Below are 72,089 nucleotides of genomic sequence, written 5' to 3'. Positions count from 1 at the left end.
TTTCTTCTCACGAGAGTCTGGGTGAGCACAACTTCTCTGACTGAAATTATACAAAGCTTTCCCATCCACTGCGTTAGAACTGTTGGAATACTCTGCTGTATAAGTTGCATAGATATAAATACCTGATTGAGTTGTGTTTTGTTTTAAAGCAACATTTCGACCTGAAACAAAAAGTTATATAAAGAAGTAGAAAGTTAGTTACTTGTTAATTTGCAATAAAAGTGATCCCGTTATATAATACATTGATTTTTAACTGTGACCGTGAAGCAACAATATTGTTTTTGTGAAATTAACTTTAATGCTTATAGCTGGGGTGAGCAAATTACGCAATAACACATTTGGAATGTTTAATGCTCCCACGGACACATACAGAAGCAAGGTGTGCACATAGATTATACATATAAAAGTGCAAATATACTATATACAGTAATTTTATATGTTTATTTATAAACTATTGAAACTTCTGATTCTTATCACTCGAGACGAAGAGGCTAAAGAAATATTGTCTCTACACGTCATTCTAAAAAGTTTAAAGTAAACGAAGATTAATTTTATTGGCAATATTTCGAAATATTCAGCCTGAGTAACAAACTCAAGCCAATATTTGTTCAATGCTATTGTTGTAACCTTGTTCCTCCCAGACTAATCTTTTTTTTTCCACGTGCAAAGTAGGGTGATTTTTGTTTATGCTGTTGGGCGTAAATGACCCTGACTAGTGTGTAAATCTGTTAAGAAACTTTAGTTATGAATTTTGATTTCTTGACTGAGGATTGAGGATTGTTTTCTATTGTGTTAGTGAATCGGGATATGTAAATTTGATTTGGAGATTGTGACATTATTTCTTTTTTATCGTGGATATTGATTGATCATAGTTGGATTGTGCTTCTGCAATCGAAGAGATACCATCGATCTGAGAATCGGTGAGTTATTTTTCTTTAGTTCAACCCCACGTCGTAACACTATGAAGTACTGTGTTGAAAGTCTTGGGTTCGAATGGAACAAAAAGGCGAAGAGAAGCCCGTGCTTTGACTGTTAATTATATTAAAGAACATTATCTACAGTAATCTACTACACCATAAACTTTAAACGGAAAAGTTTGCACAAAGTTGCATTGAATATAAAACATATAATTGATAACGTTATCACAGTGCTCAGAATTATCAGAGATACAGGTTTTGATTAAAGGCAGTTCCGAGAAGAAATTGAAAATTTCGAAAAAAAACATTCGATTTTCGGTACTAAAGTAGTATCCACTGACTTAACGTGGGCAAGGTATTGAGACGAATATGGGATCTTATGGAGAAATAGTTATGTTCTTTGAAAGACATTGACTGTGTTATTAATATTTCTAATGAAAAGTGGAAGTGATACTTTATGTTTTGCATCATAAGTATGGAAATTGGTTGTCTGTTTATGAAATGCATGTGTATGTTTTCAAACAAAGCTTTCCCACTTCTTTTGGAAAGTGAAAACAGGTTTTGTCATTCTCCTTGGCCGATAAGTGAAACTATTTCTAGTGAAATGCAGAAGTTGATTCAGCTTTAGATAACATACCTCCAAGCCAGTGGCGTAGCAAGGTTCCCGTGGGCCTAGATTCAAGAATATGTTTGTGGGACCCCACACACAAAATAGAGAAAATTTAGCGTGTAACAAAAAAGGCGAGTAGTATGTGTAGATACCACAAAAATTCTAATGCAAGTAATGTATATTTTGTAAATAATAATTTTTAAATTCATTATATCTGCAACCGTCATTATTTCAATCAAGTCTTAAAAATCAATAATCGTAGAATTTCTTAACTGTACACATCGAATAAAAAATGTTTTAAATTAACAAGCGAATGTTTTATTATTTTTTTCCAATTATACGAAATTTAATCAGGAAATCATTTTTTAACATTTTTGGTTTTTATGTCTATCTAAGATTTTTTAACTCGAATTTCTTTTTTTGACCTTCTGATTAACCGATTCAGAATTTATCGCATCTATTTCTAAACATTTGGCTGTTTCACGCTCATGGAAAGAACACCAAGTGAAACCAACCTGTTTAGTGTCATAGAACTTCTTGTGTAATTTATTACTTTCAGAGAATGGCCACTCTACTGAGTAAACTGTCAACAGGCAATGTGAGAAATAACATGCAAGCTGAGCTAATGTTTGGAAAACACAAAATATAATTGCATAGACAAAGGCATAGCCCTCGACAACAAAATCAGACTGATAAGTTCCCTGGTCATGACCACATTCTTATATGCTTAAGAATCTTGGACGCTGACTGCAGAGCTGGAGAGGAGGATCTGTGCGGTGGAATTGAGATGCAACAGAAGGTATCGAATTCAAGACCACATCATAAATGAAAAGATTAGAAACAGGGTTACTACATCAAGTGTATTCACGATGACCCGCTAACTATTGTAAAATAAAAGCGTAAACTAAAACTATATGTCCCCAGGACATTCCTTCAGGCAACAGTACCAGGAAAAAGAAGAAGAGGTAGACAGAAAGCATTAGGAAGAGGAAGAATGGACGGGCCTGCCATTGAAATGGAACGTTTTGAAGTTAATATACAGTTTGTATAACATTTGGTACAATTTGGAGGAAATTTTTTGAAAATCGGCATTTAGAAAACTAGATTTTTAAAAAAATTAGTTTTCATCCCCATGTGGGCTTCGATTGGTCATGAGTCATGAACTAAAACGCAATAAGCCTATTAGCGCAATAGTTGCTACTGCACAAGGTGTGGGTCCCTTATTGTCGTGGGCCCAGATTCAATTGAACCTCTTTTTACCATGATGAATGCTACGACACTGCTCTCTGCGGGAATTTTATGTGTGCCAGAAGCTGTATTTTCATATTTTAAAAACTGTTAACTTTCACAATTGGGTTAACATACATGTGCAAACAAGCATTTCTTTTTTGTTTGAAAAAAAAAAAAAGTTTAAGAAAAGGTTGATGCTGTCTGTAATTTGACAGCAGTCACAAGGATAACAGTTAGTAAACTAGTTTTACAGTTCCTGAACATTATGAAACTTCACTGTAAGTACAACTATACATTTGTGGTAAAATGTAAAGTAAAAAGACATTAACAAAAGTTATTTGAAAATCGTAAAAATAGTTTCACAAATTGCTTAATCTTGTAATTTCTCAATTGGGAGTGTTAAAAAAATGAAATGTAAATGTACAGTACAGTATAAATGTGAATTGAAACATATCTAGTGTATTTTTCTAAGTTTAAATACATATTAAGATGTGGCCCCCTACACCCAAATTTAATTAATGCGGCCCTCGATAGAAAAATGTTGCCCACCCCTGGCTTAGAGCATTCTCAAAAAAAGCTTCAGTCCAATCTGCGGACCAGTGAAGGATGGAATACATGAAATACAATTCTGCTCGAGTCGGAAGTCAAACTCCCGCCCCTTTTGATAGTTTTGTGTCATTCGTCCACACACATGTCACAATGTCATTTGAAATGATATCAACATGTTCTTTGCTGACTGATCTCCGAAATTACAAAACAGAAATAAAACAACAACGTAATTTACAGTCTACTTTAATTGTTTCTAGATTCTAGTCTTTCTGCATAATAAACTATTCACTAGCAAAAAAATAAACGCGTAATCTCTCTATGAAAACAATTTTTAAAAAAATGTAATATTGTTTACCTCCGTTGATATTTAAAGTACAAATCGACTGGATTGTCCTTCCTTTTAATACCAGCTCTTTGAAAGTTCCATTAAAATCACATTTCACATCGATCGTCTGTGGTTTCACAATATAGAAGAGTTTATTCTCACAAGGGACGTAACTTGAAGATTTGCGTGTGTCTTGCCGTAACAGAATTTGTAGATCAGTGATGAGTTCTGGAACTGCCATAAAAATACGTTTTATTATGTTTCCCCAAATCTCACATTTGTAAGCTGTTTTAATAAATAGTTGTATCTTTATATATAATTCTCTTCTTCCCTAATCAGGTCAGACGAGAAGTAAATGGGAAGATCACTCTGCTAATAATCCACGAGAAAAAAAAAGAGGGAGGAGGGGGGTGAAAGATCACTCTCTTATTTCTGCGGATAGTCATCCTCACGAAAATGATATGACTGATCCAATCTAATTGATACAACTATGCTTAATCTATGTTGTTTTTTTAAAGTATTATTTTAAAATATTTTCTTGTTTTAAAGTTTCATGTCACTATGCGAAGAATAAGAATACTAGTAACACAAAAGCATAAAACAAACTTACTTTCATTATAAAAGTCTATTCTCAGCCAAGTAAAGACGTACAAGTTGTCCCATTGGAGAGTTATGTTATCTTGGTGTTCTAATTCTATACAAGTTTTATTCTTGTTGTTTACTGTGTTTTTATTAATTCTACGAGTCGACAAATGCACCAGATCACCTGTTTGTAGAAAACAAAAAGACATTTTTTTAACTAAACTTATTGCTTTTTTTTTTTTTATTTATCTTAGTAGGCCTAATTAAAATTATTATTGAAATTCACAATTATTTTCTGAAATTCAACACTCAACAGAAAAAAACAAAAAAAAAAACAAAATCAAGCTTTCCAATAATTAAAATTTAAAATGCAATGTTTCTCCATTTATTTTACATAGTTTATATTAACTTTGTCTGTCTGTCTGTCTGTTCAAAGTTTGTACACGTTTTTTCTCTCACACTTATTTTCTGATCAACTTGAAACTTAGCACACTTTCTCATTAGCATAAACAGGAATGAATCAATTAAAAAACAACAACAATTAATCAATTTATTACTGATAATTAATTATTTAGTTTCATACCAACATTAGAAATTAATCCTTCAGTATTCACATATACAGCTAAATAGTATGTAAGGTTTCGTCCCCTTGAATAATTGAACACGCCGTTTCTCACTCATCAATCGGATCAATTTGAAACTTTATACGATTAGTTATTGTACCTAACGAAAAACATTAATTTTTTTTAAATTAACCAAACTACTAAACTAATTATCGGTAATTAAGTATTTGATTTGATATCAAATAAGGTAAATAACTACATTATTGAGTGATATACTTGTCAGTGCCTAGTTCATTCCCTTAGATTCGTCTTTTTATAGGATTGTTTTAAAAAATATTTGCTTTATTAAAAGAACAACAATCCAGAAATCAACGTGTGGTTAGTTAACATAGAAGTATTTCTGTTGTTATGTTAATCGTATCATGCATGTAGTGTAAAAAGGTTGTTCTTTAACATTATACACTAATTTAAAATGTTTTGACAGGCTCACAACCAAGACTCATATTTCACATAAATAAAATATTCTTAGCTGTCAACTCAGGAGATTTTGAATTAGTTTCACCCCCCCCTCCCACACACACACACACACAAAAAGTCGGAGTCGTCGCTGAAAATTGAAATTTTCAAAACTAAAATTTTTGATATTATATCATAATCTCAAAGTAACTCTTGGGTCTAGAAAAAAGAGTTAGTAAGTATCACTGGCGGATGACATACACGCACTCATAGTTTGGGCCTTTAATTCTAGCAACACTTTTACTTAGCCTCTCCCCCGGTCATCAACAAAAGGGTATCTTTCATACAATTTATTACCTTTTTTTCTCCTTCAAATTTCAATCTATATTATATTTTGAACGTGAACCTCACACCCCCCCCCCTTTTTTTTTGTTTTGGTTTAATCTTTAATCTAGCACTGTACTGTGTTTAACACATCATACTTTTCTTTATTTCATCAATCACACGCAATGAGAAAGAAATGCATTTTCCTAAGACGCGAATTAAATACAACAAATTCATTGCCCTTTTTACATTTTTTAAATTAATATTTTGTTGTCTAAAAATAAAAATAAATTTGGTTTTATTTTTTAACGCCTTTTGAATGTAGCAAAATGATAATACATCTTGATTATTTTTGTAACGGTATTAAGACTAATCTTTTTTTATTTTTTTTTATTTAATCAGTTTCCATTAAGAGATATAGATCTAGTATTGATATTGATCAACAAACACTTTTCAGAATATATATATATATAGCATCTATGACTAGTTTTTAACTTTTTATATTCATCCTTTTACTATAAGAAAAAGAATCTAGACCTATCTTTATCATGCTTATAGGATTAGTTTTTTTTTAATTTAGACCGCGTCTAAAAGGAAGCGGAAATGGCGTAAGACATATATAAAGTTAGTAGACATAGTAAAAAAAAAAACGCTTAAAAATACGGAATATGTGTGATATTTTTTTATGATTTATCTATTATCCGCGGCTTTTGGGGATAATACCAAAAATAAAATAAAAAGGTATGATTGAAAGATTGCGTGTTTTTGCAAATAGTGGTGGTCAGTTTTCTTTTTTTTAGTGAGCGCCGAGAAAGTAAAAGCAACTTGTGTACAAGATTTCATGATGATCGGTATGGCAGTCTAAGATATCTCTTGATCAATGAGCACTGGCGGATCCAGAACTTCGGAGTGGGGGGGCGATTTTTTTCCAAACCCTAACCCTAACCTCCAGTAAACCCTAACCCTAAGCATAAACGCGCATACAGTATATATATAACTCTTAAAGTTATGCATATATTAGAATGTTTAAAAAATGCAGTGTTTCTCAACCTTCGGCGAAAAAAGCAGACAAAAACAGCAACGTTAAGGCCTTTCTCTTGACAGCTAGGGGGTCTGGGGGAGCGCTGTAAGCTCCCCCAGTGGGGATCGGGGCGAAGCCCCGACGCCAAAATCGTTTTTTTGCTTTCTTCACCGCAGAACCGCATTCTCCTGACATCCACAGCTCATTAGTTATCCTATTCAATAAAAAGTATCTTTTGAATAATGTTTTACTTGAAAAAACTAATATGAATTTATAGGCCCTTACTACCAAATACTACCGATTTGTTCCTTGAAAAAATAAGATACCTCACATATTATTTCGATTAAGGCTTTGAGGATCGCAGTCGAAAAAAAATGTGAAAAAAAAAAAACAGGCATGTTGAGGCCTTTCCCTAGATAACTAGGGGGTCTGAGGCCTTTCTCTTGACAGCTAGGGGGTCTGGGGGAGCGCTGTAAGCTCTCCCATTGAGGATCGGGGCGAAGCCCCGTAGCCAAAATCGTTTTCTTGCATTCTTCACTTCGGGGGGGGGGGGGTCGGCCGAGTGGGGGGTTCGATCGCCCCTACCGCCCCCCAACCCCTGGATCCGCCAGTGTCAATGAGTCAATCAGTCACTGAAAAGACGAATAGTTTCTAACAATAATTAAACATGTCGGCGGCTAAAAGACGAAGTTCAAGAAAAAAAAATCATTAAACTTATTCATAATACAGTTGGCAGTTAGTCGCCGTCTTTGTTTCAAGGACATCGAATGTCTTTTAAGCTTTTTTTTTTTCTCCTACTAAAAATAGAATTTATTTTTCTCCTACTAAAAATAGAATTTGTAAATAACTATGGAAGTCTTTGTTTACTACATAAAACTTAGTTTTTGGACTCTAGCTGTGTCAGGACACTTGTTAGTGCAAGCCTAGTGTAGTTAGATTTCTGTGAAACACTCGTCCAGGATGACGCTTCAATCTGGGATACAATTTAAGTGTCGCTATTTTTAACTTAATGGTGTCAGTTTAGAGTCTTTAAACTTTAACTCATAGTAATTTTAAATTCAAGTATACATAGATTCATAAGTGCCCGATTATACATATATGTATGTAAATATCTATACATATACACAAACACACAAACACATCTAAAATTACATTGAAAGAAATCTGTAGCTCTTGGCAACTGATGATTAGAAAAGTAGCCCAATTTATTTAAATCACTGAATTGCGTTAAACGTTGTTTAAGATTGTGTATGTGTTTTGTGTGTGTTGTGTATGTGTTGTGTTTGTGTTTTGTGTGTGTTGTGTATGTGTTGTGTTTGTTTTGTGTGTGTTGTGTATGTGTTGTGTTTGTGTTTTGTGTGTTTTGTTTATGTTTGGAGGGACTGGATTCGTCTGCAAACATTAAAGACAATTCTATGACAACTTGGGAGACGCTGTGGCTGAGCGGTAAAGTGATTGGTGTCTGAACAGGATTCCCGGGTTCAAATCCTGGTGCAGACTGCGATTTCTTTTCACTATCTTTGGGCGCCTCTGAGTCCACCAGTCTCTGATGAGTACCAGACATTAGTGGGGGAAAATTAAGGCGGTTGGTCATTGTGCTGGGAACATGACACGTTCGTTATCCGTAACCATAGAAACAGATGCTCCATAGATCTCAAGTTCTGAAAGGGGAACTTTACTTTTTTTCTTACAATGACATCTTACATTTAAGTATTAGACTAGACGTAAACGTGAGGAATTTCTAGGCCAGTGCAATTTCAATTTTTAAATAATCAAAATAATCAAAAAGTTATTTCTATCAAGCAATCGTTTTCTAAAATAGTAACATACTGTTACAAATGACAGTGATAGGTAGAGGTCAACGTATGACCCCCGGCGAGATAACACAGCAGCGAGTGTTCTCTGGAATGTACATGTATCAACAAAGACAGGATGTGACGTTTCCTCACGTGTTATTCCAGAGGATACTAGCCGTGTTTGTGCAACTTTGGACAAGTGATTAGGTACTCTATATAAGCCAGAGAGTTAATGTGAAAGTCAGTCGTGAGTGACAGTAGAAGAGAGATGTGTACGACTCGATGATGCAAGTTAACTAGGGTAGAGTTAACTGGAGTGGACTACTGTCGTTAAAGTCTATACAGCAAACTACAGTGGACACCAGCCGTTACAGTCGATACAGTCGATGTAAGACGTGTGCGGCTCTGATTCGGTAGACTTGAGTACGACTTGGTTCAGTTTTGGGAGACCTGAAGCGACACTGGGAAGTGTGTCGTTGGTCTGTTCTGTGGAATACGGCTCGAGGCAAGTTGAGAAGAGATGAATTGTATTGAAGTGAAGAGATGAATTGCAACGAAGCATAGCTAACTGTAAACTGACAGATATTGTACAGTCTTCTACGCTACATGTTACAGTGACAATTGTTAGAGTTTATAGTCAATAAAGTTATATGAAGCTGAAAGTTTAGTCGTCAAGTTCTTTACATAGTTTTTATTTGTGTGCCTACTAGTACATCTAGCCAGAAGATTCAGAAATACATAACAATACATTAGTAAATATACTAGACCAAATTAAGAAATTAAAAGTTCCCGAAACTTTAAACTTTCTACATGCAATAGCAAAAAAAAAAGATTTTAAAACATTACTAAGTGAAAACAAAATCGATCTCTATATCAACCTTTCTGAAAGGAAAGTCATTTTTAAAGAAATTTCTGATTTTACAGGTTGTTTCTAGCAAACTTTGTTATGAAATTGTATTTACTGACTAAGATTTTGTTTACTCAAATTAGATAGTACTAGATGTCCCATGCTGTTGAATAGCCAAACATTAGAAGACAATTAATCATTTAAATACTTAAGGTCAAACATAACAAAGATGGAGGATCAATAAAAGAGATAAAAATCCGCCTAAGCTTAGCATCCGCTTCCATGATCAGACTGTGTCAAACCAGGAAGAGTAACAGCTTCCCAGTAAAATTAAAACTGAATTCACCGCTAATGGTCTATGTAGTACCACATTGTTGTAATAACTGGACACTTAACACTGAAGCTGAACGAAGAGTCCCAGCATTTTGAGAGTAAATGCTACATAACAATGTTGGGTATTAGATACAGGGAAAGAAAGCAAAGAAGTTAGTCATGTTACAAGTCAACATTTTGGCTGGCAAAAAAAGGAGTAACTTCTCAACACTGTGAAATGAGAAAAGCTGAGCTGGTTAAGACTTATTTTAAGACATGACTCTCTGTTAAAATGTATTCTTCAGGGTGCAGTAGAGGGAGCAAAAGGAGTGCTCTTCCAAAGCAAAGCTCGTTGAACAATGTAAAAAATTGACCCCCCCCCCCTCTAAAAACAGCTGGTGATCAGGAAAAATGGATTTGGGTACGTGAACTGTCACATCACCCATACGACGAAAATAAAGAGACAGTGATTTACTTAAAATGATTTACTTACGATATTGACACTTGTAACCAAACCATCCAGGACTACATTTATTATCAGTGCAGTCTCCTGAAGTGTCACATGTACTCTCACAATGGCATTGATATTGACATTTATCTCCAAACCAACCAGATTCACAACCTGTAAGTTAAAAGACTTGAACATTATTTATACAAGAAAGCTACAAGCTAAAATTTAGACTAAGACTTAAACTGCTTTATTGATCATTTTCTCATATAAAAACAACACAACAGAAGCATACAGATAAATAATAACAATAATCTTTATTATCCTTAAGGAAATTTGTCTTACAATTTGTGCATAACACCAAACAAAACATTATAACTATTTACAAAAATGTACATTCCCACCAGACTCACTCATAATTTACATATGAAAAGGGTCAAACATAACAAAGATGTCCAGATTGTTTCTATTTAATGATTTAATTTCCAGGGGAACAAAAGAGTTTTTATGTCTGTCTTTACTATCTGTGTCTTTTATCTCTTTTTTTTGTGATGGTAAGATCACAAAATCGTGACTCAAAGGGTGATTTTTTATTTCTAGAATCTTTTTAGCTTTATTATGGGTGTTTGTCTCAAACAGCTGCCCAAATGGAGTTTGTTTTTTGCCAATGACAACCTAAAGAGTTTATTCAGCGCCTACACACAAGCATCTTGGTCCTTTTCATGTTTCCTGATCAACGAGTGGCGTTGATATAGTCTGACCGAGTAAGGAACGAAAAAGTTTTTGTACCGCTTTGTTCTTGTCTTGAAGTCGCCCAATTCGCGATCACTTCATGTAGTAATGGTGGAGCGGGTTGCTGCTGTTGTCCAAGATTTTTCCAATTTTTCTTAGACATTTTCGTTCAATAACTTCATTTAAATGTGGTAGTGTTGAGCGTGTGATTGTTGGTTCCTTTTTTATAATGATTTCTAAGCGGCGCAACTGTTAAGATGAAGCTTTGCCTTGCCAACAAGTTATTCCGTATGTTATCAGATTTTGCATAGTCGCGTCGTAAAAATTATCTAGCATCTTCTTATTAAGTTTAAAGCTATTTAGTTTGTATAGAAAAAATAGATTATTTTTTAAATGCTAATGTAAGAAGATAATAAATAAAAATGTTAACTTTATATTTTATAGGATATAGAAAAAATAAAGATTGATTTGTTATTCTCTAAGCCCCAAGCAGGACGCCTGGAAAACAACAGGAAAGTGAGGAACTCAGGACTATTGTGACGACAATTGTAAAACTGATACCACGTGACCATCCAGACTTTTTAAGAAAGAGAAAACAAAACATCAGATAAATAAAAAAGGCATACACGCTCTTTATGTGGAAAAATACGTACTTCACAGTCGGGCAGCGTAGCCACGGGAAATAGTACATTCCTCATTTATCTTCGGACTCGAAGACAAGCTTTATTATTATATTAGAAATGTATATTATAAGGCTTTTAATAAATGTAACAAAAATAAATATCCTACCTTGCGTTAAGACAAATGTATTTCCCATGAAAAACAGCAAACATAGTATAGAAAAAATCAACATGATTAGAATAACATAGGAACGAAGTCACCAGCACATCAAAGAAATGATTACCCATCAAAACATAGTAGGTCCACACAACAGTCTGACTGTAATACAGCAACGGACAACCAGGAAGGAAAAAAAGACAAAGCCACTAACAAACTGTTCATAGGATAAAAACTCCACTTGTATTTGTCAATGATCAGGATGTCCAGTTGTGTTTGCTCTTCTACAGGATGACATAATCATAACTCTTTTTAGTCATGCACATAACTACACACCCTTGTTATATAACAGAAAAGAAAAAAAAATTACGTAAAGTAAAAATAGCAAATAATGTCTTCATTCTATAATGTCTTTGTCAATAATTTATATTATTAACAGTATAATATAAAAACTAATAAAAGCTAATATAATATAAAAGCTATATTTTAATGATAATAATAATAATTTAATGTTGAGAGCATTGTGAACAAATATGATATAATCTCAAGGCGCTGTGATAAACATGTGAGTTGAAATGACAAACTTATCTAAAAAAGTTTTGGACAGAAAGGTCTTAATGCTCTTCTTGAATGTAGCGTGGCAAGTTTTCAGTCTGAGATGAATGAGGAGTGAGTTCCAAACCTTTGATTCGTGCGCTTAAAAAAAGCCTGGAAATCGTAGCTTTTGAGGGAGAAACTTGGCGATCTACGGGTATGAAAGTTAATTGTGTCTGCTATCGTATACATTGTTTGCTCTAAGAATGAATTTGTATGTACAATGTACATTTTTAAAATAATTTTCTCACGCAAAATAAAGAATATTATTATATTTTTTTATTATTATTAAAACGTATTGTCTGTGTTATTTTAATCATGTTTAAACTGAATCTTCACTGAGCCGTTACATAAATGGCGTGTCCCGCACGGTTAGCATGGTATATAAAAGGAAAATGGCGGCGGTCTTAGTGTATGCGGCCTCTTGCCGCGAGTCTGACACACCCGTCTCTTTCAGGCCAGTGAGAGGAGCTTTGTTTACATTTGCTGGCTTAGAGTTCCAAGAGCTGAAGGCTCAAGTCTACCGGAGAGTTCCAAGAAGAAGAACTTCCTCTTTAAATGTATATATTTAAAAATATTTTATACTGCCATGTGAGGCGACCATACAAAATAGCGCGGATAAAATAACGCATGACAAAATAGTGCGAACTAATATATGATTTATGTTTATAAAAGTACCAGATTTTAGTAAGTGAAGATGCTGAGCAGCATTTTTTGTTGAGTGTTGAGGTCTCTATCGTCTTCAATATTATTACATCTACAAGTATGTGCCACATTTGCATACATACCAATGCTTAAAATGCATTACTTGCTAACTAATATGTTTTTGAGACACATGTGTGCTATAGTGTAATAAAAAAAATCTTGATTATCTGAGGCATCTCTCTTTAGTCAAACCAGGGCGTCTTTTGCTCAACATCGGGAAACTTAGGTTTGTCAGGATGAGTTAAGATATTCAAAGTCAAATATTGCACCAGCTGATGTAAGTACTGCCTTCGAAGAAGTAAAATGAGGCTCGGTCTGATGTAGAGAATTCATATGACTATTGGTGGGCACAACTGCATTGTACTAAATCAAAGAGTGACTCCAAGTTTTCTGAAAGCAGGAGTATTAGAGATGAGTACAGGACGACCTATTTAGAGCAACCAATTCAGTGGAGGGATGGCACTGTGCATTTCAGCTGTCTATTGAGGGACACCCACTCCCTACCCCCTACCATGTCTATTCCCATTTCGGGGGACTTTAATTTAAGTATGAAAAAAATGCTAGATTGAAAAAAAAAGGAGTGATAGAGAAATAAAAAGAAAGAGAGAAACAAAAGAAAAAGAGAAACAAACAAACGAGAGATTGAGATTAGAAGTAACAGTAATAATAACAAATTAAAAGACAAAAAATAACAAAAGTAGAAATTAGAAAGATTTAAAAAAATATTATTTACTAAATTACTTGTTAGAAATAAAGTCATTGTAGTAGAATGTGTTCATTATTCTACTTCCTTATGGGGCATCGCAGCTTTCAACGTTAAGTGTGTGACGTACACACGCGCTAACACACACACACATACACATCTGTACACAACACAGAAACCGTTCAAGGATATGACATTTACACAATATTCATCTATATTATTATTATATACCGGCATTTTGATTGCTTGATTTCATATTGCAAAATTTCGACTCTTTTAATGTATTAGGCTGACGAATTATAAAATGTCCCTGGCTATTCAGTCCACAAAGGGCGACAATTGAGTATTAAAACTAATGGAGACTGAATCTGTGAATCTGGTGCCCATGGCCATTTTAATTTTAATCATATAGGCCATCGGAAAAAAAAAGGAAGTCCCATGAAAACGTGAATTTACGGTTTCATTCTGTAAGCATAAGTTTTGATGGGCCTGATATCAACGGGCCCAGGGGCAGACTGGCTATATGGGCATTGGGGCAAATGCCCTGTGGGCCGTAACCCTATTGGGCGGGTAGGGCAAACTTAAGGGCCTCATGAATGCCACTATAGAACGCATTAACTTGTTAAATGTTTCATAATATAGTATTGTATTTGTATTTGTATTTTGGGTTTTTGGCACACTGGCAGAATTTAGGCCATGTCATGCCGTAATCCCCTCATCGTTATTCTTCCTTTATATCACAAGAGCTAGATTTATTCAGTTAAGTTATTAATTCTGGCGGATCCAGGGGGGGGGGCTGTATACGTGATTACCCCCCTCCCCCAACCGGCCGAAACCGCAACCCACCGACGGGGGAGGGCTGGGGAATTTTAGTAAAGAAATTACTTAACTTGTATACCAATTTATTAATTAACCTATTTTTTACATTAGTTCGCCCCCCCCCCTTCTAATATGTTGGCCGATTTGGTGGGGTGGGGAGGGGGCGATGGCATCAATCCCGTCTCCCCATTAACTTTCGAGTAGGGGGGGGCGGTCCAGTTTATTTGTAATAATCACAGCTTTTTAACAGAATCAATTAAATATCTATATGATTAAAACTTGTTATTGATATTTTAAGCCATCTTTATACTATGTCGTTCCCTCTTGGCCGATAGGGTGGGGCTGGGCGAATAGATCTATTGCCATTCCCACCTAAGCCCTTCGAGTGGGGGTGGGAGCGGTCCTATATTTGTGAAGAAATCTTAGTTTGTAAACAAAATTAGTTGACTAACTACATAATTTTTATATTATGTCGCTTTCCTCTGGTATTTTGGTCGATTCGGTGGGTGGGAGGGGGCGATTCTTTTACTGCCCTCCCCACTCTCGCCCTATGAATGGGGGGGGGGGGAGACGGTCCTATTTTTATGGAGAAATCATAGTTTGTGAACAAAATTAGTTAAATATCTATATAATATAAGCTACATATTGATATTTGAACCCATTTGTATATTATGTCGCGTTATCATCTTAGTTCAAATTGTGACATTAGTAAATATAAAATGTAAAGGGTTTTAGCAGGTGGGAGGGGGTGACACTTCCAACGCCTTCCGCCCATCAGACAAACCAATATTTTTTTCGTTTGTATTTTAGTTAAGAAATTACAAAATTAAAAAAAAATGTCACTAATATAATTTATATATGCAATAAATTTAAAGTCTTATATCGAGTCGCCCCACTCCCTTTTCTTTAATGACAAATGCAATCATTAGCAGAAATTATAAAAATGAGCGAGGACTCGATTAATCGTTTTCACTCTACCACCCCCTTCCTATTTCCAGACGAAAACATGACGTTTTAAAACAGAACAGTCAAAGATGACGACAGAGTGTATGGGATTGCACATGAATTTATCATAACTATTTTAAGAAAGACTTTATTTTGGAAAATTTAGAATTCATAAGAAAGTTTTCGCTACAATAGTACCAATAGAGATGAGTTCTGAACCTAAATAATTTTTTCACTAAATTTCTTCTCCAACATCCGAATTTTTTTGTTTTTAACTTTGAATTACAGATCGCTAATGAAACGAAGTTACTAACAGGCCTATTAAACAAAATGTATCAAAATTAACTTTTTTTAAAACAAAATATTAATTTTTGATTATGTTTTTTTCGGCGGCGATCCTCAAAGCATTAATCTAACTATGTTTATCTTATCTTTTCAATAAAAAATGTGTTGTATTAGCAATGAAATAAGGGGCCTATAAATTCATATTAAAATATTCATAATAGACTCTTTTTCTAGTAAAACATTATTCAAAAGGCTCTTGAAAATTCAATATTTTGAACGTTTAACCACCATTCTGTTGACGTCATATGCTGACCAGAACAGGCCTAGTACAAAGAGGTCTCGCTTAACATGAAGATAATATTGCTAGAAATACGCCTAATAAAGATATACTTACGCCTTACTTGTGCCTCAATTGTCAGTCACACTTCAGGATCGACCCTAGCCGCTAAGTTAATTTATTTTACTAAAATTGATCTGCCTGTTCAAAAAGATGAATAATGAGCTGTAGATGTAAGGAGAATGCCTTTCTGCAGTGAAGAATGCAAGAATACGATTGGCGTCGGGGCTTCGTCCCGAACCCCACTGATTGGGCTTACTAAGCCCCCCCCCTCCCCCCCCCCCCCCCAAACAACCAAGCTGTCTAGAGAAAGAAATAGCCACCAACATGTCTTTGTGTTGTTGTATTTTTTTGGCAGAATGCAAGAAAACGCTTTGGTGGGGAGACTTCGCCCTGATCACACCTGGTGAAGCGCTGTAATATTGAGCTGTAGATGTCAGGAGAATGCATTTTTAAAGTGTAAAATGCAAGACAAAGACCTCAAACATTACTGTATATATTTGTTTTTCAATTTGTCAAAGGTTGAAACACTGGTTTCTTTTTCATTCTCATTTATATATATATATATATATATATATATATATATATATATATATATATATATATATATATATATATATATATATATATATATATATATATATATATATATATATATATACTAGAAATATTTTACCCGCGACATTGCGTATTACTGTCGATATAGTCACTGAGAGTGTTTTTAAAACATTTAAACGAAGTAATAATGAAATAAATAAAGCAAATGTGTCAATGTAAAAATAGTATGAATAAAGCCAACAAATCAAAATAGCTAATCTACTTAAATCCATTTTTTTCAAATTAAAACATTTGCTTGTAGGCCTACATCTATTTGATTAAAATGTGAAATGAATAGACTTAATTTTGTATGTTCAAGTATATATATATATATATATTCACAGAACTAGCACTTGCACATAATATTAGAGCTAGCTAAATACGTGTTCTTAAATTAACATATGTTTAAAATGTTACAATTTTTTCTTCCCAGAACAAAATAATAAATTCGGAATATTAATGTATTTATACAAGGACACATATAAATTGAAATGTGAATAGAATACATTTTTAAAAAACTTATATAATAAGAACAACACCATAACAATGTAGAATTTCTTTCTTTTTTAATATTAAACAAAATAACTATTAATCAATAGCTAATTAGTTAATTCGTAAATTTCTTGATTTATTCATGCTTTGTTAGGTAAAATAAATAATTATGTAAAATTTCATGTTTATCCGAGAATAATGCGAGAGAAATAACGTATACATTTTTTGAAGGGAACAAAACCCTAAATATCTAGCTACATCGCTTTATACTGGAGGAATAATTTCCTTAATGTCATTATTATGAACCTATTAAAACAATAGAGCTGAAAAAATGTCCGTAATGTATGACTTGACTACAGTGAATGTCTATACAACACACATCTGTAACATTTTGTGAACACATTGTTACGAACGAGTTACAAGCACAAGTAAACGTAATAACGACTAAGAATACAGTAAATCATATTCTTAACAGGTTGCATACAAAATAACTACTATTTAATTGACTAATCGGTAATCATTTTATATTGATTCATGTTTACTGGGGTACAACGAATAATTGTATAAAGTTTCAACTTGATCCGAGAGTGTGTATCGTAAAAATGAAGTTTACCAAAGTATGCAGCAGACAGTTAAAATAAGCTTTGTAAAAACAAAATATATTAACACTTGACACTTCCTTTAAAAGTGACAGATATTAGATATTTACTAACAGCAATTAACTCTTTCTCTCCTAATTGACGATGTCAAAGTTGATTTGACCTCATTAAATTAAATTGATTTTTTTTTTATTTTAATTTGTGTTGTTTAGAAAGAGCATGCGTTCCCCTAAATCTCGATACCGAATATCACATTTTTTTGAAAACAAACAAAAACGTTATTGGTTTTTAATCCTAACAGGATAGTGAGATACTAATAAACAAAATGAATAATTCTATCGGACCGAGGTAAATAATTACGGAGAGAAAGAGTTAATACTAAAGCAGGCATGTTCACATTCTTTTTATCCTGACATTCTGATAAGTTTCATTACTGTAATCTTGATTATCAAATGATACCATCTCAAATTGACTTTCCTTTGATTCCATTTGTAGACCTCCTACACATGACATTGTCTCATATTGATCATGTACGGAGTCAACGTCTTGATAATTGTCGTCTTGCATTTTGTTGTAATGTTCTACATTCTCTGACTTCGCGACATCATTCCGGGCAACTTTGGATTCTACTTTTTCTTTCTTGACTCGTCTTTTGTAAACAGCAACAGCAGTACCAATAACTAGGAAAGTAAGTACAACAGCACCTACAGAGACTCCTACAGCAACAGCAGCAGTCTGGTCCAAGGTATTTTCAGCTGTTTAAAAAGCATAGACATATTAATTAGTTCATTCTATTTAATTGTCTTTTATTTCAACATTATATCTCATTAAGACACGCATGGGTTAAGGTCATCCAGATAAAAAAAAAACAACAAGAAAAATATTACAAATATTTTCTTAGGGCATTATTGAACGGTCGTTCTTGTCTTAATAACTAATGTATTCTAGATTAAAAGAAAATGGACTATAGAGAACCGTCTTGACTGTGACATCTCCGTGCTTTGTATAAGATCCACTGAAACCGACGGAACGTAACTCGACCATTCTGGTTGATCACATCCAACACATCGTGGCGCCTCTTTGGAAACATCGAGATGTGAATTTAGATAGGCTAAGAATGGGAAGCGAGCCCTGCAATATACCCTAGGTGAGCTTTTGTTTTAAAAATCTCACTCTGGGTGGGGATGGAACAAAAGCCAGCAACCCAGTCCAAGATGTAAGCCACACCGTTCCACAAAGGGTGCCGACATTAGCTGGAGTGGCGGTTCCTGCACAGAACGTGGCGGTTACAGTATAGGAATACTGGATAAAATCTCCATGGTTAGAGCTGCCCTCGGCCACTTATAACGAGGCGCGGTGGTCTGTGTACTCGGCACCCTTACTCGGTCCATGGCCGTTACTGTTGGGGTCCCTCAGACAGGAAGAGCACCCGGTCCAAGCTTGTTCTTTGAATATAAGCCTTTCCAACGTTTAAAGGGGATTATGGCCATTTCGGCGCCGATTCCCTACTGGACTTAATCGACACATGACTTCATTCGACGTGTCTGGCATGACTACAATTTAGAACACAAATCTTTCCAGAACCTGTGCGACCGACCGTCGCACCTCGTCACGTTGACCACTCGGCTAGCTCTAGCCTGAGGCGATTTGCGTCGGCTAAAAACACACCTAGCACGACAATAAGTTACCAACTAGCTAGACCACCAATACTCAACCTAATTCGAAGTCAGGGCCATTTTAATTTGTGACACTCGTGTCATTAAAAGAAATGAAATTGACCTGAAACATTTTTTTTAGAAACCCTTTGGATATAGTACTTACATTAAATAGCGAGATATCTGAAAGTTATCTTTTTTAAAGTGTCGGACTAGGGCTTAATTTCTCTACTTAATTATTATGTGAGCGACATTGAACTAGCTTAACGACTTATGCCGTCAAATTTATGTTATAGTGCGTCTATTTCTTGTTGAGTATTTTTATGTTCTCATTTTAATTTGATTACAACTAAATCATTATAACAATTGCTTGATTCATAACGTTTTCAATATCAGCTTATTTCTCAATCTGAATCTAATACACTGTACTATAACTTCAACAGAAACATATGTGTCTATGCCTACTGGATGGCTACATGACGTCGTTCGAGAAATAGTTCAAATCCTGCCAAATTTCTTATGCTACCGTAGATTTGAGTGCTCTGATATGGTAAACTTCATGTATAGCTTATAAGATACAAATATCCTAACTAAACACTTACTTGTGTCACAAAAGTCTCCTACATAGTCAGGTTTACAGGCCAGACATTTACCAGTAAATACGTCGCATGTTTCATTCAGACAATGAATGGGGCATTTTTCTGTAAAGAAAATTGTTTAATACTTAACTTATCCATTACTAGGGAAGAACACACACAAGAACGCAACTCAGCAAAGTCAGCCCAACCTCAACAAAGGCAAAAACGTCATGACAACAAGGCGCACATCTTAGGAACAGAAACTCACGAAACCTTATGGTGCTCAAAAGAAATTACCAGGCAAGATGCGCACGAAACATAGTAGGTCCGGTACATTGAGTCAGTTGGGTACTATTAGCTCACAGCAGAGAAGTTCAGGTACAATGACTTAGTTCAACACTGTTAGCTCACAGCAGAGTAGGTTCGCTACAGTGAGTCAGTCCGGCACTGTTAGCTTACAGCAGAGAAGGTCCTGTACAGTGAGTCAGTTCAACACTGTTAGCTCACAGCTAAGTAGGTCCTGTACAATGAGTCAGTCCTGTACTGTTAGCTCACAGCAGAGTAGGTCTGGTACAGTGACTCAGTCTTGTATTGTAAGCTCACAGCAGAGTAGGTCCTGTACAGTGAGTCAGTCTTGTACTGTAAGCTCACAGCAGAGTGGGTCCTGTACAGTGAGTCAGTTCAGCACTGTTAGCTCACAGCAAAGTAGGTTCGCTACAGTGAGTCAGTCCGGCACTGTTAGCTTACAGCAGAGTAGGTCCTGTACACTGTCAGCTCGGCACTGTTAGCTCACAGCAAAGTAGGTCCTGTACAATGAGTCAGTCCTGTACTGTTAGCTCACAGCAGAGTAGGTCTGGTACAGTGACTCAGTCTTGTACTGTAAGCTCACAGCAGAGTGGGTCCTGTACAGTGAGTCAGTTCAGCACTGTTCGCTCACAGCTGAGTAGGTTCTGTACAATGAGTCAGTTCGGCACTGTTAGCTCACAGCAAAGTAGGTCCTGTACAGTGAGTCAGTCCTGTACTGTTAGCTCACAGCAGAGTAGGTTGGGTACAGTGAGTAAGTCCGTTACTGTTAGCTCACAGCAGAATAGGTCTTGTACAGTGACTCAGTCCTGTACTGTTAGCTCACAGCAAAGTAGGTCCGGTACTGTGAGTCAGTCCGGCACTGTGAGCTCACAGCAGAATTGGTCTTGTAGTGTGAGTACTGTACTGTTAGCTCACAGCAGAGTAGGTCCGGTACAGTTACTCAGTCCTGTACTCTTAGCTCACAGCAGAGTAGGTCCGGTACAGTGACTCAGTCCGGCATTGTGAGCTCACAGCAGAGTAGGTCCGGTACAGTGAGTCCTCGATGAAATAGACAAATAATAAAATTTAGTGCTGCGATTCTGGGATGTACAATAAAACATTTGTATCTAGTGTATCACGTCAGATGTGCAGTAACACTTATTATGCCTCTATTATTATTATTATTATTATTATTATTATAGATGGAAAATCATTATAAGAAAGAAACAGACAGTAAGTTATACAAGTAAGTTATTATAAGTTATTATAAATAGTATTAATTTACCATCACATTGCTTGCCATAAAGTGTATTGTTACACATCAGACAGTGTCCATCATGCCGGTCACACAGTTGATCCATACATGAAGGACTGCAAGTACTTGAACAGTTTTGACCATAATGTGTAGATTCACAAACTATATTGAAATAGAAATTGAGGAAATCTAAAAATTTCCCCTACTAGCTTTTTCTGAATATATCTGAATCAATACAAAACTGAGATGGCAATCTGGTGAATAGGAAAAGCTTAAGTAAATTTAGGGAGGGATTGTGTACCTGTATCAACGACTTTGACCATGACAGCAGTATAGGTAGACTATTAACTACACAGAATCCCTAGCCAGGATATTATTTGGTCGGAGGGTATTGGGAAGATAATACTTTTACCTTTTCTTTGCACGCATACACGCACACACATACTCCCGAAGATAAGCGTTCCGAATGAAATTATATTAAAGACACATGAGAGATAAGAATGGAGAATGAAGGTTAGCAGATCTTGTGTAGTGCTCCAACGGTCAAGCAGATCAAAGGATAGGTGAAAGTAAATGTAAAATTAGATGTGAACCTGGCCTAACTAGTTCCCCTTTCAGACCTTGTGGTCTATAGGGCAGATGATGTAAAGCTCATCTGTTTTGTGGCCTACTGTTAACGAGGGTGTCTTGTAGCCAGCACAACGACCAACCGCCTTTACTTTTCCCCAACTTATGTCAGGTACCCATTAGAGCTGAGTGGTTTCAGAGGCGCCCAAAGTTGAAAATCCCAGTCTTCACCAGGATTCGAAACCAAGCGCTTTACCGCTCAGCTACCGCGCCTCCCCTGGCCTAGGTCTTATAATCCAATCGTTTTGAAAAGGCTCAATCTCTTATTCAAATCCTCAAAAAAAAATATTACAAAAATATAAATGGCCTAACTAGTTCCCCTTTCAGACCTTGTGGTCTATAGAGCAGATGATGTAAAGTTCATCTGTTTTGTGGCCTACTGTTAACGAGGGTGTCTTGTAGCCAGCACAACGACCAACCGCCTTTACTTTTCCCCAACTTATGTCAGGTACCCATTAGAGCTGAGTGGTTTCAGAGGCGCCCAAAGTTGAAAATCCCAGTCTTCACCAGGATTCGAAACCAAGCGCTTTACCGCTCAGCTACCGCGCCTCCCCTGGCCTAGGTCTTATAATCCAATCGTTTTGAAAAGGATCAATCTCTTATTCAAATCCTCAAAAAAAAATATTACAAAAATATAAATTACTAATTTGGCATTAAATAAACATTAAGGAAAATAAAGTTTATAAGATTACTATTTGTTTTAAATTAGGTCTAACTTATAATGCATAATAATTAGCTTTTTCTCTTTAAAAAACTGCTTGCATAACTAATTTAAAAAATTAGATTTTTCACTTTCAGAAAAAAAAAAGAAGCCGTTGCATCAGAACTTTCAATGGTCTAAAATATTGTGATGTCGGATTTTCAATATCTTTTCTAGTTTACGAGATCTAATCGGGACAAACGGACGGACGGACAGACATTTCACACAAAACTTATAGCGTCTTTTCCCCTTTCGGGGGCCGCTAAAAATGCTACATAAATCAGGTTTTTATAAGTATTACGAAAAAGAGACCTACTACAGACGTACTTTTACAACCTAACACACCGACTAGCAAAACGAGGTATTCCTGAATACTGATCTGTTTAATCAAAATGGAGGACATTATTTTAAAGTCGTCATCCAATGCACAAGGGAAGTAAAACACACTCTGTCTGGAACACGTGAAATATTGGACGTATTTCTATCTGGATGTGCTTTTAATGACATAACTACAAACAGTACAACTACCAACATAATTCATGAACTAATGTTACTTATAATTATAATAATATTTGTATTTTCATGAAGAAGAAGCAAAATTTTATAAAACTGTTATTAAATATGTGAAAAAAACGAGTATATAATTCAAAGTAATACTAACTAGAAATATGTATATGATCTTCATCACCATTGATTCAATTTGCATTATCGAATGCATTAGTTACATATTAAAATTGATAAATTAAAACAAAACCAAAAATAACATTTAATCCTTTTTCTATAACTGTTAAATGCTCAAACCGTTTAAAATGTATTGATTAAATCTTTGGTTCATGAACATTATGTATAAAGACGTTCACTTACTTATGTTGCAGAGATCGCCAGTATAGCCTGGTAAGCAGTTCAGACACTTTCCAGTTTTAGAGTCACAAATAGATTCAGAGCATTGAGAGGAACACTTTGACTTACAGTTTGAACCAAAATATGTTGGTACACAATCTTAGAGACAAAGGTATAAATAAGTGAAAAAATCATTTAATTTTTTGTTAAATAAAAATCAATGAAATATCTTTATTATAGTTTACAAGCAGGCTATGAGATTCTATCATGATCTTGCAACAATAAAAAATAGAAATGAAAATGTGGTTTGAGACAGGAGATTTTGGAAATGAAAATGTAGTTTGAGTGCTGGGACAGGGGATTTTGGAAATGAAAATGTAGTTTGAGTGCTGGGACAGAAAATTTCGGAAATGGAAATGTGGTTTGAGTGCTGGGACAGAAAATTTCGGAAATGGAAATGCGGTTAGAGTGCCGGGACAGAAGATTTCGGAAATGGAAATGCGGTTTGATTGCTGGGACATAGGATTTCGAAAATGAAAATGTGGTTTGTGGGCTGGGACATGTCCCAAAAACTACGCGGAGTCTGAAAGCAAAGAAAGCACCCTGACAGTTTGCCCCAATGTTGGAGACTTCCCAACCCTGAGCACAGTGCATTACAAGCCAATGTCCTGTAGGCTTATATTTGGCAATGTCAAATACCAAACTACGACTCACGGTGCCCCGCTGGGGGAAGGAAGAGGAAACCGTGACTCATTTTCTTTATGACTGCCCAAGACTTGCTAAACTTTATATCGACAGGTCTGGAAAGCCATAAATTTTTATCTCTATGTGGACGTACACACTCAGGGTAACATGGTTTTTGTTCAGGGCTTTCGCAAGAAAGGATTTTAACCTTTAAAGCTCTCACTTTAAAAACTCAAACACAATTTGAGGATTGTGATGACGTTGAAGGTTAAAAAAATATAATAGCACATTTTAAAAATGCATTCCATTGGATATTAAGTATTTAGTTAGAAGGCCAATCAAGGCTACTTAACCAAAACAAAAAGGTTTAACTCTTTCTCTCTGTAATTATTTTCCTCGTTCCGACGGAATTCGTTATTTTCTCATTAGTATTGTAACGAATCTCACTATCCAGGCTCTCTGCAAACTGCACCATACACCACCAACTTAAAGAATTTGTTAACTCAGGGCTCCAAAATAACGTTAACACTTTAATAGTTGAATAAATAACAGCCAATACTGTACAATTGGCAACACGTAGACTGTACAAATATCTCTCCGATAACACCGTACCGCTGTATTAACTCTTGCACTGGCCTCTCCGTCTGGTTCCGGGCTTGCACTGGGTTCAACAGTTCAGGACTGACTTCACACACTGGGCTCGTTGTGTCGGACTCGATCACAGACCAAGATCAAGACGCCGTTTGTCTCAATTGTACTGACAGTACTCCGCACTGAACCGTCGTAATGCTCCGTACAGAACCACACTGTTGAACTGTGCTGTAGTTTAACGTGTTCTGAGCCCCTGTCGTAAACCGTCTTGAAGGCGACACCTCCGCTCTTATATAAGGTCCCTAATGGCCTTCTTCTAGAACAGGACGGAACATCGCTCGACGTTTTCTAGCTTCGTCACATGACTACATCTCTTGTGACGATCCTGAGCTCTGTTCACGACGCCTATCCTTCCCGAACCGTCATGTTGGCATTCGTCTCGGCTGACCGTCGTAACTCGTCACGGTTGACCGCTCGTCTAGCGCTGGACTGGGGCGATTTGCGTCAGCTGACTACACCCCATTTGTGCCACCACCAGGTTTATAACAGTATTTATTTTACCCTGTTAGGATTAAGCTTGAATAACCTTATCTTTTGCAATCAGAGAATGTTCAATTTGGGGAATGCATGCTCTTTTTATAGAACACGAAGTAAAGTTTTTTTTTTCTAAAACCTATCATCAATTTAATTTCATAGGTCAAATCTACCATGATATCGTCAATTAAGAGAGAAAGGGTTAATTAAATACTATTTTAGTTACATCAGTTTAAATATGGTTTGTATAAAGGACACACAACTGTACATCACATAATTAATTTTTAAAATTTGACTTCCTTTTCACATTTTATTTATTAATGTCACATGGTCCCACTTGTATTACCTGGCGTGCAGTTAGGGCATTTTGCATTTGCATAATCGCAAGTATCGTTTAGACATGTACTAGGACACTTGTACATACGATCTAATTAAATAAATAAACTACTATATATTTTGAACAATTTCCTTTTTAGCACTAAATGCACAAGCGTATATTTTTTGTAATAGGCGGATAAGCCAGCAAGTGAATTTGAATTTAAGGTGTAGCGGTTTTCGCTTAAAATAGAAGCGTTATTAATAAATGTGTTTTTCAAAATGCATATCAAGCTTCGCATCCAGTCGTTATTTTAAAATATGTAGTATGCATAAACACTACATATTTAATGCGGGTTACTATGTGTCTATTGATTGTACGTCTGTTAAATGTTTTATTTGAATGCAAATTTAATGCTTTAAAAAAGGTGTGAAAAGTTCAGTTACTTACCCTTAGTACATTGCCCAGTTATTGGGTTGCATTCTTTATTTCTGCACGTATCACTGCAGTGCTGTGTACAGTTCTCTCCCCAAGTCGTATTTACACAGGCTGACAAAAAAAATTCTTATAATGAATAGAAAATGTTTAGGAAATCATTGTTTTTTTCTGATTCTCTTTACTTTTAAAAATCTTTTATCTACTCACTCCGTCTGTCTGTCTGTCTGATAAAAAAGTTTGTATACGTTATTTCTACGATAATAAATCACTGATCATGCTGAAATTTTTCACAATTATTTCTTTTACCTGAAAAAAAATCAATAAAGATCAAAGAGTATGGAACAAGGGAAAGAAATTGTACTTGACTGACATTGAATTAGTCCCCTTTTATAGATCGCCGCTTTAAAGTACGTTTGAAACAAACAATAGATATCTATACATTCTTCTATTGTCACAAGCACTTAAAGAGTGGTTAGCGTGTAGGCTTGAGGATCATCTATGATTCTATGGAAATGAGATGAAACCAGGGGCATTGGCTGTGGTTGGAACGATGCCGCCCACACATCAGATCCCCCTTCTCTACGTAGCTAATGTATCCAAAGGGGCTGTCAGAAGATTCTTAGCTTGACTTGGCTTGGCTCCTTAGGAGTTTACTTGATTATTACTATTATGAACAATTATTACTTGATACACTTTAACTCCAGATATCCACTTAATTAGAATTACTTATTACTAAATAAACTTCAACTCCTGATAATAACAATGAAAAACTTTAATATTCAATAAATCACATAATGACATAGACTCTCAATTACTATTAATTCACAATCACTAGTCCATCAACTTTATGAAATATATAAATACATAAAACACCAGTCCAGGAAGCGATTGTCCAACTTTCCTGGACCGGGAGCAAGACCTCACTAACATAACACACTCTCTCTTACATTCAACAAAGACTTAACCATTCAGTTCTCAACTCGTGCAAGACTGTTCACATTCACAACCTGGGAATACATACATAAGGGGATATAACTATCATACCAAAATATCAAACTAACATTCATTCTCGCCATACTTTCTCCTAACATGAACGGCAGTGCCGATATTGTTTGGTCTCAGCAGAGTCGCAGGTTCTGTCAGAGTACAATCTACATTGTTGTCGGATCCTGATTTTTCCTCAGGGTTGACTCCCAATGCTTTTCACATTAATTGGGATAGCTGCAAGGCAGCAGAGGTTTGAATTCAGAGTGTTCTTTCTTCTGCGTGGGTAGCCAGCTATTGGTCTTCGAGTTCCTCCTATTTAAAGCTTACTGGTTTAGGCGCCAGTTTCTCGCATTTGCCCCTTCTTATTGAAAACAGTTCCGTCGGACACAGTATCCTTGCAAAAAGTTGGACTAGTTTCAGAGGCTATTTGAGACGCATGCCATTAGGAAGCATTTTATAGGTAGTCGAGAGAGTATTTCAATTACCAGTTCCAACATTAACAACCTTACTAAGAATATAAATAGATGTACCATTGTAGCTCATATAGTTTCCTTTGAGATGTATAAGAAAAAGGAAAAAAAACAAACTAGCTAATGAATTATTTGAAAATACAGTCTACAGCTAGGCATGAAGATAAACAATACTAAGACTAAGACTTTTTTTTATTGATCCTTATGGAAAGTTGTGATTGCAAGGACTCTTTTCTCATCTTAAGACAACACAACAGAAACCTTCACATAAATAGAACAAGACACATCATAGTTATCTTATAGTTCCAAAGAGAGAAATGGATATGTTTATTTGGATATTATGTAAGAGTAAGACAGTTTAATTAAATTTAAGATACTACATTTAACATTGAGCACATTTCTCCGGGAAAACAGTAATTGTATTTACCATGACAGTCATCTGCGAAATAATATTTGAAACGGATGGGACACTTTAAATGTCATTTCTTGATTGTCTCTTTCCATTTTTTCTCTGTCTTTCTCCAGTATTACAGTCTCTTTTGGTGGGAGGTTTTTTCATTCTTTGACATTGTCTTCGCATCTTGTGTGTGTGTGTGTCTGTTTTTTTTCTTTTTCAAGATACTGACTTAGCAATCTTCGTTGATCTGGTCATCTGGCTGTACATTTTAAACTTTTGTTTTTACCTAGGTCTAATGGGGTCCAAGGGTCAGCGTGACACTGTTTAGATTTCCTAGTTTTTATACTGTCTTTGGTAGTGAAGCCTAGAATCATTGGGTATCGTCTTGGTTCTATGGCTTTGCTCATCCTTTCTAATTATAATTCTACATTTATACTTTATGGTTTGCCATTGTAAAAGAAAGTTTCTATAACCAAGAAGTGAATTCGTCTTATTTTCATATCATCTTTCAACATTGTTTAAAATTATGTACAAGCGACCCGCGGCGTAGCATACACCGCTATTTAGTGACGTTTGAACACTTCCTGAAAGACACATTTTTCAAAAGAACAGATTACTTTTTCTCGCCCCCCCCCTCCTCTTTTTTCTAAACAGCGCTGTCTGTCAACGCAAAAGTTAAGAGGGGTAACTCTAGTCCAATTTGCAGAAATAAAATAGTTATCTTTCCATGACTTTTTCATCGAGGTTTAATACTAGCCTATCCGCGACGTAATATACGCCGCTATTTAGTGGCGAGTGAACACTTCCTGAAAGACACAGTTGTCCAAATGGGGTGGGTTTGGGCAAACGACCGTGTGAGCATACCTGGAGAGTGAGAAAGGCGCAATTGCCGGCAGGAGGTGGATTAGAGAGTGGGATGGCGTGGTGTCTCGTAAGGTTCGGCGACGTAGATAATTATATACACAGAGAAGAGAAGATTACTTTTTCTCCCGAACCTTTCTCTTTTTTCTGAGCCGCGCACTCTGTCGCCGCGAAAGTTACTTGGGGTAACTCTAGTCAGACCTGCAGAAATAAATTTTTCCATGACTTTTTCATTGAGAATTAGAGAGTCGGCGTGCGTGCGTTATGTCCCGCATGGTTGGGCGACGTTGAGAATAACATATACAGATAATTTCTTTGTAAAGGTATATAATAATGTAACTCAAAAACAAAATTTTGAGTTCTACTTTTATCACAATATCCCGAGTAAGTTCCGTTTTGTTTACATTGAAGATATTCGCCAGGCTTTGGCTCACATTCACTGTTGTTACAGTTGTTGGAGCATTGCTTAGAACAGTTGATACCACAGTGTGTTTTATTACATGCTAGAATAAATATTACATAATCTTAAAAATGTAACGTATGTACAGTAAGTAAAAAAAAGCATAATAATAATAATAAGGTTTGTCTTCGAGTCCGAAGATTAATGAGGAATGCAGCATTTTCAATAGCTACTTAATGGAACTTGGGTCTAGGATCCTGCACCCAGCAAAAACTTTGACAGCTGGACAGCTGATCTTATAGTTAAAAACAACTCAACAGTTGATGTATGTCCGTTAGAAAAGTATTACTAGCTAGTTTGACTGTTCTCATTTTTCATAGTAAAAAACTATATGAAACTAAATTTGGCTTGACTAGACTTAGAAATAAAATATGGCGTAGACAGCCAAAGTGTATCCAAATTAAACACAAAACAGGGTATATTTAAAGTTGCTTAATTTTATTGAAAGAATATCAACGTTTTACTAATTATGAATGAAAATGGAACATAGATTACATCTCTTTCAGTCTCAGCGTTCAGCATACAACACCTACATCCTTATCAACTTCATTTATTCCTTAGTTGAACCATTATCTGACAACAGTCTTTCTACATTCCTCACTGTTCTTTGCCTACTTCCATGTACTGTTCCCTGAAGAAAGATCTTTTAGAGCTTTTAGAATTTTTGCAAAACAAAAAAATTTAACTTCGGGAGTATGTGTTCGTATGTAAGTGTGCGAAGAAAAGGTAAACATTACCATCTTAGAACCCTCAGACCAAACAATACATTGGAAAGGGGTTCTGTGTAGATAATAGTGTACCTATGCTGCTGTCCAGGAGGCACGGTGGCTGAGCGGAAAGCGCTTGGCTTCCGAACCGAGGTCCGGCGTTCGAATCTTGGGATTTTTAATTTTGGGATCTTAGTTCGCTTCTGAGTCCACCCAGCCCTACTGGGGAAAAGTAAAGGCGGTTGGTCGTTGTGCTGGTCACATGACACCCTCGTTAACCGTGGGCCACAGAAAGAGATGACCTTTACATCATCTCCCTTATAGACCACTACTCGCAATTGTACAAAATCCAGGTGGCTTAATTGGTAAATTCACTTTTCATTTTTAAGGTGTCACGGTTTCGATTATTATTTTAATTTATATCATATTTATTTATATCCTATACTATAAAGCAGAAAGTAAAGCATATGTATGTATGTATGTATGTATGTATGTATGTATGTATGTATGTATGTATGTATGTATGTATGTATGTATGTATGTTCCGCATAGAAATCAAAACTGTTTGACCAATCTTGATAAAACTTGGTATAAATGTTTCTTGGGTAATAAATGGAACAGGAAAGTGTGTAAAGTAGTCCTTAAAAGTAATAATAATAATAAACCTAAAACCCTAAAAATATTGCTGCACAACTCAATTAAAGTATTACTATTTCATGATTAGGTCATATAGCCATGTTTTATTTCATGTTTAAATCAAATTGAAGTTCAAATTTGTGTTTCTAAAGCATTTTTATACACATACGTACGCTATAGCTGCAACTTAACACAATAGCTATATTCTTGATATCGCGCGCCTCTAAATATAGATCTATCCACAAGTCAATGTTTTGATTTAAAAATTGGATTTAGATCGATTAGCTATTTTTAGCTCCATTTAAACTATTTTTATATTCACGCCTTCACTTTACTTTACTATCTCAGTGACTATATCAGTGATAGGCAAACTAAGACCCGCGGGCCAGGGGTAATATATGGCTAGTAAGTTGTAAAATGGAGGTATTGTCTTTATAAAAATGTTTTTTTTTATGTTTTTCGTGTTTTCGTTTTATAACTAAATATTTCAACAGTGGCACTATAAAAAATATTGTTATACTATTTTAAAATATACCTACGTAGATCACAAAATAGAGGATAAGGAAAACTTAAACATAAATTGAAACATCGCCCATCCTCCACGTGGCATTCGTTAGGACAGTGCTGAGAGCAATTAGTACAGGCTAATCCCCAGGTCCCAGTTGGACATTCTACAAAATCAATACAAATTCGAAATATATAACAGTTTCATGTCTATATGTTTTAACTCTTTATCTCCTAATGGACGATACCATCGTTGATTTTGACCTCATTAAATTAAATTAATGTTTAATTTTTTAATCACGACTTTTAATTATTTAAAAAGAGCATGCATTTCCCTTTAATTCTATACCAAATACAATATTTTCTGATAACAAAAAACAAAGTTATTGAAGCCCAATCATAATATATTAAGTATTAATGGTGAATTATGGAAAAAAAATGTTTTTTAAGAATTAAACAAAAAAAAATATTATTAGAAATTCGTCACTTACCCCCATAAATTTCAACTTCACAAAATTTAAGGACTGTTTTTCTAGCTATTGTAACATTGGAAACTAAATTCTTTCTTGGGTCTACTATTTTATATATTTTACTTTGTTCTTTAACAGTGTTCTCAAAAGTAAATGACTTATCAGTCTTCGGAAAAGTAGTTAATGTGAATCCGAATAAATTATCAGAGTCTGAAATGGAAACAAAAATAATTAATTGCATTTGTAAGCATTATTATACAGAAGTAACAATTAAATGACAATTAAAAAGAATGCATTTATATATATTCATATATTCGTATACATTCATATATCTTCTATACTATAAAGTAGAATGTGAGGTGTATGTATGTGACTTATAGACATCAAAACCGCTTGACCAATCTTGATAAAACTTGGCAGGAATGTTTCTTAGGTACTAACTTAGACCTTAGTGTATGTATTGTAGCCCTAAAACAAACTTAAGACCCTAAAAAAAAATATTATTAAAGCTATAGTAATTTTTGGATCTAGGCCATGTTTACAATGACTTGAGAAATGGTCGAAAGGATTTAGATCTAGATCTAATTTTAAGAAATACACTTTGCGCAGATATTTTTTTACTTTGACACATGAAAATACAAAAGAAGGTCCATTGATTTCATTATATAATAAAATTAACCTTCAAATTTGTGTTTCAAAACCATTTTTTACATAAATTAGTTCCTTAAATCTGTGACTACAGATTTCCTGACGAACATTCTTTCATTAGACAATACCGTAATGTTTCTTTCCATAACTAGATCTAAAACTCTAATTCATCTCTAGGATAATAAAACTTTGCACAGATAGTTTTATACTTTAACACATGAACATACTAATTATAGTCCATTCATTTCATATTTTGATCAAATTAACATTCAAATTTGGTTTTCTAAAGAATTTTTAACAGACTACATTCGTTTACGAAAGCTGCGAAGCCTATTTTCATTCAGGAATCGCGTACTAAAACGTATTTTCGTTTAATTGTTTACTTTATAATCCCATTCATTTAACAAAGCTATCGATCTTTTCGTTTTTAATAGATATGAATGTATCGGCTTCGGGTAAACCCGTTTTCGCAAAATTAATTTTATTTTCGTAGCGAAAGAGAAAAAAACTTAAAAGGATCATTAGCTAAGTTTAACATACATCTAAATTCAATCCACTAGATTAGTAAACATAAACTTAGACCCGCATGCCGCGGGTAAGGTAAGGCTAGTAGTGAATAAAATAAAATACAGCAGCAATTTTGCAGACATCTAAGAAAGTTATACGCTTAAAAAACTATTGTGCAGAGCTTTGCTTTTCTGTAGAGATTCGAGAATGGTGAGCAAAAAACCGTTAATGTTTTAAATTATTATCGTATGTAAAATTGGATCTTTTTCAGACCTATTGGATTCTTTATTTTCACTATTTAAAATCTAACAAAGCGGCTAAAAATACATAGCTGTAGTGTCACAAACCGCTGTGTGTCCACACCCGTTTGTGTGTGTGGAGCAGAACAACACCAGTCCACTACGGCCTTGCTATGAATGTTGACCTAACTGACCCATTACCCGCCATCATGGCCTTAGTTATTGTGGAATGTTTACTTTTTTTTTTCTGTTATATCAATTTTAAGTCTAATACAATTATTTATGTTTTTAGTATATTTTATTTAATTGAATTAGATTTATTTTAGTATTGGGAAGGGAAATAAGTACCTGTATACTTTTAATATTTATTTTATTGTCACGTGACCAGGTGACCTGGTCTACAACGAGAGAGGGTGACCTGGGGACAAAGAGGCACTTGGCGTGGGTTTCTTGAGAGCGGAGGGTCGCATATCCCGCCTCTGATTGTTTTAACATTTTCAGCTACACTTCGATTTTTAGGAATACTATGTTTGGTATATAGCTGAACAGTCATTTAGTTTTTGTTTTTTTTGGTTTATCAGTTTTCATTGATGTAACCATATATTCGTGGATGATTCTATCAATAAATGTCTACGTTACTAGTATTTAACTATTATTCTAAAGTTCAGTGTTATATGTAAGTTGTATACACAAACACCAATACCAGCTAAATCGCGACAGGGCTAACGCCACGAAATACACAGTTCCAGCGTCAACAGTTGGGTCTTCAGAATCGCCTTAGACAACGACCAGTTGAAGCCGGCGCCAGCACACTGCTAGCGTTTTGTGACATGTAGTTAGATGTTAAGATCTTTATAATCCACTAGCTGATCCAGAACTTTGGAGTGAGAAATATATATATGAGAAAAAAAGCAGTGTTTCTCAAACTTCGGCCCAAAAAAAAACAAACAAAAAAACAAGCGTGTTGGTGGCCCCGACGCCAAGCGTTTTCTTGCATTTTTAATGCATACTCCCGACATCTACAACTCATTTTTCAACCTATTAAAAATAACCTTTCCAATAATGTTTTACTTGAAAAATATTCTAATATGAAATGATGGTCCTTACTACATTGCAAATACAACCGATTTGCTCCTTGAAAAGATGAGGTACTTCTATATATCAAAGACATATTTTTTAATTTAATTTTGTAATTTTTGAACTAAGATATAAAAAAGGTATTGGTTTGTCAGATGGGCGGAGAGATTTTTCATGTATCGGCCCTCCCACCTGGTACAAGCCTTTTTCAATTTATATTAGAAATTATAAATTTGAGATTAGAGTGTCGTGCGACATAATATACAAATGGGTTCAAACATCAATAGGTAGCTTATATACTTATATTAAAAAGATATTCAACAAATTTTGTTCACAAACTATGATTTCTTCATAAAAATATGACCGCCCCCCTTCACTCAGAGGGCTAGAGTGGGAAGGGCAATACATGTTGATGCAATCGCGTCCCTAATTTTGTTAGAGGAATAAATCTGTTTTATTTTCTATTTATTACATGTAACAAGTTATTAATTTTACATGTATGGACAAGATTAATAATTATTGTTTTTAAAAATCTAAAAGTACGCTAATTGAATATATGGAGGTGCTGTGGCTGAGGGGTAAAGCACATGGAACAGGAAATCCCTTGTTTAAATTCTGGTGAAGACTCTAGGTGGACCACTTCTGGGGCCGATTTTGAGTTTGTGTTTCCACACAAACTGTCTTTGCAACCTTGTTATTTTAAGATTCCAAGATTTTAAGATTAGGAGATCAATAAATCTCTTTATAAGATTGCAGTAATTGCTGTTTTTTTTAGATCTAGATCTAGTTACAGATATTCAGAGCCTTGAGCTACTAGACCAAATTCTATATACTATATAGTCAGTAGTCTAAATCTATAATTAGATGTAATTTCATCTTGATCTAGATTAGTTCTAAATCTAAATATAGTACACAACTGGACACATCTAGATCTAGAACTAGACAAGAGTTAGATTTGGATCTAAATATATATAGCTCTATATCTAAATCTAGAATAAGATCTATTTAGATATATTCTAGATCTCTTAATCTATATCTTAACTAAATTCTTAATCTAGATTGAGGTAAATTCTATTATTATAGGTGCCAGACATCGTAAAAATATCTCGCTCTAGATCAACCTAGATCAGGAGTGGGCAACCTTTTCGTATCGATGGCCGCATAAAAAAAAGTTTGGAAATGGCGGGCCGCATATATGTATATATCTTAGAAAGATACGCTAGCTAAGTGATTAGAATATTTTAAAATTCATATTAAATGTATTATACTCACGTTTCTTTCTTTCTTTTTTTTTCACACTCCACGTTGAAAAATTACAACAAGAGTTAGCAATTTTTGAAACCAAATTTTACGATTTTTTTTTAATTGCTGTTGTCTTTTTATCTCACAATATCCCCACAAATATACATGTGTACCAAATGTGCAGTATTTTCCTTTTTACTCTCATGCATAATATTCCGGAACTGTGAAACTAGCTTACTAGTTGCTAAACAAGTGACAGCTGTCAAATTACAGTCAGTTAACATTGATCAGTGATTATACTTGTTTAGTTTCCACAAATAAATGTTTGCTCACTGAATGAGACAATAATATATGTTCCGGAAGTTGAATGTCGGGACGAGCAAAACATGCCATTGTGAAGCATCACCAGAGAATGCTGACTATGTCCTTCAATGGTGCAAACTAAATCAAGAAACCCGAAAAAGACTCTCCAAAGACTATTCGGAGAACTTCCTGATCCCGAAACCACTGCGCGGTTTAACTCAGATATAGAATTACTGACCTGAGCCCTGCAACATGTAAAATGAGAACGAAGAAGAAGAAGAACAGATGTATGTGTACCCAAATAGTGTGAACAGCAGCTTCTGGCACCCATACGACTACCGTGGTAGTACTGACTGGAACTTTTCTTTGCTTTGAGTTATGTCCTCTGGAGCTGAATCAGCTTCTGCGATAAATGGTGAGCTGATGGTATTGAAGACTAGTTCTTGACGTCTTAAAACTTGCTATTATAAATTGCACAATTAAGGAATCTTAATAAGTGTTGAACTTTTAATTATTTCACTAAAAATAGTTTCACCTTTCAGCAAAGGAAAAAGACAAAAACTATTTTCTTTTGCTTGCCTGTAGAAATTGAAAGGCCTTGTTTGAAAAGATTTAAAATGCAATTATATTTCATATGTAAACAACCAGTTGCAATTGAAAGTAATATAGAAACATGAAATCTGTCTTCCACTCTTCATTAGAAATATTGGTAACAAGGTCACAGTCAATGTCCTTCTAGTAACATAGCAATTTCTTCCTTGAGATTTTATATCTCATTTGCCTTCCCCTTGCAATGCTAGCCGATACATTGGATTATTCTGTTCATAAATCGGAATTTCCTGTCGTTAACACCCCCTTGCATTACTAAGTTTGATTGCTATATAAATCCCATATACATATAATGTTTAAATTTATACCGCTTTGTGCAAACTTTCCTGTTTAGAGTTTATGGTTTGGATATTTTTTATTAAAAAAAAAATATGTTTCTTAGTCAAATATCGAGCTCCATCAGTTGTTACACTTGCCATCTTGCATACCCAACATTCAGAGATTGTGTCTTGAATTGAGTGTATTGATGTATAGCCAATAAGCATAATCTTCGTTTACTTGAAACTTTTATAATGAGACAGTTTCAATAATTTATATACATATTTTTAATATTTGCATTTTTATATGTATTGTTATGACTTTGCCATGCGCACCACCGTCCAGGCTAGTGCAGAGATGCGCACTTCTAGTAACCAGACTAGAACAGGATGTTGACATGCAGAGACTAACGATTTCCGCCCAAGTAGAGAGCCAATATGGAGATGCTGTACTCAAGGCAGATGCCCTTTGTGTTTGTCATGTCTCTATGTAAATAAACGTCTATGCCCTCGTTGAGTTGCCTCACTTAAGTTATTACAATTGGTGTCAGAAGTGGGATTATAGGCAACTCAACGAGAGGAGGTAGGCTTTGATTACAGTGACATATTTGAAGCTATTACATCAGCTCTCAATTAAAGATCTAAGACAAGAGCTTCGAGACCGAGGTTTAAAACCCGTCGGTAACAGGGAAATGCTCACGGGTCGTCTGAGGCAAGCTCTGATCAATGAAGAAGAAGATCCGGAGACCTACACATTTGAAATTGAATTTGGGATTGTTGAGTTCTTTGGCAGGATACAAGAAGAAATTGATGCAATGCGTGCACAAATCAATAGGATGGGGAGTAAAGTAGATGAAAGTGTATTGCAAGTAGAAGGCCGAATAGACCAAAGTGATAAAATTGAGTCGCAAGCAAAAGGAGGAATAAACTCGTTAGGGAAGGAGCAGTTGCCTGATCAGGACTGTGGCTGCACAAACAGTGGTGATGGAGGCGCTGGGGATTGGAGCGCTGTCTGTGACTGTGTTGTGGGCAAGTCTGGCGGGGATGACTTTCAGGGCGAGAAACGTGACAACGATTGCTGCGGCGATAGCAATGGGATATACAGAATTGAAAGAAAAGAAACAAATGAAGAAACTAGAGAAGTCTGTTATGTGCCTGAAACTTTTGTTCCTGGTATACCTGCAACGGGATGGACAGATCAAGACAACGTTGGGTCTGCGTCCAAGCTTGCTGCTGTGGACCTTAAAGACCTCTGTTTATCTGTCAGTACCTTTCATAAGAACTCAAGCCATGAAAGGCTCAAGACCGTTTCTGATTCCTTGCCTTTGATGTCGTCGAGTGAAATTGCGAATACGGGCCCCAACAATGGCCGAGACAGAAACAACGAATTTGACTTTGGCAGCGGCATAAGAGAGAACTCGATGCTTGGCAACTGCATCCAGGGGATTGACATGAACTGTGTATGCGGCGTCCTGCGGGGACAGTGCCCATGCCAAGAAACTCAGCTACAAGATCTGAACTTGACAGAAATGTGTACTTCTGCCCACTTCAGTAAGAATGACTTGAACGGTGGTGAATTAATCCCAGCGAAACCTGATGTAGTGGTGGATGAACATTACAAGGATGTTTCATGGGCATACCTTACAGATGAAGCTGAAAAAGACTATGTGCTTGAAACCATGGCTAGCTCTGGGCCTACAACTGTGTCACAACACGTCCATGGAAAAGGTCCGCTGACTCAGCGTCTTAGAACAACAAACCTGGAATCTACGGTGATCACCACAACATCCATTTGTGTTACGTGGCTGGCAACCCTGACCTCCATTAACTCTCCATGTGTCAACTGGCTGTCATCAGCGACTATCGTCATGAGGTCGAAGCAGCGACCACGATTTCGCCTCAAGCGTAGACTTGCCAACTGGAAGAAGAGGAAGCGACGACCACGGGAAACTGTGCAGATGGCTTTGTGGGCAACAGACACCCTAACGTCTGTGGTTCCCACCTATCGACCTCCACCTGAACTGTCAAAGCTCCACTGCAGTGTTTCTTTTCGGGACGAAAAGTGCTAAGACGGGGGCAATGTTATGACTTTGCCATGCGCACCACCGTCCAGGCTAGTGCAGAGATGCGCACTTCTAGTAACCAGACTAGAACAGGATGTTGACATGCAGAGACTAACGATTTCCGCCCAAGTTGAGAGCCAATATGGAGATGCTGTACTCAAGGCAGATGCCCTTTGTGTTTGTCATGTCTCTATGTAAATAAACGTCTATGTCCTCGTTGAGTTGCCTCACTTAAGTTATTACAGTATATACTCTGGGCACATCTGATTTCTATAGGTGTCGGCGGGCGCATAAAACACTTCGGCGGGCCGCATGTTATTGGCCCACCCCTGGCCTAGATGAATAAAAACTAATCAATTAATTCCCAATCTATTTCAAGACTTCATATTGATCTATATATATAGATCTAGATATAAACTGACACATTAAAAAGAACTCTATTTTATTTAGATCAGTAAGATCTAGTAAAGATTTAAACCTTTTTATAAAGCGACTTTCGTACAGTAGCGTAAATTCGCAACAAGTCACGGTGCTAAACTAATTTCTTAAACATTTCTAAATAAGTATTTTTATTTATTTTTTGTTTAGTGCTCTATCAGGATAAAAGCCTCATATTTTTGTGCATTTTGTCTGTTGGTCGGTCTGTCCATCACGTTTAGATTTAAAAAAACAACAACACTAAAAGCAATTGAAAATCTGATTTAACCTTTAATGTCTTTATAGTTTTAACTATCTATAATAGATTGTTCCGGATGGTTGTGTGAAAACCAATCAATGTCAACGAATGCTGTTTGCTCTTTTAATTTATATTATACTTAATTTCCATGCTTAATAGTTGCAAAACACTTGATCAATCATATGTTGTCCCGGTTTTTGGATGTAAATAGTAATATAAATGCTAAATGGAAATCTCCATACGGGTTTTTATTTCATTAATTATAAAGTTGTTCCTGAAATTGTTATATATAAAATAAATTATGTGAAATGATTGTTTGAAATCACATCATTGACTTACATTACACTTATATTCTTTGGCAATACGTTATTATAGTTTGATTATCGATATAAAATCGTTCTGTATTTTCAACTTAAAACAAATGTTGGTCAAATGACTTTTTATTAAAGTATCGATAACTGGTTGTTCAGGATTTTAAATAAGAAAGTAATTTACTGGAAACGATTATTGAAAATCACTTTTAGTGGCCATCGTAAGTTTATTAATCGGTAAAGAATGTTCAGGATTTAGTTTTGAAAAAGAAATCGACCTACATAACATTAATAATTTTACAAAAACGTCGCCAAAATTGTTCCGAATTTTATTAGAAAAATCCACTAACGCCAAATAATTGTTTGAAATCCATCTTCTAACAAATAAAACAAATAATCTTCTCCTCATTTAAAAAAATTGGTTGTTCCGGATTTTTGTGAAAAAATGTTAACACTTTCTATTTCAAATCGCACTTTTATCTTATAGTACAATTAATTTTCTTGCTTAAATGTTACAAAATCTAATTTTATCTTAATATTATGTTCCGGATTTTTAAGGAAAACAACTTCCGAACACCAAAGTATGAGAATCTCTCCACAAGGCTGTGGTAGATATAATTTGTATACCAGATCATACCAAAACTTAATTAACGGTATTTGATTTATCTGAAATTCCTCTATTTCTCTCTCTCTCTCTCTCTCTCTCTAAATATATATATATATATAGATACTTAAAACTATTTTTTCGTTTTGGAAGGAAAATTAAAGGTTAACCAGATTTCAATAGCTTTTAGTCTTCTTTTTTTATATAAACATGACGGACAGACAAACTGACAGACAAAATGCACAATATATATATAGTTTCCTCCATCTCTATGTACCCTCGTTAGCTCTCTCTATCTCTCTCTCTCGTGTTAATAAAGACAATTTTAGTTTAACTATATAATAGGCCTTGTGACGTCATGATTTTTTTTTCTTTTACGTCAAATGGAATGAATTCTTTAAATAAAGTGTTATCAGAACTAGGTGCACTAACGTTTATTGAAGCTCACCAACGTTGTCGTAGTGTTAAAGACATTTTTAGTCTAACTAGGCCGCGTGACGTAAAGGATTTTTTTTTCCTTTGACGTCATATGGAATGAATTCTTTAAATAAAGTGTTCATAAGAACTCTGTGCACTAATGTTTTTTAAAGCTCACCACTGTTCTCGTATAGAAAAAAAAACACAATTTAGTCTAACTAGGGTGTGTGACGAAGGCTTAAGAATTTTTTCTATTCTAAATTTTTTCTACTAAACCTAGATTTTTTTTTACAATAACTCTAGATTTATATTCTAATTAAAATCATTGTAGTTACTAGATCTAGAATTTCGAGGTCTATTTAAGAATTATATGGACTAGATCAAGATCTAGAATTTCAATTTTTAGGTCTATATCTAGACTTAAAGTGTAGATTTTGATTTCCATATGTCTAGATCTATTTTGCAATTTTATAATATACTAAAACTAATCTACTATTTTTAAATTTAATGTTGCATTCAGTCTATTGATAGATTATCTAGGCTTTTTTATTGTACGTAAATCTAATCTTAATTACATCCAAATTACTCAAAATTTAGATTTTAGATCTAGGATATATATATCATGGGCGTAGCCAGGATTTTTTTTCGGGGAGGTTTTTTTTTGGGGGGGATCCCCCCTCCTAACTACCCCCCCCCCCCCCCGCGGAAAAAAATTATATATATATATATATATGTGTGTGTGTACATAATTAATCTTTATTACATTCTGACCTTTTCGGAAGACGTTTATTGTTTATTGTAGACTCCCCGCCCTTGCTAGCAAGGGGCTCTGGGAAAGTTCGCAGCGCTCCCCCAGCGCGGGGCGAAGCCCCGCCGCCGAGCACTATTTCTGGTATTGAAAGCCAACAAAATGCATATTCTGAGGTATCAACAGTGCATTATCTTGCTATTAAAAAGTTTTATTTCAAAAACCTAATGTGCTATTCTTACTGACTTAGACCCTCTCGCGCCGTTGGGCGCATTTTCCGGCAAGCTGTTTCCGCAACTCTTATTTTGCGTAATTCATTTTGTCGGAAAACATGTCCCGCAAAACCTCATGCGACGCTCTGTCACAACCTTACTAAGGATTCGACTCCCAGTTCGGCATATGATTTCTTTGATTTAGACCCGATCTCTATGACTGACTCCTAAAATCTGTCTTAGCCATCTTGTCGAGACACATTTAATGATTTTCAATTTCGGCAGAAGACTATTCACACTTAATTAATGGAGCCCAAGCCACTGGTAGAAATTTGTAACCTTTCTTGACTACGCCTGTATTTCGCTTTAGATTTTATATCGAAAAGGAAAGTTTTTTCGTCAAATCATCTGTTGAGGGGTTTTAAACTAAAAAATCTCTGGGTTTTTGTTTTTAATTCAAAACCCCATTTAGCTACGATCATAGAATTTGGTGACTGTAGTTTGCTTTAAAATAATATTGAAGAGAGAGGTTTTCAACTCTAAACGCTCTGTAGGGGAATTTTAAACTCAAAACCATCTGGAGGGGTTTTAAACTTTAAAGAAAAAGCCATCTGGAGGAGGGGGATTTAAACTCTAAACCCCTTTGGCTACGCTCATAGATTTTATAGTGTGTAATTTGCTTTTTTTTTTATATTGAAGAGGTACTTTTTAGCTTCAAACCGCAACTGGAAGGGGGAGGGGGGTTAAACTCAAAACCCCTTTGGCTACGCTCATAGAACTTTTAGGGTGTAATTTGCTTTTTTTTTATATCGAAGAGGTACTTTTTAGCTTCAAACCCCAACTGGAAGGGGAAGGGGGGTTAAACTCAAAACCCCTTTGGCTACGCTCATAGAATTTTGAGTGTGTCATTTGCTTTTTTTATATTCAAGATGGGGTTATCGTAAATTTTGGATGGGTTTTTTAAATCAAAATCTTCCTCAACTGTGCTGTTGGAATTTCGGGATTGTTGTTTGCATTTTTTTGTTTTGTTTTATAGAAGACTGGGATTTAACTGCAAAAACCTCTGGTAGGGGGTTTAAAATTCAAAACCCCCTGTAGGGGGTTTTAAACTCAAAGCCCCCTGGTAGACGGATTTGTATCTCAAAACCCCCTGATAGTGGTATTTAAAATCTCAAAACCCCCTGGTAGGGGGATTTAAACTCAAAACCCCATGGTAGAAGGTTTTTAACTCAAAACTGCCTCGGCTGTGCTGTGGTAAGTGATGATTTAGTATTAAAATCTCACCTAAAATAAACAAAATGAAAGCAAAAATCAGTCACTTAATTCCATCCCCCCCCCCCTGCGGGGGGGGATTTCATTTCGGGGGGGGGGGTGTTTGAACCCCAAGAACACCCCCCTGGCTACGCCCATGATATATATATATATATATATATATATATCTTAAGAGTGCTAAATCAGAAGTTTCGTTTAAGTAGATCTATGTAGATCTACAAATCAACGCTGAAAGATTATCTAAAATCGTCAGGCTATTAGTTTGTAACCAGTTTCTTATTAAGTTAAGAGCAATGCCTGGTCGTGCGGTTAGCGTGCTGAACTGATTATCTCGACGGTCCCGGGTTGTTTGTTTGTTTGTTTTACATGTTTCGAATGTTACTTCAGAGTTGAAGATAGTTTACTTCCTAGTCCAAACCTCCCGTAATTGACATCACGACCAGGCAGGTTTCATACACTGCTCGCTGCCATCCTCCGTCGTCCAGCGAGAAGTTAATTATTTTCAACTTAGAAGAACATCCGAAACATGTAAAAAATACAAAAAACAACATTTTTTACAACGGCAAATGAATCTTTGAAACATTATTACTTTTGACCATCAAAATTTAATCACGTCTTGACTATTCCTTGTGAATTGGCGGATCCGACAGGGATCCTACTCCGATGAAGGCGCCTCTGAGTTTGTGTGATAACACAAACTCTCTTTGTAATTTTGTTAGTCATGTATCTTATTTATTTATTAAATGATACTCATTGCTTTAATTTTTTTTTAAACAAATATCTTACCTCTTCTGCCATATAAAACATATTCTGTGATTAGATGAGGAAGAAACTGTACACTCCAAAATGAGTTTTTATCGCCCAAAGCAGTTCGTGCACAACTCCCTTCTTTGAATGTAAAATACTTTACATCTAATTTCCCGTCTACTGCGTTCGAACTTTGTGAGACGTCTTTTTTGTACTTTGGACTCATATAGGTACTCGACTGCGCTGTGCTCTGTTTTAAAGCCACATTGCGACCTAAATAAAAGTTATTTATCAGACTTTGCGATCTATGTAGCTATATATATATATATATATATATATATATATATATATATATATATATATATATATATATATATTTTTTATTTATTTATTTATTTAATGTTTTTTTGTCCACAATGTAAATCTTAACCGTTTCATAAATCTGAATAAGACTTGGCAGAAATGCCACATACATAATGGCGGAGTGTATATTATGTGTCCGTCCCACAATTGGTGTGCACTAAAATAAATAAAAATCACCCGAATTTCACCTGTATAAAAGAATGATTTTTAAAAAAATGTTTTTATTGATCCACATTATTTGTTAGATGTTAGATCTTATGTATTTAAATAAATCAACTTCTTCTTTTATCTTGTTTCGAAGTAGAATCATACATGGTCTACATTTTCTTAAAAAAAATCAATATCATCCATAAACCTGAGATTTAAAATAGGACGACCGTTTATTGCCAAGCCAGGAGTAAATGTTTCTAGAGTTTAAATCATAGTATACACAGAGCTGGAAAATACTTTCTTGCCACATTTCTGTGGATGTTCTACAACATATTTCAATTGGATTGTTCAGAAGTAGTGAGCTGTTCGCATTTCAGTATAGGGCTTTAATAAAATCAATTTTTTTTAAAACTATTGTCACGTAGCATAAAGCAGCTGTTGCATTAAGTTTAGTTTTTGTTTTTTTGCAACCATCTCCAAAACAATGTCTAGACGACGGGTTTTCTGCAACAAGCATGCTTTCTTCGAACATAGGTAATTCCATGACCATAAAAGAAGCAGGGCTTTAGCGAGACTAAAGGATTTTGTTTGTTTGCAAAGCCAGAGAGATGTTGATGAATAACGTTTTTTGAAACGACGGGAAAGTCAGTTGCAGTAATGAGCTTGAATGAAAATACTTAACTTGTTTAATTGTATTTTATATATAAATAATATTTTTGATTAAAGTAATTCCTAGTTTCAGAATTAAAGCTTTATGTACACTACCGAATTCTCCTCATTGTTTGAATTAACAGTTTACATTTGAATCACCAGAACAACGATATTATTTGAGTGTTCAGTATTTATTTAAAATAGAAATCTACACTAAAGTATAACTCTAGAAACGCATGGCCTAATCAACACAATCTTATCGTAACGTCAAAACATCTTTACATCTAGCATTCAAATACGAATGATCATGACATCTATGTTCTATTTCTTCATCAATTGCCACATGTCTTCATGCAAAACCCTGTCAAAAGTTTTTTTAGATTCTTTGAAGTTTTGTGCCTATTTCTTTTTGTGTTGAAGGTATATTTTGATTTAACAGTCAGATGTTAAATATTTCTTTAACAGTGCTTGCTCTGAATTCTGCATGCTCTTCGGAAAAGAACATTTTTGCCTATTTTTTGAGTCTATTAAGATATATTCTTGGCATTATCTTGCTCAGATTACTGACCAGACTTGTCGTTCTATAGCTTTGGCGTTGTCTTAAGTTTTCTTTCTTGGGTAGTTGAGTAATAAAAAATGGGGTCCATTCTTTTGGCCATATTTTTTATTCCATATTTTGTTTGTTCCGTTGATATTATTGAAGTTTAGTTTGTTACTTAATAACTATGCTTTTCTTCAGTAATTCTATTATTTTGAAGGTGTTTCTAAGTAGTATCATTTCCGCTTCTAAAACCCTTTGAACCCTGAGCAGGAGGAAAATACGTTGCGTTGACTGATCCGGCATTGTTTTCAATAGTTTCATCTTTGCAATAGCATTTATTTGTGTTTGACCCATCTCCAAAACCAATTTTTCTTGGGGTTTTCTTCCAAAGATGAGCGTTCTTATATGGTGTGATGGATGCCTAACTAGCGTGTAGTTAGTGTTGCCTGTCTGACTTCAACAGAATTACCCTGGAGATGTCTGGGTTTTCCTGTGCGGGTGTATTCACTGTGACTAACCATTAAGACGTGGACACACACACACACAAAAGTAAAAAGTGAAGAAGCAAAGTCTAAAACTTTGAACAATTCAGACAATAGACTTAATCCAGCATAAGGGCCACAGTCGATGCATCTGCACTGGCGGATCCAGGGGGGGGGGCGGTAGGGGCGATCGCCCCCCCCCCACTCGGCCGACCCCCCCCCCCCCGGGGGAGGGGAGGCGGACGAACTTTAGTATAGGATTCACACAATTTGTATACGAATTTATTACTTATGTTAAAAATATATACAAATTATTTATATTTCAACCTATTTTTAGATTATTTCGCCCCCCCTCTAGTATGTTGGCCGATTTGGTGGGGTCGGGAGTGGGCGATGGTATCAATCCCGCCCCCCCCCCCCAACACTTTCGAGTGGGGGGGGGGGCGGTCCGATTTGTTTGTAGAAATCACAGCTTGCTAACAAAATCAATTAAATATCTATATTATTAAAACTTGTTATTGATATTTTAACCGATCTTTATGTCGTTCCCTGTTTGCCGATTGGTGTGGGCGGGGGGGCGAATACCTCTACTGCCCTTCCCACCTAAACCTTTGAGTGGGGGGGGGTCCGTTTTTATGGAGAAATCATAGTTTGTGAACAAAATTAGTTGAATTAATATATACATTTTATATTATGTCGCTCCCTTTCTGGTATCTTGGCCGATTCGGTGGGGTGAGGGGGGGGGGGCGATTGCACGTACTGCCCTCCCCACTCTAGCCCTCTGAGTGCTGGGGGGGGGGCGGTCCTATTTTTGTGTAGAATCATAGTTTGTGAGCAAAATTAGTTGAATATCTATATAATATAAACTACGTATTGATATGTGACCTATTGTATATTATATCGTACCATACTCTAATTTCAAATTGTATCATTAGTAAATTTAAATGAAAAAGGGTTGTACCAGTTGGGAGGGGTGATACATGCAATCACATTACCCCCATCGGAAAAATCAATACTTTTTCTTTTTGTATTATAGTTAAGAAATTACAAAATTTTAAAAAATCTGTAACTAATATAGTTTATATACACTATAAATTAAATTCTTATATCGAGTCGCCCCACCCCTATTCTTTAATGCCAAATGCAATATTTAGCAGAAATTATTAAAGAAGCGAAGATTAATCGTTTTCACTCTACAGCCCCTCCCATTTCCAGACAGAGTTTATTTATATAATTTCACATGAATTTATCATAATTATTTTAAGAAAGACTTTCCATTGGAAAAGTATAATTCAAACGAAATTTTTCAGTATAAAAGTCATGATTGAGATGAGTTCTAAACTCAAATAATGTTTTCATAGTCGCCTTTTCTAAACCTTTACTCAATCTGATATTTTTCTAGTTAAATAAATTTGGGACTATAACTCACAATTTATACTTCAATCTTCTTAAATACTATTTATCGAATAATTTTTTTTTCGGCGGCGATCCTCAAAGCAAAAAGCTAAATATGTGGGGTATCCTATCTTTTCAAGAAACAAATCAGTTTTATTTGCAATGTATTATGGGCCTATAAATTTATATTAGAATATTTTTCAAGTACAACATTATTCGAAAGGTCCTTTTTTAATAGTATGAATAGCTTTAGGTCAGGAGAATACGTTTCTGCAGTGAAGAATGCAAGAAAATGCTTTTGGCGTAGGGGCTTCGCCCCGAAATCCATTGATGAATAATGAGCTGTAGATGTCAGGAGAATGCGTTTCTGCAGTGAAGAATGCAAGAAAACGCTTTTGGCGTAGGGGCTTCGCCCCGAACTCCATTGATGAATAATGAGCTGTAGATGTCAGGAGAATGCGTTTCTGCAGTGAAGAATGCAAGAAAACGCTTTTGGCGTCGGGGCTTCGCCCCGAATTCCATTGATGAATAATGAGGTGTACTTGTCAGGAGAATACGTTTCTACAGTGAAAAAAGTAAGAAAACACTTTTGTCGTCGGGGCCTTATAGCTCTGCCCCAGTTGTTTTGTTTTCGCCGAAGGTTGAGAAATGATATATATATATATATATATATATATATATATATATATATATATATATATATATATATATATATATATATATATATATATATATATATATATATATGTGCGCGCGCGCGCTGTACGCACGTTTATGCATAGGGTTAGGGTTTACTGGGCGTTAGGGTTAGGGTTTGGAAAAAAATCGCCCCCCCCCACTCCAAAGTTGGATCCGCTAGTGTGTATCTGTCTATAAAATACGTCCTACCCTTATGAAATCCTATCATCAACTGATTTTTTGTCTCTAAGTAACCTCTAACTCTAACCCAACTAAGTCATAGCGTCACTAGTTGCGTTCAAAATCCGTCAATTATGGTGCATCTAAATAAACTAATAATACTAAGTGTCTGACAATGACAAATGAGCTCCATCTGCCTATTCATTTTGTAAAGTTCCCCTTTCAGACCATGTGATCTATGGGGCAGATGATGTAAAGGTCATCTTTTTCTGTATCCTTTTCATTTTTAAAAGTTGTTGCTAATTTTGTTCAGCCCCTTTTATTTGATTTATTAGGTAGCTGCCATATTTAGTGAGGATTCTACTATCAATCACATGGAAAGATCCTCGATCAGAGAATTATAAGTCCACATGAGGCTGACATTATGAAAGATCAATAAGTCATTTTTATAACAACTTGTCACATTAAATATTTTAGCTTAAGTCATTACTAAATCCAACTGATGATAATCCTTAAAATAAATGTCAATAACAATGCTTGATAAGCATTTTTTTATTTCATTCTATAAGGTTCACAGAACTATATAGAGATACATTTTAGGAAGAACCAATGTAAAATTTAGCTAAAGCCAAATCACTTACAATATTTTATAAGCTAATGTTACGCTGTGCCTTTATTTCTGTAAATTTTGAACTGCTATTAATTAAACAATTATCGAAATATCGAAATTTGTTACTATAAACACTGATTGTCCATCGATGACACTTTTAGAAAATGCTGCATAGTCAGCCACCATTTACATTCTCAGCTTCTGTTAATAAAATCTATAGATAAAACTATTTCAATTTAAAGAATTTACCTCCATTGACATTTAACGTGCATATTGAGAAATTGACTTTTCCTGTTAGTTTGAGCACCTGGAATGTTTCATTGAAGTCACACCAAGCGTCAATTGTTCGAGAATTGATTAAATAGAAGCGTTGATTCTGACAGGGTAAGAACTGACCTTCTATTTTTGTATATTTTTTGTACCAAATCTTTAGATCTGTAAGGGGTACTGAAACAAAAAAAAGTTGATTTTATTGTTATAATTGTATTGTTGACGAGTGGCGACGGTCAACCGCGACCAGTTAAGACACCACGACGTTTCCGGAAGGATCTGTGTTGTAAGAAGTACTCAGGCCATTCACGTCAGATGTAGTCATGTGATCAACCAAGATGGTCGATCGACGTTCCGTCGGTTTCAAGAAGGCCGTTGAGGACCCTATATAAAGAGCGGCGGTGTCAATTTCAAGAAGGTTATGTCATTCCGGTTCAGCATTGTGGTTCTGTACGGCGCAATTTGAAGGTTCGGTTCGGAGTAGAGTTAGAAAACCTTGCGAGCACAAGTCCAGCACCACAATTCTTGTGTGTGAAGTCATTCCTGAACAGCTAAAGCCAGTGCAAGCAAGGCAGAGTGGCCGGTACAGAGTTTGATACAGCGGTGCAAGAGTTGATACGGCGATACGGTGGTTAACGGTGAAGCAGTTGCCAACATACAGTATTGGCTGTGATTTATCGAACATTAAACTGTTAGGTTAACTGTGACGCCCTAAGTTGTCAAGTTCTTTGAATTTGTAGTGTGTGTGGTGCAGTTTGCAGAGAGCATGCATAGTGATAGCTGTTAAAGTATTTTGTATTAGTGATATAATATTAGAAGTAAATAAAATATTTCAAAGCTCATATTAATTTACATTAAATGTCAAGTAAATAGTTTGAACACATTTTCTATTACACATCTTTGGATCAAACTCAAACTTAACCCAATATTTCATGGACCAAACAAAACAAGAATGCCATTTAAAAATACTAATTATTTAATAAATTATTTTTAGTTTCGAACAAGGGAGATAATCCCTATTTGTTTTTTTTTAAATAACTAATGAGGTGGCATTATTTTAGTTAGTCCCCTTTGTTGTGTAGTGAATTAGATCGTAACTAAAACGTTAAAACTTATTATAAAAACTTCGATTTTCATAAGCACTTTGTCTGCTTAATGGTGGGCATAATGTCCGAGGAGGCTTGAGCTCTCAAGTTCAAATTGAAGTAGTTTTTTTTTTAATTGTTTTTAAAAGATATTACAGTACCATTCACGCAGGTATTCTCTTATTTGTTCTGTTGTCCCCCCCCCCCCAACCTCTTTTCAAGTTATCCAGACACTTAGTTGAAACATACCGCTTTGAGCATGTTAAAAGCTTGAAATAACCTTAAACAACAATTGGTGAAAATATTTCTAATCGTTTTTATTGATTATTCTTAATATAGAAAAGTTGATCAATTACAAATTTAATTACAATATCGCCATTACTTTCTCCAACTAAAGTCAAGTAATAATTAGAGTTGGGCGAACTCATGGGCACCCTAAAAAAACAACATGACCCTAGGTTCGTAAGCCGTATGCTTAATCACTCAGCCACCACTACCCCCAAAAGGATAAAATAACTTTGTAAATAAAAGTATTTTTTCTTGTTTCTTGAAGAGTTTTCTTTGATTATATTTTTTTAAATTCTATACAAGTGTGAAAAATATTCCAATTTATATGATAATTATTTGTAAAAAAAAACAACTTACCGGTAATTTTATTATTGACTACGATTCTGAGCCAAGTGAAGACTTTTGGTTCATCCCAAGTTATTATGATATAATCGTTATCTAACAGTTGACATGTTTCATCGTTGTGGTCAGATATTATCTTATCGGACTCAAGCTTCGACAAGTCCATCAAATCACCTTCAATCGCAATACAAATTTAGGGTATAAATAGGATACTTTTCAATTAGCATGTGTATAAAAAAGTGCTTGTTTTTAGCAGTTTATAGTAAATGTCAATATCAAAATGAGCATTAACCACCGGCTACACCCGTTGATTTATTGTGTAAGTAGCTTCCTCTCCTTTTTCTGCATGTCCAATGAAATGGTCCACATTTGTGCTACTTTTAATCCAGCATCGCGTACATTGATCTAAAACACTTTGTTCTCATTCTCTCTCTCTCATCACCCACTATCTCTCCCTCCCAATCGTTATCTCCTTCTCTTTCTCTCACTTTCTCTCTCTCTCTCTTAGTAATTAGGTTCCCCTTTTAGACTTTGCGATCTATAGGTTAGGTAATTTAAAGATCATCTGTTTTTGTGGCCTACGATTAACAAGGTTGTCACGAGCCCAGCACAACGATCAACCGCCTTTATAATTCCTCATATAATGTCAGGTACCTATTAGAGCTAGGTGGACTAGGATTTTTATAAATTCCAACTAAGAAATTTTTGTTTTTAGCAGACCCCAAAAGGGGAAAAGACGCTATTTGTGTGGCCTGTCTGTCCGTCTGTCCGTCCGTCCGTACCGTTTAGATCTCAGAAACTAAAAGAGAAAATGAACATCGGACATCATGATATTTTAGATCATTCAAAGTTCTGATTGTCACAAGACACTAGTAGTGTGCTGGCGCCTGCTTTAACTGGTCGTGGTCTAGGGTGATTCTGGAGGCCCGACTGTTGACGCTGGAACTTTGGTGGCTTTAGCCCTGTCGCGATTTGGTGTTTGTCTATATAATTAACATATAAAAACTGAACACCGGAATATAGTTAGAAAAACGTAGGCGTATAACTTTATTTACATCCAATATAGAATCTTCCAAATAAAACGTTTACATGCAGGTACATCAACAACTGGTGACTTAACTCAAATCTCTAATGACTATGAACGTTAGATTTTACTATAAGTTTCTCGTACAATTTTAGGAAGACAAGCAGGAGCGGGAAATGCGACCGTCCGCTCTACAAAACACACGCTCACTGTCCGTTCGTTTCCAGAGCAAAATCCCTCCCACGTGGACTACCCCGCAACACAGTGGTTACGTCCCCTTGCATCATCAGTGACGCATAACCTCAGTGGTTACGTCTACATGCATCATTGGAGATACAAAGCCTTGGCTCTGACCAGGTGTTCTGCTATACACACACAAACGGGTGTGGGCTCACAGCGGTTTGTGACACTGATGCTACGGCTAATTTTTTTTTTTCTGAAAGTGAACCATCTAATTTTTAAAATTATAAATGCAAGGAGATTTTTCAAAAAAAAAAAAAATAACACCTCTTTTCAATGAAAAACTTCAGTGGAAGTGAGTCTTATTAAAAAGTTAACAAGCTTCTTCATTAATAAATTTCATTCATAGATTCGCGCATTTGTACACAAAAAATGCATCTAAGGTTACGATTGAAAAAGTATTAATGAATCATTATAAAATAGATTTTCCATTAATTAATTCATGGAATCTTTTTAAAAAGAATTTTAATACGAACTTCGTTTCAAATGTAAGTGTAAAAAAAACAACATATAAACTACTTTATACCGCACAGTTTTTACACATCCTCATTAGGCTATACACTTGACAACAATCTAAATTACAATAAATAGAGGCCAGATCTACTTAAATCTATAGTACGGATCTAGTCTAGATATAGTATATTCTATATCAAGATTCTATATCTAGATCTAGGCTTAGACTTAGATCTTGAATCTAGATTTAGATCTAAAACTGGTCTAGGTGGACCACTTCTGGGGCCGATATTGAGTTTGTGTTTTACACAAACTGTCTTTCAAACCTTGTTATTATTACTTTCTCTAACTATGGTGATGAAATCAAGATGAGTCACTTACGATATTGACACTTGTAACCAAACCATCCAGGACTACATTTGTTATCAATACAGTCTCCTGAAGCTTCACACGTACTCGCGCAATGACATTTATATTGACATTTATCTCCAAACCAACCAGAGTCACAACCTGTAATAAAAATATAATGAAATGCATGGACATTTTACCAATACTTTTAAAAAGGATTAGTAAGAATATTTAATTCGTATTGTGTAAAATGACTGATACTAAAATTTATTCTTTAGTAAGTCGAATAAGTTAACATTATATCCTGTACAATTAAGCGTGGGCTTTAGGAACAGGTGACCTCCATATCATCTGCCCCATACATGAAAAGGTCTTAAAGAGGAACGTAACTTTTTTCTATCCTGTACAATTGGTAACTGAAACGGATGTATGTATACGTTGTACATTTGTAACAATCCTCGATGCTTGGGTATCTTGTAGAGTGTATTATATATGCAAGTTCTATAGCTAAGACATAACACCGTTACAAGCAAAGAAGAAAAGGGTCAATGTCAAATAACTAAGTTTACTCTTGATGAAGTAAAATAACGAACTGTAACACAGAATGGGCCACAATTGAGTCAGTCACTAAAAGCGATGTTATCCCTTCAAGAGCCTAGCAGTAATTGTCCTTAAAGACTACATCAATAATCTCTAACCCACATGCTACTGTCGTTACTAAAAATGTTGCGTTTAAAGTCTGCCTACTACAGTGCATCTCTAAATTAAACTCCTCGAAACTCCTCGAAACTAAACTGTCTAACATTGCACGAAACAATTACTGTACAAATGATTTACAAAACTGACTCGTGAATCTTGTTTAGTTTGACAACTTCGCTCTTTTCACAGAGTACCTGAAGGCCTTTGTGAATTTGATTGAACGTTGCCAGGTCTTTCTGTAGTATCATGAGCATTAATTGCACGAGTAGTGTTATGATTACCGTATTTTCCAGAAGCGTCATACTCGTTAGGGCGACCGCTGCCCTAGCGCCTGCCTATGGGATCTGTGTTGAGTGATTACACACACTTGGTTATTTCTATCACACTTATAACACTATCTATATATACTATTCTCTTCTTCCCTCAAGAGTTTGGACGAGTTTCTGCGGATAGTCAGCACACGAAAAAGCAAGAGGGGTGGGAGGGGTGGGAGGGGCAGAACACGTGGGTATTCACACGTCGCTATGGATGGCTGTGCGCTGGACTATCAAGTAATTCTTCATTAGTTTGAGGCGCGAGAAGCTTCTTTCACCTGATTACACATTTACGGCTAATGGATAATGCCGTTTTTATTTATCGCACGTAGGATTGGCGTTTTCCATATTGAAAGACACCCCAAAATGAGTTTTTTTTTCTATATATTTCCGTATATTTTTATATTTTTTTTTTATATTTTGTAATTTCGGGAGATTTCCTGGAGCTCCTGGTAAATCGACAGGAGAGCGCGCGAAATCTGATTTAAGTTATAAAATGGTTTAATTTAATAATTCATACACCTTGAATTAGCGCGGTTCCTATGAAAGTGCGGGTCTTATGAAAGTGCGGGGCCCACTGTGGTCGCATAGGTTGCAGTGGCCTTAGGCCGTCCCTGCAAAGTAGCGGTGTATGCTACGCCACCGGTCGACTAGTTATTATTATTAAGTTATTATCATTATGTTAAAAACTAACTAATATTCATTCTCTGGAAGTGCCAATGTCGAGATTCGTTGGGGAGAAACAAAATTCATTGTAGTCCGTTTGACTCAGAGGCGCCCCAAAGATCCCGAAATTAAAATATTAAATTCCCAGTCTTTACCAGAATTCGAATCAGGGACCACCGGTACATCTAGTTATTACACAACAGACTACTATCAAACCAAAAAGGTCCTTTTAAATGAAGCATACAAATTCCACATTTTATTACTATATAACAAGTTTTAATAATTTAAATACTATGAAATGTTTTTAAAAAATACCATACCTTGCACTAAAACATATTTATTTCTCATGATAAACAGACAACATAGTATATACATAATATGCATGATTAGGATAATACCCAAATAGAATTACTTATACATTTACGCAAGTTTACTCATTGAAACATAATGTCTATCTGATGTGTAACAAAAGACAAGGAAGAAAATAAACCAAAGACTCCTTCTCATTTTCAATGTGATAGAAAACTCCACTTATAGATTTCTATTATCAAGATGTACAGTGGTATCTATAAACACACACATACACACAGGACATGACCTTTTGAATCGCTGGACACACGAAGAAACTAAACAACTTAGTTATACTATAATCACCCCGCCTTAAAGTTATAGGAACATAAACATGTAAATAATAATGAATGGAAAACGATATACGAGGCCTTAGTATCTGTCACGTATCAATGTTAATATTTTATTAATTTTAAAAAATATATTTAATTATTTAAATAAACTTAGTTCGAGGTTATAAGTCTAATTGGGTAATTCCAATAAAGTAGGTGACACCTGCCAATCTTATAAGTGAAACGCTTGTCACATGACAGGAAACTATGCTTTGATTAGTTTAGCCACCGGAAGTCAGAAAGAGATACGTTGGGTACGCCAGTCGATTTGAGATTGTCATAGAGAAGATTTAAATTACTTCTAAGTTAGAATCTAGTAGTCCATATAAATAATTCATATTTGATACAATTCACCATTGTAATTACTGTATTATACGTCTGTGATTTCAAGTCCTGAATTAAAGGATCTTCACATATTCAATCTACAAGATAATATTAGATCTAGAGAAATATACATCAATAGAATCATCGGTATCACGATTATAAGATCTTAGCACCCCTGACAATTCAGCGAAGATCAACTAACGAGAGACGTCGATAATCAAGCTCTTCATCATCAAAGATTATTAAAGAGCCTCCTACAAGATCTTATTTCACCGTGATATTATCCATACATAGTACTTACAGAGTTACTCTATTGAAAAGCACGTTATACACTTTTAAATTATCAGTCCCTAAGTGTCATATTACGCATATAAACATTAGATAGGACCAGTAGAGAAAGTAGTCTTGAATAATAATGTAATAAGTAATACAATATAAAAGTCTAATTAGAAAGCTATACACTATAAAATGATCAGCTTTAAGTGTGTCATATTGTTACGTATTTCTGAATCTTCTGGCTAAATGTATTAGTAGGCACACAAATAAAAACACTGCAAAGAACTTGACGACTCAACTTTCATTTTCATAAAGCTTTATTGACTATTAACTCTAACATTTCGTCACTGTAACATGTAGCGTAGAAGACTGTACAATATCTGTCAGTTTACAGTTAGCTATACTTCGTTGCAATTCATCTCTTCACTTCGTTGCAATTCATCTCTTCTCAACTTGCATCGAGCCGTATTCCACAGAACAGACCAACGACACACTTCCCAGTGTCGCTCCAGGTCTCCCAAAGCTGAACCAAGTCGTACTTAAGTCTACCGAATCAGAGCCGCACACGTCTTACATTGACTGTATCGACTGTAACGGCTCAAGTCCACTGTAGTTCGCTGTATAGACTTTAACGACAGTAGTCCACTCCAGTTAACTCTACCCTAGTTAACTTGCATCGAGTCGTACACATTTCTCTTCCACTAGAGTCACACACGTCTTACATCGTCTGTATCGACTGTAACGGCTCACTTATGACTGACTTTCACGTTAACTCTCTGGCTTATATAGAGTCCCTAATCGCTCCTCCAAAGTTGCACAAACACTGCTAGTATCTTCTGGAACAACACGTGAATAAACATCACATCCTGTCTTTGTTTATACATGTAGATTCCAGAGCACACCTGCTGCAGTGTCATCAAGCCGGGGTCACACGTACTGACCTCTATCTGTCACTGTTCATTAGTTACTGCCCTCTTCTTAGATCAGTTCGTCCTCTGGAACAACACGTGAGGACACGTCACATCCTGTCTTTGTTTATACGCATAGATTCCAGTGAACACTGGCTACTGTGTCATCTCGCTGGGGTCACACGTTGACCTCTACTTGTCACTGTTCATTTGTAACACTATTAAGTCTGCAGATTCTGAGTTGGAACTTGTGATAAGGAAAATTAATTAAATACATGTTAGACCTTACAATTAGGTCTGCTTGTTCATGGTTTTATGTTATATCTACCTGGACCAATACTGCCTTTGCTTTGACCTGGTGAAATCGGCGGCTTTCTAACTGGAGACTCAGCCTCTTTATTTACTTCTTCTTGATTTCCATTTCCCCCCTGCTGTACAAGTGTGTTAGGAGCAGCCATTGGTTCCATAGTCACATGGTCAATAGGCACCTGCATCTGTGTGATAGGGTTTGTCTCCGGCTCAAGGTCTTCATGTTCCATATGCTTATACCTCTCTGATTGTCCCTTTCTTGGAGCGGGGGCAAATGTTGCAGTGACACTGTTTCTTCTCTTCCATCAGGAAAACTGACAATGGCATACTGTGGGATGCATGTGATTAAGTTCACAGCTGTCGTAATATTTTAACGGTACAGTCGGCATATTTTGAGGCAGGGATTACCTTTCTTAACAACACTTTCCAGGTTTAGTTTACCATGACGGGAGTGATTTGCTGAAGGTGGACCTGCGATAGCACTTGAATATTCTCTCATGAGGTGTCTCATTTGTAGCGGTACAGAGCAGAGAAAGAATAAAGTACAAGGCTTGGTTTAACGGGGAGTCTTAAAGTTTTTAAGGCTAGGGTTATAGCTTCTCATAATGAGCCGTTTAGCCTTTCTATTTGTTAGTTTCCTCTGGGATTATAAGGGGTCGTCCTCCTCGTCGTCATCTCTCTCGTGTAAAAATTCCTGCACTTCTCTTGACATAAATGAGGTACCTCTATTAGAGTGTACATAGTCAGGCATTCCGAATAGTCCAAATAAATTATCTAGACATCTGATTACTGTTGAAGCCAACATATCAGAACAGGCGTATGCAAACGGGAATCTAAAAATTCGTCAACTATGGTTCGCAGGTATGTGTTCCGAGATGTAGAAGGGAGCGGTCCTTTGAAGTCCATACTTAGTCTCTGGAAAGGCTGCATCGCCTTAATAAAAGTTCCATTAGAATTACTGAAATATCTGGCTTTTACTTCGGCACAGATTCTGCACTGTTTGACAACCAGCCTGACATATTCATAAGAGAAAGGTAAGTTATTCGCTCGCACTAAATGCCTTAGTTCTGTTACTCCCAGATGACACAGAGTCAAGGAGCAGTTTCAATTTATTTTGACTTCTAGCTGACACACACCCGTTTCTAGAAAATGTATCAACTGCTACATTGTGTCTGCCTGGTATATACAAGACATCGTAGTGGAAACAGTTCAGTTCCAGTCACCACCTTTGAATTTTCTCATTCTTTATATTCCCTTTGCTCTGTTTGTCGTACATGAAGGCCACAGAGCGTTGATCCGTGCCAATGGTAAAGCGATTTCCTACAAATTTGAGGTACCATTTCCTTAAAGATTCTGCAATAGCGTAGGCTTCTTTTTCTATTGCTGAGTGCCGCCTTTACATTTTGGAGAATGTTCTTGAAAAGAACGCCACTGAGCGGCCATCCAGGTTGAGGGTGGCAGTTATTGCAACATCCGAGGCATCTGCTTCAACAGTCAGAGGTCTAGTATAGTGGATGGTGAAGATGACAGCTTTCTCCAGCTCTTGCTTTAATTCGTTAAGGGCTGTCTTTACTGTATTGTGGTGTTGTTATTTTTAGTATAAATGTATATGTAGAAATTAGACTAGTAACAGCTCAGTCTGGCCTTGCGGTTCGATCACACGCACAACATATAGCGAATATAGAAATAACTTGATAAAAACTTGTTTAACTTAACAAATACTTAAATACATAAAGAAGGGGCACAGTCCAGATCTCAACAATTACAAACAGACTTCACGTCTTAATATAGACCATAACCACTTTCGTCCAAATAAAATGCTATTTAAAGTCGTGTCGCTAAAAGGAAATCCCCGATAAAACTAATCTCATTCTAAACCTATATTTCCTTACCCCTTTATAAAAAAAATTTACAGTCAATTTTTTTCCAGTCCATACTTTTCTGCTGTCTAAGTCTATACAATTTACATGGCCCAGGAGGAGATGATTTGAAAATATAACTTGTGGATCTTTCAACCAAGTTTTCAGAATAATTCCTCACTAAAAGTCAATTAAATCCACATATTACTTTCCAAATAAAATTTCATCAGTTACAACACACACTTCATAACAAAAGTTCATAACAACACTGTACTGCCTCCAATAATTTCAGAACCATTCAGGTAAAGTAAGTTAATTAAAAGTCACTGCACTGAGCTTACTTTAGGAAATGATATTTGACTTCAATAAGAATAACTAAGACTTATCTACCCCGGTTTATAAAACAAACATTTACTGGATCATCTCCCTTTTTATCAAAATAACAAATCTTCTTATTCATGCGCTTAACTAGTACATATACATATATATATATATATATATATATATATATATATATATATATATATATATATATATATATATATATATATATATATATACATGCATGAAAGAAAGAAATATCTCCAATCTATTACAAAATGTTTTATATATTTTAATATTAAACATCTAACTCTTGACAACACATCAGCCACAATGTTGAGTACTCCTTTTATTGCTTCTATCCCAGGGGCGGACTGGCTATATGGGCAAACGGGCAAATGCCCGCTTGGTCGGTACCAAATGGGCCGGACTGGTCATCACATCTTGCCAATATTTTTGTGGTAATACCAACTGTTTTATTTCTTGACCATTCATGTTAGTACTTCTATAAAGTATTCCATCTTGTAAGAACCATTTTTCTATGTGATTTCTATTCTTTTCATCTGAAATTCTGTCATATATTTTCCCAATAATTGTCTTTGCTCTTGTGCCAACGTTTCTATCCCACTCAATTCTTCTATTCTTGTCTTTTTTACCTTTCTTTCCTCTTTCAATTCCTCTACTCGTCCATTCTGAGTTTCATTTTGTATTACTACTTCTGTTTCTTTTTGCTCATCTTCTTTCTTCTGATCCTTTATTTCTTCATTCTCAATTGTAACTTCTTGTGTTTCTTCTTTCTTTTTGTCTTTATATATGGTCACTACCATGTTACTTTTATACTGATTAATTTCTGGCTTGTTCTTCTGACCTGTTGTTGCATATTTGTTTTCCCAGTCCTCAATTTCTATTTATTATATTCTTTTATCCCTGCTAAATTCCCTATCAACATGTCTTGTTTCATGTTAGGCATGGCTACTCCATCCACATACCCAGTATGAAATATGGCTCCTTCTATCTTGTAAGACAATGAATGCGCCCAGATGAGTCACTGGCTTTGGTTACGTCTTGAGACGGGGCAGAATCTGGAGTGGCTGATCAAGCCAATTCTGGATCGGCAGAGTTTGCCACAGTTCGAGCATTTATATTTATCTGTCCTAGGGCTCACTGACAGGGCAGCTTTCTTTTTCTTTCTCTTGACCGATGCAGCTTCATTTCTTTTGCATTCAGCAAAGTTCGTACCAGCACGTATGAAATGGTGTCTAAATAAAGACTAAATACTTTAATCTCCTGAATACTCCCATCAGCTAATTCCACCTATTATACCCTTAAGAGTTATGACAGTGAGAAATACACAAGGCACTAATTAAATATAAATAAAATAATAAAATCCACATGATTATATCCAGTGAGAAATATACACAGACTAATTAAGGTGGAACTAAGATTATTTTCGGCATAACACCAGGTATTCCTCTAAAAGTAAGAATGTATGAAATAGTCCAGACTCGACTGGTCAGCGAGAGAGAGGTGAGAGCGTGTATGTCCCGCCTTATCCTACCTTATAAAGGTCCGTAAGAGGTGGGTGGAAACAGGAAATGCGATAGGCTAAAGATTTATCTCTCACGTGGGTAAAGTCCGACGAAAGTTGCACCTTGGAAGGGCTAAAAGGCGTGGTGACACGAATAATCTCCTTGATCAAAGAGAGACGTGGGTGGGGTAGAACAAATAATGAAGCGTGTTCCATCAAAGTTGGCTACGACTTGAAAGCCGGACATCAGGCGCCTAAGACCAAAGTACGAGACTGAGTGTTTAGTTTTCCCCCGGTCAAGGGGAGATAAGTGAAAAGACGCGGCCTAGTTGTCGCCAAGGTGGTGGACTTAGTCTAATGACAAGAGGAAAAGGTGAGGAGAGTGATGAAATTGGGGATAGAACGGGAAAACAATTAAAATAAAATAAATAAATAATAAAAAATAATAAAATTAATGCTGTTAAAAAATTGAGTGACTCTGACAGCAAGCTTTCGACTGGTCACACTCTTTAACTCGCAGTTGTTTGATACAAATTCTTAAATTCTCTACGTTTATGGTCAGGAATGTGGCCAGCCAAATAAATGTCTCCAACGAAACTTTCAGTAGTGAAAAACTATCTCACGTGTCCATCTTATTGTGATTGGCCTTGCCTTGTAGTTATTGATGGCTGTCTGACTTGGACAGATTACTCTGGAGATGTCTGGGTTTTCATCTACGGCTGTATTAGATCATAACTAGATGCGTTTAAGCCATTACAGAACAACGCATATACATGTAACAAGGTTAAAAAACTAAGTCCAGACCATTATATACTTGAATGAAGCTTAATAGTGAAGAGGCCACAGCCGAGTCTCTGTCCGTACTACAAATCTATACCCTTGAAGTCTTATTAACAACTGACTAAAATTAATATAAATAATCTAGAATCCACGAATTCGTGACGTCACTAAACGCCGCGTTCAAAGTCCGTCCTCTATGTCGCGTCTATATACCAAGAGTCTAACAGATTTGAACGAATGATAAATGCAAGTTTAACGCCGATTTCAACTTTTATTAAAGGGTTTTTTTATCACTTGATTTGATAATGCAAAGTTTCGATGCCCGTAGCCATATACAAACACAATACTAAAGGACTATACACTGAATGTGGTACAAGGAGTAAGTGCGGAACCAAGGTTCCAGCGAAGAGTGCCAGCCGAAAGGAACAGTGGCCACATTGATTTCTTTCTTTTAAATAATAATAATATAATAATAATAATAATAATTTTATTTATAAAGCGCTGTTAACAAACAAAATGTAGGCTCAAGGCGCTGTAATAACATTACAAACAAAAAACACGAGAACTGGAATGACAGTTAATCTAAAAAAGTTTTAAACAGATAGGTCTGAATGTTCATCTTAAAAGTGGTGTAGCATGTTGTCTGTCTGAGATCAATGGGGAGTGAGTTCCAAACCTTTGGTCCGTGAACTGAAAAAGCCCACAGACCGTAGCTTTTGAGGGAGAAACGTGGCACTACTAAAAGCGTCGAGTCCATTGAGCGCAGGGCTCTCTGGGGGACATATAATCTATAGATTAGGCTGCCTTTTCGGCGCAGAGATCAACTTGTTGTTTGCAGACCGGTGCTTTGTCAAGTTTTGCCTCCCAGTAGATTTTATCCTCCCGACTACAGAGCCCCTTGATTAAAACGACCCGACCTGGCGCGTTAGGCTTAGTATGTACAGATACAACTGTTTCTTCTCAAAACAGCCTTCTACTTGGACACCATATATGTTTCCAGCTTGTAGGTTGCCCGAGCCTTGGATTCTGCAGGTTGGCCTGTCAGGTTTCTATTTATATGAGGTTTGTAATTGGTGCACTGGGCTTTTCTTCAGCCAGTAAAGGACACACAAATGATTTCCGAAACTTGATGCCTAAGAACATGGTGGTAGTGAGTGGTGAACCAAATTGTTTCTTGCCTCTGTGGTTTTTCCTGAATTTACGAGATCTGCGAAATTAATCAGAACAGGATTGTTTGGCTTACAAGCCTTGAACTGTCTTTCTCTGGATGTGGAGCATGATTGATAAAATAGACTTGCATTTCTAGTGTATATTTGCTTAGTCTTCTTATTTTATTTTTTTTTACCTTTAGCGATGTGAAGACAGTGCATGTATTGCTATACTGTTTTTATTCGGTAACGAAAATAACTGCAAGTGAAACAAATCTGCTTTGAATTATGGAACTTCTAATGTAATCTGATATCAATCGAAACTCTGAACAGGACTGAAATGCTGAAGAAAGTTCACTGTTGAAGAATTGGCTTGTCTGAAATCCTTGATTTGTAAAATGTGTTGTTTATAATGAAAAAAAAGTTAGTTGAATCTTATGCGAACACCGCTTCGCGTTTCTTCTGTAGCCTCAATTTTTAGGATTTCAAAGTCATTTATAAAAATAACTACCCTATTATAGATAATCTACATTTGATTTGATTGATGTAAATTTTACTAATGTATTCATACTAGGGCATATGTGAAATCGTAAAAAAGACACTACAATAAGAAAAATTTCAATCACTCTTTTAATATTCAACAAAATAATTATATGGTAAATTTTATAACTGATGCATGCTGTGTTGGGCTCAATAAACAATTATGTTAAATTTCATATTGATCCAAGAATGGGTACGAGAGAAAAAACATATTCACTCTTTGAAGGGGACAAAACCCTAAATATTTAGCTATATTGTTTTATACTGAAGAATTTATTTCCTAATGTAATTGTTATGAACCTAATAAAAAAAATAATAAAGAGAAATCTGACAGGCCACCCTGCATAATTACAGAAATGGAAATCAAATTGAAGCATATCTTTCCACCCAGAAAAATGTCAGTTGTTTAATTAAGAGTACCAAAAAAACTAAAACAAATTAATTCCACTTATCTTATTCATGGCAAACCAGTACCACAGACTAAAAACGCAAAATACTTAGGTGTTATAATAAATGAAAAACTGTCATAGAATCCGCATATTGATGAAACTATAAAAAAATCAAACAAAGCATTAGGATTTATTAAAAGAAATTTCTATAAATCAAATAAGAACATAAAACTAAAATGTTATTTAACCTTGGTTAGGCCAATAATAGAATATGCATCCTCCGATTGGGACCCCTCAACTCAAGAAAACACAATTAAACTGGAACAGACACAAAATAGAGCAGTGAGATTCATAACAAATGAATATTCACATTTGACTTAAGTAACACTATAGTAAAATCACTAAATTTAGAAAGCCTTCAGGACAGAAGACTCAAAAGCAAAGTAGCAATTATACATAAAACACTGAACCATAATCTTCAAATACAAAAACAAAATTTAATAAAATACTCTGAAAGACACAAAGATAAAGGTACATTCCTCTTCCCATATGCTAGGACAAATTTGTACAAATACTCCTTCTTCCCTAGTGCTATTAGAGCATGGAATAGGTTGCCTGAGCTAGCCAGGAAAACCAGTGACTTGGCAGAATTTAAGTCATTGGTTAATATGCATGACTAAATGCATGACGCGTAGGACGTAATCATCTTCTATTTTGAAGTAACGTCTGTATTATATAAGATAAGATAAGAATGAATTGAAAACCACGTCCCTAAAACTTGAATTTAATACAGTTAATGGCTACACAACACATATCTCTGACATTTCGTGAACACATTGTTATGGGCGAGTTAGAAGCATATGTAAACACAAGAACAATAATGAACAAACCATACAGTAAATCATATTCATAAGAGGAATAATAACAAAATAATTAGTTGTCAGTAGTTAATTGACTAACTGGTAATCATTTTATATTTATTTATGTTTAGTGAGGTACAATGAATAATTGTATAAAGTTTCAACTTTATCCGAAAGCGGGTGTCATACAAATAAGGTGTTCAAAAATATACTGCAGACAGAGAAAGTTTATATAAGCTTGGTAAAAAAATATTAACTTAACACTTGACACTTGCTTGAAAAGACCGATATTAGATATTTACTAATACCAATTAAAACTAAAACAGGCATGTTCACATTCTTTTTATCCTGACATTCTGATAAGTTTCATTACCATAAGTTTCATTACCATTAGTTTCATTACCATAAGTTTCATTACCATAAGTTTCATTACTGTAAATTTGATTATCGAATGATACCATCTCAAATTGACTTTGCTTTGCTTCCATTTGTAGACCTTCTACACTTGAAATTGTCTCATATTGATCTTGCACAGAGAAAACGTCTTGATAATTGTCGTCTTGCATTTTGTTGTAATGTTCTACATTCTGTGACTTCGCGACATCATTCCGGGCAACTTTTGATTCTACTTTTTCTTTCTTGACTCGTCTTTTGTAAACAGCAACAGCAGCACCAATAACTAGGGAAGTAAGTACAACAGCACCTACAGAGACTCCTACAGCAACATCAGCAATCTGGTCCAAGGTATTCTCAGCTGTTTAAAAGGTAGAGACATATTAATAAGTTCATTCTATTTAATTGTATTTGATTTAAACATTATATCTCATTGGATTGGACGCGTTGGATTAAAGACATCCAGATTAACAAAAAAACAAACAAACAAGAAAAACATTACAAACATTTTCTAAAAACATTTCTCTCTTTGCCAAAACTTATTGAACGATCGTTCTTCTCTTAATGTCTCTCAATAACTAATGAATGCTAGAGAAAAGGAAAATGGACTGTAGTGAACCGTCTTGACTGTGACACCTCTGCGCTTTATATAGGGTCCCCGCTGACCTTCCAGATACCAACTGAACGTCGCTCGACCATTCTGTTTGACCACATCGCTGTGCCTCAGTGGAAGCGTCGAGAAGGAACTAGATAGGCTAAGAACTGGAAGCGAACAAGGCCCAGGCAGGATATCCTGGGTTACTTTTTTTTGTATCTCACTCTAGATGATGATAGAACAAAAGCCAGCTATTCAGTTCAAAAAGTCCGCCAAACCGTTCCACAAAGGGTGCCGACATTAGAGTTCCGTTTGTTGGAGTGGCGGTTACAGTATAGGAATATTAGATAAATTCTCCATGGTTAGGGCTGCCCTTGGCCACTTACTCTGTCAATGGCCGGAACTGCTGGGGTATCTCAGATAGGACTTGGGGGTGAAGACCTCCCTGTCCCAGCCTGTTCGTTGGATAACAGCCTTTTCAACAATAAACGGGATAATGGCCCCTCCCTCCCGATTTACTACTGGACTTAGTTGGAGGTTTGTCCACATGACCTTATCCGACGTGTCTGGCATGAGTACTATTCACAACACAAATCTTTCCCGAACATGTGCGGCCGACCGTCGCACCTCTTCACTGTTGGCCACTCGCCTAGCGCTGGCCTAGGTCGATTTGCGTCGGCTAAAAACACTACAATAAGCTAGACCAACAATGTAATGAGTATTTTTATGTTCTCATTTTAATGTAATTACAACTAAATCATTAAAATAATTGTTTGATTCATTCATAACTTTTTCAATATCAACTTATTTCTCAATCTGAACCTAATACATTGTATTATTACTATATAGCTTATAGGAAAGGATATACTAACTAAACACTTACTAGTGTCACAAAAGTCTCCTACATAGTCAGGTTTACAGGCCAGACATTTACCAGTAAATACGTTGCAGGACCCATTTAGACAATGAATGGGACATTTTACTGTAAACAAAATTGTTTAATTCTAAAATTAAATGCATTACAAAAAATACACATATTTTAAAGCGACTTAAACATTCATAAAATTTTTCTTCTAAAATTAAACTGAAATCTGCGCTCTTTTTACACTGCAAGTTCCCACAAACGTTCTTTACGTTATATAAAAATAAGGTTCCCCTTTCAGACCTTGTAGTCTATATCGCATTTGATGTAAAGTCATCTGTTATGTGGCCTAATTACAGTGAGTCAGTCCGCTACTGTTAGCTTACAGCAGAGTAGGTTCGTTAGAGTCAGTCAGTTTGGTACTTTTAGCTCACATCAGAGAAGGTTCACGACAGTGAGTCAGTCCGGCAAAGTAAGCTCACAGCAGAGTAGGTCCGGAACAATGCACAGTCTGGTACCATTACCACACAGCAGAGTAGGTCCACGACAGTGAGTCAGTCCGGCACAGTAAGCTCACAGCAGAGTAGGTCTGGTACAGTGACGTGGCACCCCTACACCTTAGGAGGGAGAGGGAAGTACTCATGGCCTATGAGCGCTATAAAAGGGGCGACTCTAGGCTACCCACCTCAATATTAGTGCGACAGTGGAGAGAGATGAACCGCATTAAGATGCGATCATTCCTCCACATAGCGGCCAATTTGTCAAAAATAGCTGGGCTCTCTACTGACAGAATACCTATTAGAAGAATTAGTACGTGCCCTCCGTGGAGGAGATTGCCGGCCCCACAAATAAACCTGTCCCTGTTAGAACAAGAGGGAGCCACCAGAGGCGATTAACACCTGCCATCCTACAAAACTTGGCATCCATAACAATAAAAATCTTCCCATCAGATGCCATTTTCTGCTATACCGATGGGTCGGTAATGAGGGACCCCGATAGATCGGGGTATGGGGCCCTTATAGACTACCCCGACCGGACTGAACCAGATCGGCTCTCTGGTCCATGCGGCTACGCCGCATGCTCCATGGACGCTGAACTTACAGGGATAACTCGGGCATTCGAGGCCATTAGGGCCCGAATGCTCCAACGCGAGACTAGCGCCACTACGGTGGTGTTGGTCACCGACTCTCGCTCCAGTCTCCAAGCTATGGGTGGCGGCGGGGGAGGGTCGCCAGTAATAGAAGAGGCAATAGGCGCCGCAGATAACATCCGCAGAGCTATTGGAGCTGCCGTTTTAATGCAGTGGGCGCCTTCACATTGCGGCGTGAGGGGCAATGAAACGGCAGACGCCCTCGCAAGGGAGGGTGCAATGGCAGCCACACACCTCGAAGCACCAAGCACGTACTTACAAGCAACGGCACAAATCCGAGCACTCATTCATGAGAAGTGGTTAAAGTCCTGGGAGGAATCCGACAGAGCACGTGGTGTCTGGATCGCGACGATCCATGGTGGCGACTGAGGATGTCAGAGCAGACAATAGTTGTGCAGTGCAGGACGGAACAGTGTCCTATTGGGGCATACTTTGCCCGGTTCCGCACTAACTTTGACTCCCGATGCTGTCACTGTGGAGAGAGCGTCAAAACTGTGTCTCATGTCTTGTATTGTATGGTAGCTATGAGGCACTACGCCGAACAGCTACGTTTCTTGCCAGAGCACTACGGGAGGACTAGTCCTTCCTGCTCGGATTTTTCAATAGGAGTTCATCTCAGGTACAGTGACTCAGCCCTGTACTGTTAGCTCACAGCAGAGTAGGTTCGTTACAGTCAGTCAGTTCGGTACTATTAGCTCACATCAGAGAAGATCTACGACAGTGAGTCAGTCCGGTACTATTACCTCACAGTGAGTACAGTGAGTCCTCGATGAAATAGAGAAACCATAAAGTTTAGTACTGCGATTCCGGGAAGTATAATAAAGCATTCGTAGCTAGTGTATCACGTTGGAAGTGCATTAGTACTTATTATTCCTCTATTATTATCATTATTATAGATAGAAAATCATTATAGGAAAGAAACAGAAAGTTATAGAAGTAAGTTATTATAAGTTATTATAAATAGTATTAATTTACCATCACATTGCTTGCCATAAAGTGTATTGTTACACATCAGACAGTGTCCATCTTGCCGGTCACACAGTTGGTCCATACATGAAGGACTGCAAGTCCTTGAACAGTTTTGACCATAATGTTTAGAGTCACAAACTATATTAAAATAGAAATTGAGGAAATCTAAAAATTTCCCCTACATGCTTTTTCTGAATATATCTGAACAAATATACAACTGAGGTGACAATCTGGTGAATGGGAAAAGCTTACGTAAATTTAGGGAGGGATTGTGTACCTGTATCAACGACTTTGACCATGATAGCAGTATAGGTAGACTATTACCTACACAGAAAGCCTAGCCAGGAGATTGTTTGGTCGGAGGGTATTGGGAAGGTTATACTTTTACCTTTTCTTTGCACGCATACAAGCGCACACATAGTCCCGAAACTAAGCGTTTTTTTTTTGTATAGTCGAAACTTTAAAAAAAATTATTTAACATGCCCTTGCAAAAATTTAAAAAGCTCTCAAAGACCTTTCTTCAGGGAACAGTACATGGAAGAAGGCAAAGAACAGTGAGGAATGTAAGAAAGGTTGTTGACAGATAATGGTTCAACTAAGGACTAGCTGAAGTTGATAAGGATGTAGACGTTGTATGCTAAACACTGAGACTGAAAGAGGAACTGAACCTTTGGAAATAAATGCTACATAAATCAGGTTAGTATCAGTATTACGAAAAGGAGACCTACTACAGACAAGTAAAACTGAATACTGAATACTGATCTGTTTAATAAAATTGAAGGACACCATATTAAAGTCGTCCTACAATGTTGAACGGAAGTAAAACATAATCTGTCCGGAATACGTGAAATATTGGACGTATCTGGATGTGCTTTGAATGACATAACTACAAACAGTACAACTACAAACTTAATTCATGAACTGATGTTAATTATATTAATAATAAAAATAATATTTGTATTGTCATGAAGAAGAAGCAACATTTTAGAAAATTGTTATAACATATGTGCAAAAACGAGTATTTAATTCAAAGTAATACTGAAACTAGAAAAATGTATGTGATCTTCATCACCATTGATTCAATTTGATTTATCGAATACATTATTCAGAAATTAAAATGGATCAATTAAAACAAAAACAAAAAATAACATTTAATCCTTTTTCTATAACTGTTAAATGCTCAAAAACGTTTAAAATGTATTAATTAAATCTTCGGTTCATGATCATTATGTATAAAGACGTTCACTTACTTATGTTGCAGAGATCGCCTGTATAGCCTGGTAAGCAGTTCAGACACTTTCCAGTTCTAGAATCACAAATAGTTTCAGAGCATTGAGAGGAACACTTTGTCTTACACTTCGAACCAAAATATGTTGGTACACAATCTTAGAGACAAAGTAATGAACATTTTGTTAATAAAAGTCAATAAAATATCGTTATTATAGTTTACGACCAAGCTGTGAGATTCTATCATGATCTGGCAACAATACAAAAATAGAAATGGAAATGTGGTTTGACTGCTGGGACAGGGGATTTTTACAAATGACTGCCTGGTCGGGATGGCTGTCTGGTAGTGCGGTTTGCGCGCTGGACTGTGTTAGACACCTTATTTATATAGGTTAGTTATTTAGCGACGCACCATAGAAGACGCATATTGAACGGGACTAGTGACGTTTGGGATATGTTGGGTTAGAGACCGGAAAATCAGTTAGCGATAGAATACTCCAGGGTAACGACGTGTTTAGTGACAGAGACTTCTACTGTGGCCTTTTATCAGAATAAATATATGTGAAGTTGTTCATCAGTGTTGACTACATCTCTTCACTAGTTAAAACTGATGTTAATTGTTCCTGTCTGTATTGTTGTTCAACTCCACGGAATACACCCGAACATCTACACCCAAACGCTTGCAGAGTAATTGGTTGAAATCCAACAGTCATCCATAGTTGACTTCAAGACAGCCTGAATAAGCAACATCACAGTGGCGACCCCGAACCTCGAAGCCGAACCTCGAAGCCGAACCTCGAACCGGACATCGAAGCTGAACGTTTACTCAGGTGAGGGTCGTGCACTCGAAGATATAAAGTTTCATCGGAGTACGGCTGAACACAGCATCATCGCAGAGTGACTTTGTTCTAGATCTACATGCAGTCGTCGCCTGTTTGATCATACGTTCAACGAGCCGTTAACTCAGGGTGACCTTCGTCAGGACCGTAATCATCGCAACGTCTGGTCTACTCAACCAGTATATTATCAAAGCCTGATCTTCATATGCTGAATCGACCTACAACCAGAGAAACCGTTCATTCATAACGGGTGAGAGATCGTTAGTGAACCTGTTGGACATATTTTTTCTTCGCTTGAGAAAACAGTCGTAGGAGCCACATCGAGTATCAAGTTTTACCTCGTCAGTTTCGAGAAGGACAGTTTGCCCGCTGTCAGAAGTATTGTGAGTACTACAAGTTTGGTAGCTAACTAAATCGAAATCGCTCTGTCGTCTTACCCTTTGAGAGATTCTTGTGGAGCAGTTTGCTCATTGAACCGGAGGGGAAACACTTTAAACGCATTAGTCACATGTCAAAAAATATCAAAAAGCATTCTACTTAATCATATTTATATTAAAGGAAATGAGGACTTAAAAGTCAAAGCCTTAACAGCACAATTAAACAAAAAAAATATTTAATAGGGGATGAAATGAAAGAGTGATGAAATGACCGGGGATAAAAATGACCAGGGGATGAAAGGACTAGGGATGAAATGACCATGGGATGAAGTGACCGTAAATGAAAGACCGGTCACCTGCTGAGCACATTAAGGCAGATGGAAAAACCTTTTCCCAGATACCCTCTCCCCCTACTGGTCCACAAATGAGATTGGACCAAAGCGCTCTGAGCATGCTATAAGCATGAAGGTAGCGCTTTATCAAAGATATAATCTATTAATACTAAACCTAAGTCTGAGCCCATCCATGGGACACAACTATTAAATTTGACATTATTAATAAAACTTGTGAAGATTTTAACTGATGTTTATTATTCGTCGTTTTAATTAGCAGTCTATTCACTATCAATCTTCCTACAAGTCCTAGTGATATTCTCCTATCATGTGCCCGTATTCTGCCACGTCATTCGTCTGTCTGAATACGTCACTACTTTTACCTTCGCCAAAAACAATGCACAATATATATATATATTTTTAAAACTAACATAGTCTCTAAAGCAGCGGTTCTCAACCTTTTATGCTTGGCGACCCGTTTTTACAACCCCACCACTCTTCCTCGACCCCCTCCTTCCCCACACACATGTAGCAATAGAAGCATAGACAATAACAGTCCATATTTTCGATGGTCTCAGCGACCCCTGGCAAATCGTCAATCGACCCCAAGTGGATCGCGACCCACAGGTTGAGAACCCCTGCTCTAAAGTAACCTAGGTCACTATAAAAGACAAGTAAAAAATGTGCTCCTTTAGATACAGAAATAAAGAAAGAGTAAATGCAGAAAACAACTTTCTTTTGATTATCATCTTACTTTCATTACAAAATGGAGGCCTAAAGCCAGCTCTACATCCTCCATGACAAGATCCACTGAACTGGTCACATGAAGAAAACTTGCAGTTTGAATTACAGTTTCTATTACAATTTAGTTCCCAGAAACCAGCTTCGCAACCTGTGACATATAGATCATTGTATGCATATTTTGTTTTATTATTTGATGTATTATGTAACTAATTGTAGCTAACCACAAAATATGTTGAAAATTTATTTTAATAGTTTATTTTAATTCATGTTCCACCACATCACATAATCAGGTTTACACTAAGTAAAAGTATTTTTTTTTCTTAAGGGATTTAAAAATAAGCATATTTTATATACAATGAAATAGAAATATTCAATTTTTTTAGAGTAAAAAGAAAGATTGGAAATTAA

At 36.0% G+C, this 72,089-nt stretch overlaps 3 protein-coding genes across 3 annotated transcripts in view; all 3 read right to left on the bottom strand.

Moving 5' to 3' along the window:
- LOC106079461 (uncharacterized) overlaps window positions 1-11,726 on the bottom strand; it is a 58,446-nt gene extending 46,720 nt beyond the window's left edge. The window contains exons 1-5 of the mRNA XM_056028643.1: window positions 11,502-11,726; window positions 10,026-10,154; window positions 4,242-4,397; window positions 3,662-3,865; window positions 1-161 (exon numbers count right to left, since the gene is read on the bottom strand). The exon at window positions 1-161 is cut by the window's left edge and continues 64 nt beyond it. Coding sequence (XP_055884618.1) covers window positions 1-161; window positions 3,662-3,865; window positions 4,242-4,397; window positions 10,026-10,154; window positions 11,502-11,565 — 714 coding nt within the window. The 5' untranslated portion in view covers window positions 11,566-11,726. The remainder of the gene's footprint in view (window positions 162-3,661; window positions 3,866-4,241; window positions 4,398-10,025; window positions 10,155-11,501) is intronic.
- A 6,232-nt stretch (window positions 11,727-17,958) lies between these two features.
- LOC106061334 (uncharacterized) lies at window positions 17,959-50,716 on the bottom strand. Its single transcript, XM_056028642.1, has 9 exons — window positions 50,543-50,716; window positions 48,792-48,989; window positions 43,532-43,765; window positions 31,582-31,770; window positions 31,126-31,257; window positions 23,530-23,664; window positions 21,369-21,500; window positions 19,823-19,921; window positions 17,959-18,320 (listed from the first exon to the last, which is right to left on the bottom strand). Exons 1-9 carry the CDS (start codon window positions 50,691-50,693, stop codon window positions 17,959-17,961), a joined length of 1,632 nt encoding a protein of 543 aa, XP_055884617.1. The 5' UTR covers window positions 50,694-50,716.
- A 13,726-nt stretch (window positions 50,717-64,442) lies between these two features.
- Window positions 64,443-69,557, bottom strand: LOC106061333 (uncharacterized). Its single transcript, XM_056028549.1, has 4 exons — window positions 69,413-69,557; window positions 68,169-68,300; window positions 66,065-66,163; window positions 64,443-64,947 (listed from the first exon to the last, which is right to left on the bottom strand). The coding sequence occupies exons 2-4, from the start codon at window positions 68,242-68,244 to the stop codon at window positions 64,526-64,528; spliced, it is 597 nt and encodes a 198-aa protein (XP_055884524.1). The 5' UTR covers window positions 68,245-68,300; window positions 69,413-69,557; the 3' UTR covers window positions 64,443-64,525.
- Window positions 69,558-72,089: the final 2,532 nt, after the last annotated feature.

Source organism: Biomphalaria glabrata, chromosome 5 (assembly GCF_947242115.1).
Source record: "Biomphalaria glabrata chromosome 5, xgBioGlab47.1, whole genome shotgun sequence".
Classification (NCBI taxonomy): domain Eukaryota; kingdom Metazoa; phylum Mollusca; class Gastropoda; family Planorbidae; genus Biomphalaria; species Biomphalaria glabrata.
This window is presented reverse-complemented; position numbering and strand designations above follow the sequence as displayed.

Bases quoted from the DNA above. Each gene is read 5' to 3' on its own strand.
- LOC106061334 (XM_056028642.1), bottom strand. From the start codon at position 50,693: ATGGACTTGTCGAAGCTTGAGTCCGATAAGATAATATCTGACCACAAC. The intron at 23,665-31,125 runs GTAGGTATATTT...TTTGTCTCTAAG, and splicing joins TCCTCTATTTTGTGATCTAC to ATTGTGTACCAACATATTTT. The intron at 21,501-23,529 runs GTAAGTGAACGT...ATTTCAATATAG, and splicing joins TGGCGATCTCTGCAACATAA to TTTGTGAATCTACACATTAT.
- LOC106061333 (XM_056028549.1), bottom strand. From the start codon at position 68,244: ATGGACCAACTGTGTGACCGGCAAGATGGACACTGTCTGATGTGTAAC. The intron at 66,164-68,168 runs GTAAATTAATAC...TTTTGTTTACAG, and splicing joins TTATGGCAAGCAATGTGATG to TAAAATGTCCCATTCATTGT. The intron at 64,948-66,064 runs GTAAGTGTTTAG...CCTTTTAAACAG, and splicing joins AGGAGACTTTTGTGACACTA to CTGAGAATACCTTGGACCAG.